We start from the raw sequence: 70411 nt of genomic DNA on the forward strand, positions 1-70411 counted from the left end.
TCCTCATTGAAGTGAGCCACCTATTAGGGATCACAATCTGGGATGCTGGCTAATCCACTACTTAGTAGCATGGTCATTTCAGCAAGGAAGCAGCAAGCGAAGAGAGAGGGCATATTTTGGCCTAGATACTGAGAGCAGCCGGGCATGGATGGGAGCTTGTAGTGGAAATAGGGGAGTCAGTGCCAAAACAAAGGACCCACAACAGAGGCAGCTGTACCCTGAAGTCATCTAATGGTGAGAACAAACAGGCCTCCATGGAGCCGAAGGGATGGGCTGCCTGGGGAAGAAAGAAAAAATGTGGGGGACTTTCCTGAAGAGAGGGGAGGCTGAGGGGGGATATGGAAAAGGATTGGATATCTTCTCCACTCTACCTGCCTCTCCCTCACTGACAAAATCTCACCTTCCCCTCTCCAAACACAAGGATGTGACCTGTTCTGCATTCTGTACTCTGGTCACTGTACCTCTGCAAAATGTGAAGGGCAATAAGGGGGAATGCAGAAGGCATGTGACTCTTAAAGCTGTGTCTGAGCACAGAATGCATATGATTGAAGCCTTCTTTTGACTAACTCTCATTCCAGGACTTCATTACGGAACTGCTCAGTCGACTGAAGGGTCTCAGGAAAATCCCTCAAAGAAAATGATCCTATCCATTGTGAGAGACCCCCACCCCCCAGGAACGCTCACATGGAAGCAGGCGTCTCCCCAGAGAAGAGAATCAGCTTCATGGGGGAAGATCATTTTACAGTTTTTCTAGGACTTGGTGTCCTGAGAACCATCATAGATACTTTCAGCAAAGTGCTTGTCTCCATCCCCATTCCAGCTTCACATTCACAGAGCGGGGTTTGTGTGTGTATATCCTGCTGATATTAAAGAGCTTTTACTTTGGGGGAGAGGGCAAGATCCCCTTCTTTTTTCGTCCTTCACTTTCTTTTTGAAGGACCTTCTCCTCTGGCTGAGGGAGCACTGGACACCGCTTTCTTTGGAGCCCCTCGGGACTGCTCCTGCTGCCCAGTGACTGAAGGGAGAAAGAAGGCATTAGCTGTTATCCACCCTTCGCCAGGAACAGGAAGTTGCTATTCCACTGCTCCCAGCCCAGGCCTACCTGTGGCCTCACAGACCTCTTGGCTCTAAGCCATCACATGGACAAAGGGTCATGTCTTATATTTTTCTACTCACTGTTTTTATTACTCATCCCTCACTAGTGGGTAGAAAATACACTGTCTGGAGCTTTTTCTTGTGTCCTACTGTATGTCCGTTAGGTTAATTAATATTTGTGGTACATGGCACTTTTTAATGAGCTAGCAGCACCTCTGAAAAGAATATGAGGATCTGCCATATTAAGAGACTGTACAGCTGCCTGCTTAAGGGCATTTTGAAAGATGTTCATTTTGTATATTAAAATGCATGGAAATCCAGAACTGTTTGTGATGTGGGTGGTTTTGTTCCGCATTCAAAGAGGAAATGCTGAAAGGTGAGAAAAATCAAATTATAAGCCCATCAGTCCAGGGCTGGCTCTGTGCTCTCTTCGTGGGGGGGCATCTTGGAAACCATTTGCAGGGAGGGAGAGGTTCCGCAACCCAGAAGGCATGTAGGAGCAAGAGCCGTGTGCTTCTGTACCACCCCTTCTAGCTGTGGAGGGGCTCATAAACCACATCCAGCTCTCTCCAATAAGAGAGACAGTAACCTGGCAAGAGTGGGTGGAAATAAGATGGTAATTGAAGGAGAATCATTGGGATGCAGACAACTCCCATGGGGTGGAAGAGATTCTTGCTTCTCCCCCACGCACATACACTCTCAAACACAGAGGTGAAACTAAGTCACTGTGGGAAAGGAAATCCCATGTACCATTATGCTAGTGACCATACACTACTGGGTTTGTCTTTGTGTTCCGATTTGTCACACAGTGTTGCAAAAAGACGGGCCAAGGCCCCCAGCACAAAAGAGGCCTGCAGCACGGAGGCCAGTACTTCTGATAACTAACAATAGAAACTGACTGAAAGTCTTGGGACGGACCAGAAATCTCTACATGTTTTATGTCTTATAGACTCATTGACTATAAGGTCAGAAGGGACCATTATGATCATCTAGTCTGACCTCCTGCACAACACAGGCCACAGATCTTCACCTGCCCACTTCTGTAATAGACCCCTAACCTAAGACTGAGTTACTGAAGTCCTCAAATAATGATTTAAAGACTTCAAGATACAGAAAATCCACCAGTAAGTGAGCCATGCCCCATGCTACAGCGGAAGGCAAAAAACTCCTCAGGGCCTATGCCAATCTGCCCTGGGGGAAAATTCCTTCCTGACCCCAAATATGGCGATCAATTAAACCCTGAGCATATGGGCAAGACTCACCAGTCAGACACCCAGAAAGAATTCTCTGTAGGAACTCAAACATCCCATCACAGGCCATTGGGCATATTTACTGCTAATAGTCAAAGATCAGTCAGTCAATTGCCAAGGTAGGCTGTCCCATCATACCATCCCTCCCATAAACTTATCAAGCTCAGTCTTGAAGCCAGCTAGGTTTCTTGCCCCACTGCTCCCCTTGGAAGGCTGTTCCAGAACTTTATGCCCATGATGGTTAGAAACCTTTGTCTAATTTCAAGTCTAAACATCCTGATGGCCAGTTTATATCCAGTTGTTCTTGTGTCCACATTGGTGCTGAACTTAAATAACTTTTCTCCCTCCCTGATACTTATCTCTCTGATGTATTTATAGAGAGCAATCATATCTCCCCTCAGCCTTCTTTTGGTTAGGCTAAACAAGCCAAGCTCTTTTGAGTCTCCTCTCATAAGGTGATTTTCCAGTCCTCGGATCATCCTAGTAGCCCTTCTCTGCACCAGTTCCAGTTTGAATTCATCTTTCTTAAACTTGGGGGAACAGAACTGCACACAGTATTCCAGATGAGGTCTCACCAGTGCCTTGTATAATGGTACTTATGTCTTAAATTACATCAATCCCCCGTCTTAATTAATGACAGGGATTGACTGGTACATTTGTCCCCCACCCTAGAATTCTGAACACACCACAAAGAGGGCCAGAGAAAACGGCTGTTCCCAGGCATAGAGAAGCATGTGCTCCTGGGTGGGTTGGTTGTTTCTTGCATTCACACCCTTTTTGAAGCCGATGTGCTGTGTAGCCAGTCTTTGGACACTTATCACACCAAGTTCTGACCTTGCCCTATAGGTACTTCAAGCCTCACCTGCAGGATGATGAAAGGGTGGCTGTACCACATTCTTTAGGTGCCAGCCACATGCCCATTGGTATGTCGATGTGACAGTGGTGGTTCATGGGCATGTCCTCCCTGTGCTAGTGTCAGAAACTCAGTACATGCTGGGCAGGCAGTCACCTGTCCCTGTCTTGAAATCTTCACTTCAAAGCTCAATTCTACAAATTCAGTAAAAATATTTAAAATGCCAAAAAAGATAAGAGGTGATGCTGGGCCAGATCCTTAGCTGTTGTAAATTGGCATAGCTGCCTTGAAGCCAATAGAGCTACATGGGTTTACACCTTCTGCAGTTCTGTCCTTTATCATTTCACTGCCACTCAGAGAGCAGAGCAGAACCCAGCACAGCCAAAGAGCTCATTAATCCACTGAGAGCTGTTCAAAATGTTGGAAGTTTACCAAACAAAATGAATTATGACCTTTCTTGCGCAACCCCTGTTTTACAAGCTAGTTGGGTCTCTGCCGGGTCAGGAGCTTAGTCAAACATAGCAAAGGATCAAACTGAGTTGAAGGTGGAAGATCCAGTTTTGACAAGGGATAGGCAATGAGCTGGGTGGACTGAACTAGAGTTATGACAATCCACGGAAGTTTATGTAAGCTGCCACGGACACAGAGACATGCACTAGCGTGAGGCTCTCTTTGTTTGGCCCAGGGGGTTCTGTTTGTTGGAGCTTATTTGAGTAGGGAGGGCATGCAGAAGCTGAAACGCCTCTTGCCTTTGCCATCCTGGTGTTATCCTTATGGCTGGACCCACTCCCCACCCTGCCTTTACTCTGGGTGACATGAAGGGACCTGAGCCATGCTCTAGGATCAGACATTGTTAAAACCAGGCTCTGGATAACATTTAAAAAAAAAATAACCTGTGTGTCCTATTTACTCTGTCTTCACATGCTCTCCTTAGATAATGGGAAGGTGTTCAGGGCTTTATCCATAGGACTCTTTAAAAGCACGCTCCTTACTAGAAGAGTCATGGTGTCTTTCAAAGAGAAAACCGAAAAGGTTAGTCTGCCTACCACTCTGCAGAGAGCTGACGCTAGACAGTCTTCTTTCCCTACACTACAGGAGTTGATAAGATGGAGATGGAGTCTAATGCATTTCAAAGGGAAGTTGGTTTGCCTGTCATAGAAACAGCCCCTTATCACAGGCAGAGGGCTCAGCAGCCGCAGAAGTCCATTTTCTATGGAGAGGGGAGGGTCAGTCCGTGTGACTGAAACAAGTGAGAAGCTCCCACCCGTGACCGGGAATTAAACGTCACTTCCAGGGTATGCATTTCTGGCTTCATTGGGACCTGCCCACAGAAACCAGTTTGGAAACCTGGGCAAGCCAGCAGGCTGGCTCACACTGCAATCCACCAATTGCTTTCCTCAGGAAGTTCATTTGGCAGGGCTCACAGAGCCAATCTGGCTGACTGTATAAATAGCAACAAGTTCAACTGTGGCTGAGGAAACCAGGAAGTTCAATATGATGGTGCTGAGACTCACCTATGTGTAAATAACCTATAAGTCAGGGGGAGGTGTTTAAGAGACATAGATGTTAAGCAAAGGAGTGAACGCACATTATCTTGACTCCCTTCCACACATTTGATGACAAAGACCTACTGCTGGAGCACTCTGGACAAATGCTATGCAGAGAAGCCTCTTAAAATCAAACAGACAGCAGACATTTGAACAGCGATTACTACATCTCCTGTCTCCCCCTGAAAATACTGACCCACAAAGGGAACAAAGCAGATCCTTTCTGTAAGTACGGGTAGTTAGACATATGAATCATCATTCCAGTCCAATAATTATGAAATGGCTCTCACTCCTACATGGTTAAACACAGAAATGAATCTTGGTTCCCTTTTAGACTGTAACCTCCTCAGACCAGGAACTGTCTATTATTATCTTGTGTGGTGCCAGGCTTCTTGTCAACAATACATCATAATAATCCAATACCTTTCCTACTCAGCTATCCATCCCAAAGCTCTTTACCAAGGAGTTATGCACTGCTACTGTAGTGACTGTTAATATTAACAGAACCTCAGCCACTTATGGCCTATTCAGAACTGTATTGCAGAGAGAGTGAATTTTGCCCGGTCAGTGCATAACCCCGACTGCTTTGGCTTTAAGGATCTGTGACTTGCACCCGGAGAGTCACCAGAGATGGGCAAGAGCTTCATTTAACGTATTCATTCACAGGAAAAGAAATATGTGGGGGCAGGAGAGATAGCAGGGGGTGGTATCTTTATTATACAAAAGGTTCCAATGAATGTATCAGGCCAAATTCTGCTCTCAGACAAATGTGTGCAACTCCTGTTGACGTCAGTAGAATTCACACACACCTATTCGACCACAGATTTCAACTCAGTAGTAATATTTTACATTTACAAAGCACCTTTCATATTAAAAGACTTCAGGGTGCTTTTCAGATACAGGAATGACATTACTCACCAATAAAATACAGCCACTATTGGAGTGGAACACAGCGGCTGTTTAGCAGGCCCTCAGTAACACTATACTATGGTTTTAAGGCCACCTTATGGCCAGCCAGAGTAGGTAAAAAAACTGCATGGCCTTTCATTTCATTTCTCGATCCATCTGGTATTAGAACTGAGGTCACAGGACGCGACTGTAGGATGACACCCTGTCAGACAATTGCAGAAATTCCCAAAAGAGATTTCCCTACACACATCTCCCTTTATTACATTTTGGAAATTCTTATCACATATCTGCTCAAGCCACGGAGAATTTTATCCTTTCTTAATTTAACTTACCTTGTCATCTTTTTTGAACAAATGTGTAAATGATTAGCAGAAGCAGGAAACTAGTCATCAGCCAGCCTCACATTGTCTCAAATTCATGCCCTTTCCCTGGCTTTACCATCATCCAAATGCCCCCTGGTTTAAACTCATGCTATTTATATTTATATCAACTCATCCATTTTCCGATGTTCCACTGGCTTAAACTCTCATGTATGCCGAGTGTGCACGTCACTCCCAGCAGTGTTTCCCTGGCTGTGTTTGGGGAGGGGAATCACATTCTTGCCAAGCTTCTCTGGAATTACAGAATTGTTCAAGAGGTTCTCTGTTTTGGTAGCAATCGCATGCCTTCCTGGCTCTTCCCATCTTGACAACTCCCCCTCTGTATCTCCATTTTCCATCTTCTTCCCTTTCCACAGCTCATGGACTCATTTCTGCTTGCGAGGAGGACGATAGCGAGATGTGCGGTGCTCCTTCCGGTCAAACTCATCGTGGCCTTCCCTGAAAGAATTGCAGATGGTGTTTAGTGAAGGTAGGTTGTGCAGACCAGCCTACTTAGCAGTGACAGCTGCACAGAGCCTCATCCAGTTAATGCAACCGAGACACAACCCCCCTTGTACATTTGGCTAACCGAGGAGTTCTCCCTTGGGCTACCATTGGCTGCACAGAGACTGACAGCTGAGTTTTTTCACCATCACCCTGGAAAGTTCTTTATGGAGAGGAAGACTGCCGGCTAATTCAGAAAACTTCATTCTGTCCTCTGACTTCTGGAGAGAGAAATGGCAAAGGGTCTCTCTAAAATATGCATATTCATGTAATTAGTGATACATTCTTAACACTGTGCATACGATGCATGTAATAAGAGCTGTGATTATAATCTACTGCACATGGCACTGAAAATGTATTGCAGAAGGCAAAATCCCCACTCGATTAATTTCTGCTCAATGTCTGGCAGGTAGGGTTATTTAGTGATTGAAGATACAAACCCTGATCTTCAGCATACAGCTGACTTAATTTAATAGACTGCCACTCTGTTGCTTCTCTCATCTCTGCCTCTTACACCTCTGTTGTTTTCTAACTGATGTGTTTCTCCTTAAATTTAGTTAGCATTACCTGTTATGCATTTCCTTATTATTTTAATGTATTCTCTCCCTTCCCCACCCTATTGCATTGGTCCCTGCAGAACATCTACAGGCCATGAAATGACAGAATGAACATCATCAATCTACCATCTGGTTTCTGTTTCACACTTCAACAAGTTAGTCAGTGTCCACCTAACAGTGCCCTTGGAAATCAAGCAACTCCAATGCTTTAGAAAGAGAAATAATGATGTAAAGAAATTAGAAATATGAAGTAAATAAATAAAAGTCTTGCACTGAAGGGAAATAGCTTCTTAAGCCAGAGATTTATAACATGCTGCCAGAATTCAAAAGCTTTGGGTGTTTCAATGTTAAAATGCATCTATTGCATTGCTCGAATGAGTTAGATGCTTTTGATACATAAAATGTCGAGATTCTACAATTTCAAGTGCTTCAGGAACAACTAGATTAAAAAAAAAGGAAATTTCACATGGTCTAAGGTTCTATCCTTGTAGCTCTCACACTTTCCTCCTAGCTGATCTCTCAACCAATGACAGTCTGTCCTGACCCACCCTTCAATGTCATTAATAAACCTGAACCATGGTCTCACTCATCTTGTCTCCAGCAGTGACCAGTGTAACATGCTTCAGAAAAAGGCATACCATCCTCACCACGATACACCTAAGCATGCAAAGCTATAGGATGAAAGGAACACATTTTCCTGACCCCGATTTACACCTTGAAGCGTGAGGGTAGTGCTTGTACTTCCAGGCTAGTGTTAATTAATGGTGCTATAAAACTATTTCCTAAAAGGGCTAGGCACTCATCTGTTTCTTGAGCTTCTCAAATTTCTCTTAGAGGTTCTTCCGTTTAATGGAAGAAACACCTACTAAACCATGCAACTTGGCATGGAGAACTAGGTTTCATCTTGATGTGCAGCTCTAGCCAAAAGGTTACCGGAAGCATCGCTGGCAGTAGAGATCATCATCACAGTCATGGCAGCGCAATGTGGCCTCTTCATTGCAGATACAGCACCATGGTAACTCCTCCTCCTCAGAGTCTTCTGCCTTAGCAATCAGGCTGGGTTTCTTAGCACTCGTTGTGGCAGCTGGAGCTTGGCTCTAACACAGTAAGAAATCAGAGAAATAAAATCAGGGGTCAGACTGGGATAATTTAAGAGAATTAGACTGAACTCTGCTGAGTGGGGATCGTCTCACCTGGGACACCAACCGTGGAGGGTTTTTACAGAGTGTGATTCTGTCCAGATAAGAGACATACAGGACTTGCGTGCTAATATATGCTGGCCACAATTACACATATTCTACTTCAGTGTCTGTACATCAAGGATGTCCAATCTTTGCCGACATCAAACTTTGCACAGTGCGCTTAGCAGGAGTCCAAGCACTTGTTTGCACATGCATTTACTTGATTTTCTGAATAAAAAATAAATCCTCCCACCCTTTTTATCTTCGCAATAGGCAAATAGCTTCTCCTGCTTGTTTGATGTCACCAGCAACATCCACCTACAGTTATTATTTGTGTTGTGGCAATGGCCCAGGCCAAGATCTCACTGGGGAAAGCACTGTAAAAACACACATGAAGAGGCAATCCCTGCTGCAAAGAGCTTACAATCTAAACAGCCCAGACAGACAAGGAGTGGAGGGGAAGGAAGTATCACTATCTCCACTTTGGGGATGGGGAATTGAGGCACAGAGAGGCTCTGTGACTTGCCCAGGGTCACACAGGAATTCTGTGGTATCTCTCAGAATAGAACTCAAAATCTCCCAAGTCCAATATCTTAACTACAAGATCATCTGTCTCCAAAGATTTACATTGCCCTTATGGTGATAACAGTGTTGTTGTAGTCATGTTGGTTCCAGGATATGTGAGAGAGAAGGTGGGTGAGGTAACATCTTTTATTGGACCAACTTCTGTTGGGGAGAGAGTCCTGAAGAGTTCTGTGGAGCTTGAAAACTTGTCTCTCTCAACAGCAGAAGTTGGTCCAATAAATAATACGACCTCACTCGCCTTCTTTCTTTTATGGTGATAAAACAGCCAGAGGTAGGACCTTGATACTCCAGAAGCCATATGTATATTTGGAGAAAGTGTCAGAACATTCTCCAAATATTGCAAAAACAGTTTCTTAGCAAAACAATAAATAAAGCTGTGTGAATAACTGATTTTTCTGTTGCATGGCAGTTCCGAAAAAATCTTTGTTTCAGGTTGATCCAAAGCAAATTTTTTTTGAACTTTTTGGCAAAACCAAAAAGTTGAAAACAATCTTGTTTCAGTTTGAATGAAATATTGCATTTGACCTGAAACAAAATCTTTTGTTTCGATTTAGAGGTTTAAGGTTTTTATTTTTCTTAACAAAACTGAAGGAAATTTCTAAATGAAAAAATTGTTTTGAATTTAAAAAAAAAACAAAAAAACCAAAACAAAACCATTTCATTTTGAAAATGTTAGGAAAAAAACCTTCAATTTTCTGAGAGGTTCTTTCCCTCCCCCCAACCAAAACAATTCAGCACATCTGACAAATTCACAAAATCTTTTGGCCAAAATAATTTGGCCCAGCTCTAATGATAAGTTTGTTTGTATTAACATTCACACTAATGATCTTGAAAGGTCAGCGTAAGAAAGCTTTAACACGGACACTTTGATAATATCAATAATGAAAGATGTTTTCCCACTCAGGATGGACATCTCAGTTACATGGAGATCATGGATTCATTTAATTCTTCTGACATGTAATAGAGAGCGTGTGCATGCTGCGACATTACAGGTGGGAACAGCCATGAATACATAGCATACTATTACTAATTCCCTTCGCTAACATTATAAGAGAACACAAGCACCGAATTATTACTGCTCTCTACAGATCTGACCATACACCCATTGGAGCCAATGGAAAAGCTCCTATTGACCTCAGCAGTGCAGAATCAGGCTTTCTAGTAGGAAATTGTAGCTTATGTTCTGTGTAATTACACTGATGGGTTAGGAATCTCTTCTCTTGTATCTTCCTCACTGACCATATGCTGACCAGGTCCTCTGATTGCAGAGGATGCCATCCAGTCCTGCAAATGGCAGGTTTTAAGAGAGAAACGCTCCAGATAGAGAGCCCTGTTAAAGCTGGCCAGCATGGGGGGAACGACGCAAAAGTACAGTCAGTGCTGACTGGCCTTGGAAAAGCCAGTTGAGACATTCACCTCCTCAGCCTGCCAGCCTGGAGAAAGCTGGTTGGTAGCTCTTTGCTGTGCTCCGGTTTTGGGAACTGGGAGTACAGTAAATACCATGGTCAGACAGCTGCAGAACAGGACTGATAATTGAGTTACACAGAATTGTGCTGTACCAGGAAGTGAAACATGTCATTTCAAGAGGACTTGACTGACTCACAGACCTTGAGCTTTGTTTTCTCAGGTGGGTTCTGCTGTGAGGTTGCTGGGTGCGTGGTCTGATCGGCTGGGATGTTGAAGCCACTTGCTTCATCCAGAGCTGCTTCCTCAGTGAGCTGGTAAAAAAGAAAGCAAGAAGTCTTTTGTTTCAAACTCCTATGCGAGCCTCTCTCCTGAAGATAAACTCCTTCCCCCTCCCGTAATCTCTGAACTGTAACTAGAGATGCACAAATGTTACAGCTGAGAAGTCTGAAGGAAGGGAGAACTGCCTTTATAAAGTGAGCTGCATTGGGGGCAGGGACATGGGATGAGTAGCAATCAAGAGAGAAAGGGTATGAGAGCGAGAACGTATGCATGAATGAAAAAACACAAGAGACTGGCAAGGGCCTGCGAACCTACATTCTGTGGCAAACTCCAGAGATATATGGGGCTCTGGGGATAGGTAAGTCGCATATCCACACTGGAAAGAAACCAGAAAGGGCAAGTCAGATGGAGTAACAGACAATCTTAGCCAGCTGAATACAGAACTCCTCTGCTCACCATTCTGAGGGGGAGTTAGTATTAGGGGTGAAAGATCTGAGAGAGCAAGACCCTGGCCCAGGGACAGAAGACGCTGAATAAATAACAAAAATGATGGGATTATTTAAAAGGAAAGCGAATGAGGTCCCAACAGCTGCTCCTGACCTGTTTTAGGACTCTCTGAATGGCTTCTTCTTCCTCCAGCTCCTCATCACTGTCAGGGAGTTTATAGTCTTTCAGAGTAACTGCAAGAGGAGTGGAAGGTGATGTGGCTTTAGTGAGCTACCCAGGAACAGCACCTCCTGCCATCTCACGGGACGCTGTCTACCCTCAGCACGGGGAGCTGAATTTGATCTTGCATGACAACCCTCAACCCAGTGCTGGTTTTTGCGACGCTGAGGGCAGAGGGCACACTGAAGGGAATGCAGACTGGCATCTCCTTTTGAGATGGGTCTGTCTGGAAGGGAAATGACATTTTCTTTTAAATGTTTAAATGTTGGGGGTTGGAGGAAGAAAAAAAATGCATTTAAAAGGCATAAATTAAACCAGTCTTGGCATGGATAGTTAGATAGTACTTAGTCCTGCCTTGAGTGCAGGGGACTGGACTAGAAGACCTCTCGAAGTCCCTCCCAGTCCTGTGATTTTATTATTATGATTTATGCTGGAATTAGCTGTAGACTGGGTATGAGGCAAGTTCATCCACACACAGCTTCACCTCTGAGCCTCAACCCCTAGTTTTCATAATCATGCAATCCTAGACTACTCCATACAGCTTAACAATTGAACCCCAAATCCTGACATCAAGGGATGATCCATTTTTAGTAGAGACGTGATTCCCTCCAGTAGTAACTTCTTCCCATTGCCAAATGGAGGTTAACCATCATGTAAAGGGACCAACTTCTCCCAACACAACAAAGAGATGCTACCATCAAGCTAACACAGTCCTGTTCTTCTTCAGCACAAGCTAGCATTTCTTCCTTTTACTCACCTTTCTCGGGGTCCTGGCCTCTGAGTACTGCCAGTCTCTTTGCAACTTCTAGGATCTTCTCCTCCCTAGTATTCGCCTCCCTCAGCTCAGCAGCAGCCTCTGCCAGAAGTTTATTCTTCTCCTCCTCCAGCTGTTTTGGGTCCAGATCAACAGTGCTGATGCCACTCTCACTTCCCCGATTGAGATCATTCAGGGTCTGGGTACTTACAGCTGGAAAACAGCCAGACAGCACATATAGGTTACAACAGCAACCCCCTCCAGGCATAGCCCATGCTGTTAAATGAATACAGAACTCTTGTCTCATAATGTGGAGGTGTCTTTAGTCCAGCTGCACAGCTCTCTCTTTTCCATAGTTAAAGTACTGATGAGTTTCAAGGTACATGAGTCAGCAGCAGAGCCCTTGCATGGGGGCCATAGTAACTGAGTCACAATGCAGTTTTTACTGGGGTTTCGTGGAAGGGACACCCTTTTTGGAAGAACACATTACAGCAAGCAAGCAAGGTTTAAGCAAACCAGAGGGGATGTTGGGCACGGCTGTGGCCAGAGTAGCGTCCCAAGATCTTGACTGCTAGCATGTGAACCATGTCATAGAACATTGAAGGTCTGGAAATTCTAGGAATTGTTCCTCCCTAGACTGGGCTACCATAAAAAACTAGAGAGAAATAATCCAACATAAGAACGGTCATACTGGGTCAGACCAGTGGTCCATCTAGCCCAGTATCCTGTCTTCCGACAGTGGCCAATGCCAGGCGTTTCAGAGGGAATGAACAGAACAGGTAATCACCAGGTGATCCATCCCGTCACCCATTCCCAGCTTCTGGCAAACAACATTACCATTGAAAGGGGAAATAACTACGCTTGGCGAGACATAATGACAAATCAACATAGGTCTGGTCTTGGTCAACATTGTGTGTTGATAATGGGGAGGCAGGGATAAGGCAGGATACCTGGCTCATCTTTAAGCCCGGTAGTTTGGGAGGTACCTGCTTCCTTCTCATTATAACACACATTGTGTTGTATGTAAAGTGATCTTAAGAAGAACTGTTTGAGGCCAGTGATGGCAGGTACCTTGAGGCTGGGATCCTGGACTATACCTCTGATCAATGGCAACTTCCTCAGCCAGCTGGGTCAACAGGTCATCAGACTGTTGGACTTGGGTTCTGGTATCAGGGGGCTGGTGCACCTGCAAAAAGAGAGAGGATGCATGGGAGAAAAATGTAGGAGAGTGTTAAACGTGTGATGGAAGGAGACAAATTTAAAAACCTGAAAAATTGTGTAAACTATTACGAGATTATCCTAATTGGGACCAACATTTCCAAAAGTGTCCACTAATGTTAGGTGCCTCAATTTTTGGGTGCCCAATCTGAGAGGCTTTGGGCCTGATTTTCAGTTGAGCCACCCACAGCTTCTACTGAAGTCAACCCGCTAATCTAAGCACAGATTTCAGAGCCAGGAACTAATGTGATCTAATCCCATCTCTGATCCTGACTTCTACTGTGACATTGGGTCCTACATTTAGGCACCAGAATAAGTGGTCCAATTTTCACAATTGTTGGGCAACCATGCAGAAGCTCCCATACAAGTCAGTGGAAACTGACAGGTGCTCAGCAATTTTGAAAAAGGAGAGGGAGTGGCTAAGACACTAAACTGATACTTAGAAAGATGGGTTCAATTTCCCTGCTCCGCCACAGACTTCCTGTGTGACCTTGAGCAAGTCACTTATGCCTGGTCTGCACTAGAAAATTAGGTAGGCATAACTATGTTGCTCAGGGGTGCAAAATATCCACCCGTCTGGGCATCATAGTGAAGCCAACCTAAGTCCCAGTATAGAAAGCACTATATGCTTTGCGTCTCTTGGAGAGACGGATTACCTATGTCAAAAGGAGAATCTCTCTCATCAGCATAGGTAGTGTCTACACTGAAGCACTGCAGCAGCACAGCTCTGTTACCGTAGCGTTTTACATGTAGACAAGCCCTTTATCTCTGAACCTCTGTTTTCCCTGTAAAATGGGGATAATCACACTTCCCTACCTCCCACATGTGCTGTGAGGATAAATACATTAAAGATACAACAGTGATAGAGGATATATAAGCACCTAAGATAAATAGATAGCTTTGAAAATCAGGCCACTTACAACTAGATATGGATTTAGGAGCCTAAAGTTAGTACCAATTTTTAGAAAATCTTGGTCGTAAAATGTAAATATATTATAGATATAGTGAAATAGTCAAGTACATTTTATATGGACTGTTCAGGGGAACCTGTCAAGTTAAAAATACAAGTTTTGGGGGGTTTTTTTTAAACAAGAGTATCCACATTTATGTTTTAAAGAACTCTTGACATTATGAATGGTCTATTTTGCATCTCGCTCAGCACACGACCATTACAATGAATGCTAAACAGTTTCACTTTAGTTCCTGCTCAGTTTCACTTCCAAGTCCTTGTGTCCTATCACTAGACTACAACCAAGGAGTTGTAAATATTGTAGAGGAACAGTTAATTTTTTTAAAAAAAAATTATGAAACCTTTTCAATGTCTGACTTCAGTTTTGAAAACATTTTTGTTTTGTTTTTTAAATACAAACCTCCACCCCCTAAATTTGTGACCCAGATGTGTTTCAATGTAAATATGGTTTTAAACATTTGGCACTCTGTTCTGTGTTTGGGATGCTGTACCGCACTCTTGGGAGGGATTTCTGACATCTCACTACACAGAAGCCTTGTTTTATCTTCATTGAGCCGTTCCTAAAAGTTTGTTTTCTTTTGATAAGTGAACTTCTAGCATAGTTCCATAGTTACTACAGTTCAAGAGGAAATATTTTCCTGTTTCACTCAGAATTACTTATTATTAATCTGTTTTCTTTAAGTTGCCATTTGTCTGATCACTTCATCTATTTAATAATACCACCTTGAGCTGGTATAGCAGCTTTCAAGCAAGAATCTAAAAGCACTAGTAAACATCACAACAACCTTCAGAAGCAGGCAAGTATTATCATCTTTTTTATAGATAGAAAAACTAAAGCAGAAAGAGGTTAATAGTTTGATATTCAGAGGTAAGGAGCACCCACAGATCCCACTGACTTCAATGGGAGCTGTGCGTTCTCAGCACTTCTGAAAAATCAGACCACACATTTCTTCTCAAAGTTACAAAGCAAGTCAGTGGCAGAACTGGGAATAGAACCCAGGACTCTTGACTCCAGGGTCTAAACTGCAGACAATTCTCTCTTTCAAGCCAGGTCCACCCACATGAAACAACGAACGGGCAAACTGTCAAAGTCTCATCTGAAACTCAGAGAGGGAGGCTCCTTTCTCAACAGCTGCTAGCACTAAACCAACAATCATTTGTGAAGCTGTGCCACAAATGGCCCATCATCCCTGAGTCCTCATCAGGCTGAACAACATGTGCCCTTAGTTCAATTCTGGAGGATGATAAAGGACTCTTACACCACACACTGGGAACTAATGAGTATATTTCTGAAGTGGTAAGGTAGACATGAACTGATGAAGCAAGGAGGAAGGGCCTGATATGCCTCTGAAATCTCTTGGGACACCCCAACTACTGTAAGAGCTCAGGAAGAAGATCTGGGAAGAACTGAGACAAGGGGGGCAGCGGATCTTACCGGTCTGGGAGTTTTGGATGGAAGGACTCTTCCCTGCAGGGCAGCAAGACGATCTTCCATTTCCTGTGTGGATGGAATGGGTTTGCTGGGGTCATCCTTCAGTGCTGCAAGCCTAGCTTCTATCTCAGCCTGAGACGGGATGGACTCTGCAATTCAGACCAACCCTGTTTATTTACGGCAAGCAAATGGCTTTTATAGTTTTACTCTCTTGGAATTTATTTTTCTTTCTAAAATGGGGCCCTGGACAGCTAAGCGAAGCCTCCCTCCCACCACTGATCACAGCCAGGGGTAATGTTATGGATAATTAGGGTACTGGTCTAATGCTATCATCCAACACTTCACGCTGAGCCACTGCCTCCTCCCCTGTACATCTCTCAGCCATGAAGTGAGGAGGGCTGGAGGGCAGACAATATATGTTTGTGGCACCAACGTAACCAGGGGGGTAAAAAACACATGCTCCACCTCCCACTTCGGAGCCAGAGAGTCCATTGCTGCCATTTCCCGCTCAAGCATCCTAGAACTGCCTGCTGAAATCAGCTTTCCTTTGTTCCTGGAAGGCAGGAATGGGCAAAGTGCGGCTCCATGGAGCCCTGCATTGCCCTTGCCGTGGCCCAGTACTTCAGTCAAAGCATTCCCATGTGTGACCTCTGCACAACGTTTGGCCACACAGTAACAGCAATGTGGGCAGTCCCCTGCTTCACTTTCTTCCTATCGTTACCGTGTTATCGTGCACAGGGACATACATGTAAGCAAGCGGATTATTTCACTGTGTAAAGGCATGCAAGAGAAGGACTGCATGAGGCAAATCAGTGAGAAAGCAGGGATCCAGGGCGTCAAAATGTGTGTGCTGGAGAGCAGCAGCCCAGGGAATGGGGCCCAGGTTTCCACTGCTCTGATAGCATGGGAGGGACCTGGCTGCCACGGACAAATTTCTCCCACCAGCTTCCATGTCTGGAGGCTAGTCTATAAACGCACTGACTGATGTGACCGTGCTGTCCGCCCTTGCTATTTGTACAGCTCACAAGCAACAATGGAACCTCTGCTCAGACACAGGAAGCTCCCACAGTACTCTGAAACTCACTGGGCTTTGTTTCTTCCTTGAGCTTCTCCAGCCGCTCTGCAATAGCTCTGTCCTCCTTGGATAGCCCCTGATATTTGGAGCCTGCTCGGCCTTGAGGTTTCACTGGGCCCTTCTGCAGACCCCTCGGCTGGTTCTGCTTGGCCTCAAGAGCTGCTACACGCCTGTGCCAAGGGGAAAAAAAAAACCTAGCATAACTTGGAGCAAGCGCTTAGAACATGAACTATGAAGGCATCTTCTGCGAGCTCCTCTACAAACACGCTGTTTAGGGAAAGATGATCTAGGACAGAATATGGAAAACTCCATTATTCCTGCTCCTGACTTTGCTAGGGTGGATTTGGATCTGGGGAAGCAGAGATACTCCCAAGAACGAAGGAAAACCATGAGTCTCACAGCAGCACCAATAGAAAATGGTCAAAAGCGCACTGGGCGATTAGTAATGAAACATGGGACCTTTCAGTTCTAGATCACAGGTTCAAATTCAGCCATGACTTTTGGCTGCTACCGACCATTACTACCAGGTAGCTGTTGGGCGACCTAACGGAAAGAGCTGTTGGTCTCAGTCCAGTTCCGAGCAGACAGGTGTCCATGTCACAAACCCACCTTCTTGTTGGCAGTCTCGGCACAGAGACCAAGAACCAAAAACATATCCAAATGGCCTGGACTAAATAGCAGAACTCACTTTTTGTAGTTCTCCGGTGGGGACCATCTAGCTGTACTAGTCTGAGACACCCCTCTGGAAAGCAAAAACAGAAACATCCCAACTGTAAAACACAGACCTGAGATAGAAGTCCACATAATGCTTCAACCACATCTCCTCTCTCTTTCAAACCCAGAGAAATTATGATGCACATTACTATGGCACTCATCTCTGTAGTATCTGGGTAAAATTTACTTGATTTAAAATGTGTGATCAGTATTCCACAATAAGAGAAGCAGCTTGCAGTTATAAAGAGGCAGAGAATGGAAAGTGACTTGGTGGCAAAGGCTCTGGGTTTTCCTAGCTCACAATCAGTGGGAAGCCTTGGGAAAGAGATGTGCCTTACAACTGTTTCAAAATACAAAATTATATAACGTAAATGTTCTAAACTCTATAGTACAGTGATTATACATTATAATGCTACAGAAACAGTTATATAATACAAAATATTTTAATTATATATTACAACATATTGAGTTACATATCTATGATACCTGATTATATGCTACAAATATGCTGATCTTAACTCTGCATGTCCTGATTTGTGTGCTTAACTATGCAACCTGCAACTATGCATCTGAGGTTTTCAAAGCTGGAAGGCTGTGAATATTTTCTCTGCTACAACCAAATCAATCCCACAAACTTTAGGCCTTCAGATTATACATGGCATCTAGGCCTCTGAAATAGTGAAGGTGGATTATTTTTGTTTGTTTTTTGATTTAGTGGCAGCATCTCCAATCATCTTATCACCAGGCTGCTCAGCTACTATACACTTGTATGGACAGCTGGAACTGAAACCCACATGGTAACAGCTCAGCAAAGTACTTGTTTGGCATTTCAATTTGCAGACAGGGTGTACATGGCTGTGTAAAGTGGAGTTATAAATAGAGAAGTGGATCAAAATCTGCAGTGTGACACTGGAAGCTGAAACAAGAAAACAGAGTATATAAACACATTGACTGTGCCCAATTCTCCCATCCTACCTGGTTAGCTCACCATGACACTGCTTGCACACCTTCTGCTGAGTATTCCCGAGACGGGGTACAGTGGCACTGAACCCAAGGCAGCCTGAGCAGAACGCCCGCCCACAGTTCTTGCAACCGCACTGAGAAGGAACAAGAAAATGCAAATATTTCATTGTCTGGCAGTAACAACTGTGTGAAATATACTGAATCTCTCTGGATATGCACCGTGCAGGAACAATTTCCACACCAAAGTACTTCAGAGATGTGTGTTGGTTTGTAAAGTTTAAAAAGAGGATTAAACATTTGTATGAATAAGAATAGTAGTTGCCACTACACTAGCTAGAATAAACAACATAAGAGTTATCAGCCTTTGAGACATAAACTGATCACCCGGTGGAGTCAGGAATACCATCTCCTCCCATAGCACAGTAAGTAACTGCTCTCTGAAGTAACTGGAGAGCATCGGATTATGCAGATCACAAGTCTGTACTGTTCCTACATGTTTTAGCAATTCCTACATGTTTTAAATCCAGAGACGTTAAAGTGTCTGTGTCGTTAATGTACAATTAAGGAAGACGATGACACTGACACACACAAAAATGTGCTTAGAGCCAAAAAAACTCAGCAGCTTTGATATATAATGTAAAGCAGAGAGTGGGAGTTACTATTTCTGATGTAAGGAGCCTCAAACTGTTGGAGTTTCAGATGGCATTGACCAAGCACTGCCACAAGGAAACTCACTCTGCTATCTGCCTAACTGGCTTTTTAGGGCCAGATCTTTTATCTAGTGGTGAAGAGAGACTTGCCTCTTTCCTGAAGACAGTAAACTTGGAGGCACAGCCATAACACCTTCTGTCCATAGTGCTAGCGGAGAAGGCACACTCACTCTCCCACAACTGTACAAAGAGAAACAGTTTATCCTCTGAAGCTGTCTTTTTGTCCTGACACAGCTGTCCTGTAATATTCTTCTCTTTAAGAGGGAGGACACATGTTGGAGGAGATGATGAATTATGACAGGTCAGGGGATGTTTTACTTGCTGAATATCCAGTTGCAGAAATGATGGTCCCAGATTCTTTCAGCAGAGAGGAGGAAGAGAAAGGATCTGATCTTTAACTCTTACAGACAACCCTTTAAAAAAAGCATTATTGTAAGTAACATAATTTGCTGTTCTCCTAAATGACTATGTTCTGATTGCTCAAAGCTAGGACAAGATACACCAAGTGCTCTCCCTCTCTTCCTCCAAGTCCCAGCCAAAGCTCAGTAACATCTACTGCCCTTTGTATTGTACACGTTTGAGTACTTAGGATGCCACCTCTCCAAAGCAGAGATTTAATTCCTGCTTTAACATACTTTGCCATGAAATGAGTATGTATTTAGCAACACAGGTGTGTGCTCCGCATCGTACAAACACACAGGATGACAAAATCCCTGGTCCCAGAAGCTCGAAAGCCAAAGGGCCACGCAAAGCTGTAATACTATACCCATCCTATAACAACAGTCATCACAGTGAGACTCTGGACTCGGAGGCTGAGTCACTGCAAACCCCACACAAGCCAGTGCACGGTTCCTCCGCCACAAGGCTTTGCACCTGCACTGTCCCCTTTGTCCCAGCAGCTGCCGAGCCCCTCGCTCCGCGGACTCAGGCGCCAGGGGTTGACACTCCAGCTGCAGGACACGGAAACTTTGCTGCCCTTATCCCACCGCCCCCGCCCGACATACCCAAGAACGAAGCAATGGCAGCGCAGGAGCCGATGGGAGTTGTAGTCCTTACGCCGCTAACCCAGACCCCCCGTCGCCGGGCCATACGGCTTCATGTAAAAAACTACACTTCCCAAGACAATGCGCAGGCCCCGCCCCCTTCGCAGAGCCTGCCGGGAGCGGTGATTTTGCCGGTAGAGCAGAGCGAGGCCTTCCTGGTGGGCTCTGCACCGCGCGAGGCATTGTGGTAGTTGTAGTCCCGCCTCCCTCCAGGGAGCTAAGAACCAGAGGTGAGCGAGAGAGAGATTAGACTACATTTCCCAGCAGCCAGTGCCTGCGGCCACGTCAGGGTCGGGAGGGAGAGGAATCGGGGGGCCGGGGCCCAGCGGCTCAGGGGGAACGGACGAGCGGCCGGAGGCCCCCGGGCGGCGGGAGCGGAGATGGCGGTCGATAAGGAGCTGTTGCAGCGGGATCTGTACGCCTTGCTGGGGGTCGGGGAGAAGGCGTCGGAGAAGGAGGTCAGGGCCTGGCCGGGGGGAGGGGGTCATGGAGCGCCCCCGCCCCCCCCCCGGGCTGCTGCGCGCCGGGCCCCGTTGGCGGACGTTCCCCTCAGAGCCCCGGGGCTTCCTGCGGCGCGCGTGGGGGCGGCGGCCGCCCCAGGGCCTGCCACCACGGTGATGGGGGCCGTGTCGTGCCACCAGACCCCAGGCGGCCCTGGGCGCTCTCCCCGCCCCTGTGTATGTGAAACCACGTGTGGGGGACTGGCCCGGCTGGTGTGGTAGAGCCGGGGTAGAAAAGTGGCAGCCCCTCCCTCCGGCGAGTTGTGTTCACTGCCAAAATAAACACTCCCGAGGTGTTCGTTAGCCCCGGGGTGGGGGGGGGGGGGAGCTAAATCCGCAGGAGAGGAGACATTCAGAGCTGAGCTTGCCCTGTCCACACAGAACCCCCTTGTGCGACAGTTTGGCCTATTGCAGTATTGCTGCACCTCAGCTGAACAGCTTCGCTTGGGGTGATGGCTTTCTTGTGAGTTGTGTGCTCCTTCCTAGAGCACCTGTAAGCGGGGACTCGCAGTCTCAACCTTTCCAGATGACTGCACCCCTTTCAGGGGTCTGATTTGTCTTGCGTACCCCCAAGTTTCACCTCATTTAAAAACTACTTGCTTACAAAACTCAGACCTAAAAATACAAGTGTCACAGCACACTGTCACTGAAAAACTGCTTGTTGTCTCATTTGTACCATATAACTATAAAATAAATCAATTGGAATATAACTATTGTACTTTTCAGTGTATAGTATATAGAGCTGTGTAAACAAGTCATTATCCATAGGAAATTTTAGTTTGTACTGACTTTGCTAGTGTTTTTTATGTAGCCTGTTGTAAAACTTGGCAAATATCTAGATGAGTTGATGTACCCCCTGAAAGATCTCTGCATACTCCCAGGGGTATGTATGTGTATCCCTGGTTGAGAACAACTGCATTAAAGGATTAAATAACATGGGTACAGAACAAATTTCTGTCGATATTTCACAAGTAGAGTATGGGACTGGGGAGGCTGTTTTGAGAGGAGATCTTGACACAGGTGTCCTTGGGGTGTGCCATGTGGCAGGAGCCACTAATGAGAAAGCTCTTGTGCTGATGGTAACAAGATGATAGGAAGGGCAAAGAGGAGGAAGGTGTGATGCATGTAAATTGCTTCAAAAGCCTTATTAAAACATCTAGTTTGTCATAATTGTCTTTACGATGTCCACTAAAATTCCATAAATGTTTTTAAGCTTCTGTTCTCTATAGCTGCTGTTATTTATGGGTCCACTGGCTTTTCATGTGCCTGTACTGACCACAGCCGATTCTGGATAGCACTCATCTTATTCAGCAAAGCCACAACAGTTGGTTCCATTGTCATGACACTCATCTGAGTGCTGCAAGATAGGTGCCATTTTCTCTCTTTCACAAGGTATCAGAAGGCTGCCTTATGTTAAGGATGTGATCCAGTAATTTTGCTTCAACAGTCTATGACTAAAATGTTCTAAAATATTGGTTCTCAGCCTTTCCAGATTACTGTACCCCTTTCAGGAGTCTGAAGCTTGAGACCCACCGCTGAGGCCCAAGCCCTGCCGCCTGGGGCTGAAGCACGTAACTTAGCTTTGTGGGGACCACTGTGACCTGGGGCCCCAGGCAGTTGCCCTGCTTGACGCCCCCTAATGCCAGCCCTGCATTTGTAACCCGCCCTAAACCTGTCCCATGACTCCCCTGTGGCTCATGACCGCCAGGTTGAGAAACACTGATCTGGATGAGTTGATGTGCCCCTTGGAAGACTTTTATGTACCCCCAGGGGCAAGTATACCCCTGATTGAGAATCTCTGTTCTAAAACAAAGATTGAGAATAGAGAAAAAATAGGATTAACACAAAGAAACAGCGTGAATAATGTATCTAGTCTTATACTCACATGAGTTAAACTCAATAGATACATTTTGGCCCAATTTGCCATTCCATATAAAGCTTCTCCTCCGTTCAGGGCAGAGACAAGGCTTTCTGGTACCAAGGACTGTCTGGGGGTTTGCCTGGCCCCTGGTGTAAATTAGAGCAGCCTCAGGTCTTTGATGATGATTGTGTAACTTATTTCCCAGTATTCCTTGTTGTGTCCTCACTGGTCGATGAAAATAACACAACCTTGTCATATAAAATTTCTTTACCGATTTGTAGACAGTTGTTATGCCTCTCTTTGCTCCTTTCTCTAGAATGAACATTATTCTGTTATTTTCCAAAACTCTTATAATCTTCATTATTCATTTGTGTACGCTCTTCATTTGTCTCTCGAAATGTGGTGCCTCAAGCTGATAGGCTTCATCAGGAGGATATGCAAACTAGTACTGTGGTTTATTATTTACGTAGGAAGGGCTCCAAACTTGCTAGGTACTTCACAGATAACCTAAGACACATCCCTGCCCTGAAGAACTTGCAATCAAAATGGACACACACAAATGGGAGAAGGAACCTTGAATTTGGGGATGTGAAGGAAGGGCGGAGAGGTAGGAGAATAGAATATACAGACTAGGGTATGGGGCTCTAATTTAGAACACTCTGTAATGTGTTGGTTCCTCGAGTTTTTAAAATTGCATTTTAAGGAATTGTTTATGGGGAGATCAGCGGCTTGTTAATTGTGTGGAGTAATCTTGCTTGTTTTGCATGCATGGGGTACTCCTATTAATACCTACTATGGCATTTAGTGTTTTATTATAGTGTTGCATTGTGATTCTTAGTCGTGTTGTTGTATCTGATAGGGCAGACAATTTTTGCTTGTTCACTGATCACCATCTGTACTATATGTTCTGTTTTCTTGTCTTAAACATGTGGGGTAAAATCCTGACCCCGTTGAAATTAAAGGCAAAATTCTCCTTGACTTCAGTAGAGCTGGGATTCACTCATTTTATTTATTTACAGTGCTTTAAATGGATACTGTCAATCTGAAATCTAGTCTGTTTCAAAAAAGAGTTAAAAGTAGTCTAGGTGAGTTTCCTTAACAACTTTATGCTTTTGCAGTTAAGTTTTGGTTTCTTTTGTTATGTGTTTTCTCCTTCATTGTTTTAAAGACTCACTCAAACAGTGGAGGAAATAGACTGTTTATAGAAGAAAACAGTGAAATTGACTAAATACCAGTGTTGTCATTTGAACAAAGTTAAACTTAAAGAGAGAAATTTTCTTCCTCTAATTTTCAGTTACAGTAACATCAGTAGGTAAAGTTTTAGATAAAGTATGATGTTTAAATTGAAAGGGTTTTTTAATTAGATTGGAGTAAAATTTAGCACCGCGATAAGCAGGCATAGCTTCATTGTCTTCAGTGGAGTTTCACTCAATTTCTCCAGGGCTGAATATGGTAATGAATTTCTAACTTTATTGAAAGAATGGATATGAACAACTTCTAAATAGTTTAGAATTAATTTTTTTTTAATTTAATGTTGAGGTCCTGTTGTATCATGCTTCCTTGTGAATTCAGTAGATTATTTATGAGGACTGCGTAAAGGAAACTTCATGGACATCATTGTTGCTTTCATATTTATTCTTAGAAATAATATTAAGTAAAGGTTTATGAAGTACTCTGCTTTATTTTTTTCATATATGCTTCTCTTATCCAACCCATGTCATTAAAAACCTCAGGGTTTCCCCAGGACAATTCATTTCCAGTATATTATTTGAAACTGCTAATTTCATCACAAATGTCCTTGTGATTTCCCCCAAATTCACTGTAATTCTCTGTTTCCTTCAGTGGGAAAACAGAGATCTGAAGGCTTTGTGTGAAGGGCAGATGCTAGTACCCTGAAAACATCATCATATTCTTTTGATGGAAGCTGTTTTCTGAGACTGGACTTGCTATTGGATCCATACAGGTAGCACTATTGGAATCATTGGTGCTTCCTTGCAGGCATGAGAGACAACCTGCATGGATCAGGGCTTATATTTACCAATTTGGCATGAACTAACCATTTGACTTGCCAGTTTGTATTTATTACCAATTGAAAATGTGATAGTATTGGAGGTGCAGCACAGAAATGTGGCAGATCTGCATGGGACATCAGCAAGCTAGAGAGCAGCATCTTTACATAAGTATTTGAAGAATCCCAGAGATCTGGGCAATCAGTATAGAAGAACCAGGGAGGGGATGGGAATTATTTTTCCTTAGATCAGTTGTTTGGAAGCCCTAACTGAGGTATTCACATTGGAGAGTTCTTCTGACAATTATCTATATTGTGGATGGTCTGTGACTTGAGAAAACTTCACTTTATTTTTAGTGGAGTCTCATTTATGGAGGTGATTGATTTGGGTTTGTTATGTTTTAGCAGCTGGGTTGTCTTTTCTGTTACTCATGTATGTCCAGCAGGTGGTGTCTGAAGACCACAGGTTCCCTCCAGCCAATTTATAAAGAGATTCCTTGGCAGTTGAATGTAGGCCGCTCTTCTTTCTTGATTTTTATCCTTGCCTACAGAGACTTCCTATGAAGAGAGAACTCAGATTGTTAAAATCCGACTTAGTGGCTTGTAAAACTTTGGTTGACTTCCCTTTGAAGTATAAGAAATATTGTATGTACATGATCTCTATAGAAACGTATCCATAGCTGGAAAAAAACCCCTCAAACTAACATGAATCTATGAGACATTTAACAAAAACTGCATAGTTTTTGGTCAAAATTTACTCTCCCTGCCAATACCCCTTATTGTGCAGTGTGCTGTACAACCTCCATTCCAAGTAATTACATCTGCAGAGAAGACCACTTCCATTTCTGATTTGCTGAAGATTGTGCCTCATCATTGTATTAGACTTGGCCTTGGCTATGATGATCTACTCATTTGTAGCTTTAAGGATTTATTACTGCAACATGGTATAGCTAGGAGTGAAACCTCCTGGCTTTAAAAAGTTCAGATTGACTCAGTGTGGTTGCTGACCTACTTGGCATATTGGGCTGGAATGTTTTCTTGTTGCAGTGCAATGTGATATAAGGTTTAGAAAAGTTGGGAGTTGAACTTTAAACAGCCTCCTGCTGTTATAGTAGGATCGTTTACTTTATCTAGCCAGCTGCCAGGGATGCCATCAGTGTCCTAATATTTCTGTATTTGCTAGGTTGCCTATGGCACTCCCGCCAGTCCTGCAAGGTTGTGCTGGTGCCTAACCTTAAGTTCTTCTTTACACACACCCTCCTTAAAGACTTGACTGTACATTTCTTGTGTCTCCAATGTGATGCTTTTGTCTTGAATGCCTCTCGTGTGGCACTCTTGGTGAATCTCTGTTCTGGTTCTTACAGGTTAAGAAAGCATACAGGCAGAAGGCCTTGACTTGCCACCCAGATAAGAACCCAGACAATCCCAAAGCAGGTAAGATCAGTCTGTGGAAACAAGCAGGTTTTCCCTGTCATTAGCAGCTGCATGGGCACTTGGGAGTAGCTATGTTTGTCTACTGTTGCACAGCACTGTTTTTGCAGGTAATTATGGAAGTTTTCCGGTGTTGCGCAGTGTGTGCGTATATATCTCTATCTGAGGTCTTGTCTATGCAGTGACGTAATGTGCTCTTATGGGGGTGTGATTTCTAAAGTGCACTAACATGTTGTGCATTAATTTGGTCCATGTAGACCCTGCTGGTGCGCACAAGAGTCCCTACTGTGTGTTAAGGTTGTGTCAAAGCACACTTCAGTGTGCACCAGCGGGGTCAACGTGGACCAGTTAATGTGCAGTATGTTAGTTAACTTTAGAAATCACACCTCCATAAATGCACATTATTCCACTGTGTAGACCAGCTCTGAGACACATTCATCACTGCTAGGTAACTGAGTTATAAGGCTGAATGCACAGATATTGGATTATGGGGAGATTTACATAAGCACAAATTTCAGTTGGATGCTTAACTCCTACTTCTTTCTTTGAAATTCTTCCCCTTGATGGTAACTCTGAGTGAATCCTGCACCTTTGGCCATTATATCCCACTGACTACCAGGTCACTCTTCTAATCTACAGTTCTAAAAATCTCTAGTCTTTAATATACAACTTGTATATCGTTATTTATCTATAGTTTGGTAAGTGCCCATTGTGAGAAAATGATATCCCTGCTATAGGCAAGTCCCCATACACTGTGCAGTGAAGTAGACCTAAATTATGGACAAGGTCCTTCGATTCTGCAGCTGTTTAATTTACATTTTAATGAATTAAATATGAAAATGAATAATACCATCCATATGATGGAGCCACTGATGTTCATTATGATAATCAGTTCAGTTTATTTTATGGTGTCCTCACATTTTTCAGTTTGATATGCCACAGATTTGTCTACTGATAACACATAACTGCACTGTAGCAGCTCTCAGAGGGAAGCTGGCCCTTATGGCACTTGGGGAGGCATGGAAGATAGTTGGGGATTGTGAGATAAGCACGTGAGCTGAATCCTTCTGGTAAAATGATGAGCAGTGAAACAGTTAACTATATTGACATTCAAATTTTCATTTTAACATTTCAGATTTAATAGCCCATTGAGATGAAAGGGGGAGAGTTTATACTTAGTGGGACTGTTTTTTCAGGCTATCTGCAGGCTCAGGAATGCTTTACTGCATTGGTTACATTTGATTCACGTTTTCAAGATTTCCTTCAGAACCCAAAGATCCAGAAACAATTTCTTTTTCTATTTAAATGAAAGCTTAGATAATGGAGGATAGTTTTGTGAGTGAATTCCAGAGCCCTGAGCTACAGACTAGCTTACAAATGCTGTAAAAATGTTATTCTTCTCTCTCTAGAATTCTATCGGTTTCTTCCATATGGGAATTACTTCCTCTGATATGTAGCCAAAGGCTCTGTGAGCTGCTTACTTTTTCTGTGTCTTACCCCTCTTTTCTTTCTAATCTCCAGAGGAACTCTTCCACCAGCTGTCTCAGGCCTTAGCAGTGCTAACAGATGCAGCAGCAAGGGTAAGGATGTCCATTCCTTGGTCATGGTGGCACTGTGTTACCTGTATCTGCCAATATATTTATATAAGTGGAAAAGGAATTATGCTAAAGTAGTGAAAGCTGTCTTCCTTTCTTTCCAATATCCTGCCCTCCACTCCCATTGAGCTTGAGGGCACCAATAGGATTAAATTTTGTTTTTTTTTGTAAGGGATTTACATGTTCTAATGTGTATCACCAGACTTTGTGAGCTCCGATGGGGATAGGCACTGTGTCAGAACCTAGACAGATATTCTCAGTCCCACCTGATACACTGTGGGAGTGGCTGAGTAGAGACCTTGGCTGAGACTGTATTTACCAGCATATTGATTTGGGACATGTCCCAAGTTGGGGGGTGGAAAAAAAAGTTAGGGCCTGGTTTGAAGAGATCCTGAGTACTGCAACTCCTCTTGAGCACTCACAGTACCCTCTGAAGTCAGATCAGGCCTGTAAAGAATAAGTAGGCATGCGGAACCCTTCATTTCATGTGATTAATGTCATGTTTAGAAAACAGTAAGTATCTTTTTCAATTTAGAAAGACAAGAAAGTCTGACAGAAGTACTGTTCTTTTACTAAAACAACTACTGCCAACTGAAGTCTTGCAAATAATCCAGAAATGTAAAGGGAGAGAATTAAAACAAAAAGTTCTCCAGAAGCCAATAATTGTATCTAGTTAAGATAACCAGAAAAGGCCTATCAAAATTCCAGAAAAGATTTTAAAAAAAAAATTCTACAAAAGAATGGCCAAAATGTTAACCTGTTTTTCCTGGGATGATGGTATTCTTGATTCCAAGAACTTCTTATCTTCCATTTTTAAAAAGTGTGTATGGGGGTGAGGGAGGAATTCCACTTAGAAAACCCAAAGATTCCTGAAGTAAACTGCCACAAACTTTTCCTCCAGTCTGTAAAATAAGGATAACATTGACATACATACCTTACTTTATGCACTCTGAATGGTTCCACTACTCAAGTTAAGCATATGCATGAATCTGTGCAGGATCAGGGCCTTACCACACAGCAATGTTGTGAAGATCAGTGGGCCAGATACTCAACTAGTGTAAATCAGCATAGCACCATTGGCCTCAGTGAAACTGTGCTAGTTTACACCAGCTGAGACTCTGGTCCTAAAGTGCTATGTAAATGCTGAATTATTATTGCTTATTACTATTATAGAATTCTGCCTTTAACGGATCAGACCATCTTCTAATTCAAGTCAAAGTATACATCTTGCGTATAAATAGTTTCCAAGAAAATAAATTTTTATTTTAAACTTCGTTTTAAGGCAAAGCTGATCTTTCTCTCTCATCAATAGATTATTATTCTGCACAGTTATAATTATAGTTTATAATTTATTCTGCACTATTTAAAAAATTGCCTTCTTCACCAATAGTACCAGTGCCACCAATTACTACTCATGGCTGGCCCATGAATCCAAAATGCTATTCCTATCACTGAAAATGATTCAAACTTTGTTTAAAAACACATTTTGTAATAACTGCTGGATTTCATGCTTCCAGACCCTTCCAAGCTGCTTCTTGAGGTTCTTGATATTGGTGTGTTCTCATAATTTCAAAATGGTTGTGTAACATCTTGTATTTTTATGAATGCCACCAGCAATAGCTAGATTTTAGTATGTCTCGATAACTGATCTCTGCTCTGTTCATAACCCCTCATTTTCCCTCTTTATTTTATATTGGTTCATACTATTCTGTTGTGTCTTTAACAGGCGGCATATGACAAAGTTAGAAAAGCCAAGAAGCAGGCTGCAGAAAGGACTCAAAAACTTGATGAGAAAAGAAAAAAAGTAAAGCTTGGTAGGACAATCAAGACCATTCTCTTTTGCTCTGGGGAAAAGTTGGAGGTGCTGGAGTGCTTATTTTCCTTCCACCTGTGCAAATCTCTGAATTAAACTTCTGTCCATCCATAATGGCTGAACTTTCTTATATCATTCTTTATGGAACAGTGATTGTGTGGAAACCGCCCATGCTGTTAGCAGGGGCTGATCCTGCTGGGGGACACAGTCTGTGGGTTTTGCTGAATGACTGTTATATCAGCACTCCTCCCAAATATAAGGGAGGCAAGAGAGGCCATCAGCAGAGAATTGAGGGAAGGAACCCTAGGAGCAGCCAGGTCTGGGGAAGGGATCTCTCAGTTTCTGGTGTCATGCAATCTGTCTTTGTAGACAATAATGACCAATAGCTGGGGTTTTGGTTTTTTTGCAGACCTTGAAGCCCGGGAACGAGAAGCCCAAGCTCATGTGAGTGAAGAGGAAGAGATCCGAATAACCAGGACATTAGAACAAGAGGTAATAATGATTTGCATGTCATGTTGTTTTCAGGCAGAAAAGTGGTTGAAAACCTTTTAACATGTAGCCATGGTGGTGAGCTCAGACTCTACAAATTCATGTGAATCATAGCAGTTCATCAGCCTTTTGGAATAAATGGTTCCTGTGGAATAAACCCAGCCCCATGGATTTTTTTGTGGGAGGGAGTGAGGAGGGACAGCTTTCTCTGGTGCCTTTTCTAACCTCTCCTACTTTCTCCCCCTCTCCATCTTCTATGTAATGGTGAGAGGGTTAAATGGATGCAAGTATGACAGGGCTGCTGTTGATTACATACCAATTAGCAGACTTTCTTTGTAACATAACTGTGGTATTTATTCTCTCCTGCCTCCATTGTAGATAATACGCCTGCGGGAAGAGGGCTCCCGGCAGCTAGAAGAGCAGCAGAAACTCATTCAGGAACAGATCCGACTTGAGAAAGAGCAACGAGTCCAAGGTAAGGGCGGATGAAATTGGAGCCTTTATCTGCACTGCATGTTTAGAGTCCCAAATCTTTCATGAGCTAACTTACATGGGTACCACACTGAAAAAGGAGATGGTCAGTATGGCTGTACTCCCCCATATTGGCCTCCTCCTAAGCATCCGTATCCTTGGCTTGCTGCTGGAGGCAGGCAGTGCTCATATTCCTGCTGGAATTCCTTCTGCAGGAAGGAGGGTGGTGAATCAGTGTGCTGTATGATGGGAGGGGAGGGGAGGGGAAAGATCACTCAAACCTTTCCTGCACTCATCTCCCTCATTCCCTTTTCTGGGAATATGGACAATCTCCTGAAGTAATTTCTTGAACTGTGTGACATGCAACTCTTAAGCTCCCCTCCCTCCTCCTCTGTTGCTATCTGTGGGGGAAAAAATTAACGTATTTAAGGTTTTCAGCCCCTAAATTCTCATGGCACATTAGGTGCTATAGCCAATTCCCTCACACAATTGTAACTGAGCTTTGTCCCAGGTTTTTGTGGTGCGTGCTATAGTACTCCCAAACCTTTTACCCCACACTCATCTCTGCATGCAGATTCTTCCCTTGTTTCTTTAATACTATATACCTACCTGGGCTCAAAATATATTTCCATTCTTGAGATAATAAAAGTCAGAGCATTCTTTGTTTAAGATTGCTCTGTCCCTTGCTTAGTATCCCTTCCACTCTGGCAGAGGCGACAGTGGCTAGATCAGTATCTCTTCTTAACTCCTATAGGGAAGGGTGGTCTTGTAGATAAAGAATAGAACTGTAAGTCAGGAGATCTGATGTCTCATTTGGGGACTCATCTGACGTCTCATAGGCAAGTCACTTAATCTCCCTGTACTTTGCTATCCCCATTTTACAGATGATGAATTGAGGATGTTGATTAATTTAATTAATGTTTTTGTAAAGCCCTTTGAGATCCTTGGATAAAAGATGCAATGGAAGGGCAAGTATAATAATCCCTCGACAGCACAGACTGGCATACAGGATTAATGCCCCGGTCTACAGTAGCCTTATTTTGTTGTCCTTGACACTTCTTACTGTTACACCTAGCATCAGAGCTTTACTGGTGGTAACAAGTGTGGACAGGTTTCTCGCACCGCCTTTTCAGTTTTACTCTAGTGTTGTCTCACTTGACCAGGGCAAGTCTAGACAAATATGGTAGCAAAAATGCTGGCAGCCACCAGCATCTTGTCTACGCAAAGGTGCTGAACCACTGTCAGCAACAATGGGGAAACTTTAGTGGGGAAGAAACCCAGAAGGCAGAATTGCCATTGCCTGGTATGTATGCACTAACATGTGGTGGTACTGTTTATCCTTGGGTTTTCACCTATTGCTTTCACTTTCACTTCCTCCTCCTCTTAGGCCAACAAGATGGGAATGGAGTAGAAGGCAAAGGAACTCCCAAACTCAAAGTAAGACATTTCTAGAAATCAGGCCATGTGAGAAGACAAGCTACTAATCTTTGCAGCATTGGTAATCTGTCAGTACTCATTTCCAGAAGAGGCATCTCTCTTCTCACCCAGACTCAGAGCGCCTCCAGTCTAGGAGAAAGCTGAAACTCCTCTGTCCAGCACAATCGATGCTTATTGAAGCTCTCCACCCCCACCTTAAAATATCCCTTCCTCTCTTTTTTTTCTCCCCTGTAGTCTGATCTTGAAACCAGTAGCCCTAAGCTTGGAATTCAGATGTGTGTGCCTTAAATACTGGGAACATCTGGTTATTACCTTGATACATTCATTTATTTACTTCTATTTGCTTTACAATGTGAGTTTCTTCATTCCACTGAGGACTGTTTATTCCTAAGCCTCTGTATAACTTGTTCTTTTTAGTCTGTAGGCACATGCTGGTATTAAAATAACTGTCTTAGCAGTATTATGGATGTAAGTGTAAACGGCAGACTTATGTTATTTTGCAGCTGGCAAGAGCCACCTGCAGCATAGCAGTGTGAGTTGAAGTAGACAAAACTAATTTTCAGCTTTTTTTTTTTTCCTAGCTAAGATGGAAATGCAAGAAGGATGATGAGACAAAAGGCGGATACTCAAAAGAAGTTCTCCTGCAAATCCTGCAGAAGGTCCTGTTCTGAGATGCTCTTTCCTACCACTTGATATCCCCCAACCTTGATGCTGTAAGAAAGGGGAGAATTGTGGTGGAGCTACATATAAACCAAAGTGGCTCTTATTCTTCATTGTATAGTTTTCTCACTCCCTCATGCCAATTTTAAAGGCTGTTGTCATGGATTCATCAACCATGGACTGTCCCTATAGTGACTCTTGTTGGAAGTGGAGTAGCTGTGAACCTTCCCTCAGAATAGATCAAGCTTGTTTAATAACCCCTATAGAGATTAGGCAGGCTGTGCATTACGATGGACTTTCCCCTTCACTTAAAGCATTAAATACTAGCTGGTGTTGGGATGGTATGCTGAACTAGATGGACCTGTGATCTGATTGATCATGGCATGTGATCTTTATATATTTTCCCCCGGGTCTTGATGGGAGAGGCAGGTATATTAAGTAGCTGTTAGTTCTCAGGCACACAGTGTTCATATAGTGATTCCTGCTGGGAGGAGTGACAGTAGCTATAAGCTACTGCAGAACTGACACTCCTATATTATTTATTGGTGTGACTCTTGATGGGACAGGAGCAGCTGTGATCTCATCCCACCCTCTTTTCCCCACACAGCTAGAGCTCCACCATTCTGTGCTGGAACTGGATCAGCTGTGGCTTTCTCCCATGAACAACTTTTCCATGTTTCACTGGGATGTATTTTGCTTCTTGTCTGATTCTATATTTGACTTGTCTCTTCTCATTGATTCTAACAGTATGGTGAGGTGCTGAACTTGGTGACCTCAAGTAAGAAGACTGGAAGTGCAGTTGTGGAGTTTGCTACAGTTAAAGCTGCAGTAAGTTTAGCAGAAGACCTCAGGTTTACTCTGTTGGGAAGTCAGGAGGTGGACATGGGAGTGTTGACTGATGTTGCAGAGGAAAACTGCAACAGACTGGTAGTGAATGATTCTGGTGATAGACAGGATGGTGACACTTGAGTATATTTACTTGTAATCAAGGCAGTGAAGAGAAGTGTAACAGCAGTCTGGTCGGTATGGGAACAGAATTCTAGGGCCAGGTACTGCATTAGTGTAAATTGCCATACTTCCATTAACTTTAAATGAGCTCTGACACTTTACACAAGTTGTGGATCTTGCTCCTGTTCTTTCACTCCTAGTACCAAAAAAAGTTATCCATACTCCTTATACCAAATGCATTCAGAGGGCAAGTCCTTTCCCTGTTTGATACAGTGTGGGCTTCATAAAAGTATTCTTCACCTGAAATTGTTGTAAGTGAATCATGAAGTTTTGTGCTGTACTTGGCCTGGATTTTGGATTAAGCGTGGAAAATTTTGCGTATCAGTTTAAAGAGTGAACTGGGGCGGGTGGTGGGGTTTGAAATGAAGATGGTGATGGGAGAATGTTCTCATTGATAGGAGATGGCAGTGAAGAATGAAGTTGGTCTGATAAATAATCCTCTAAAGATCTCCTGGTTAGAGGGCCAGCCACAGAACAATCCCAGCACGATGTTCCCTGATAGAACTAGCCAGCCTAGAGCTTCTCAGGTAAGGAGAATGCAGGCCCTTTGTTATCACTTGTAGAGCAACTCAAACTGATACTGTGCTTGACACATGGTAAGATGTGTTCCTTCCCAGGAGAGTTTACTGAGAGGCTCCTAACTAGATGCCTGCCTTCCTATTCAGTCTTTGATATTTTACACGGATCCAGTGGCCTTTTCAGAAGCATCTCTACTATCAAGAACAGCAAAATGACACAGGCTACTTGGATCATTTAATCCTCTTCTCAATCTTTCTCCTTCCAACTAAGAAGCAAAGAAATTATTTGCTCGCATCTAAGGCTCGGTAAACTCCCATGGATTTATTCTAATTGATATGAATATACGTTTTCCCTGACCCTGGTAATCCTTTGGTGGATTGCTGATTTTAATGGGGGTGAACCGGAATTCCTTCAAAGCTCACTTAAGGGGAAGTTGGGTCAGTCAGGGGAAATGCTGGGTTGGCATGCTGGTGAAACATACAGCTGCTTCTACTCCTTGTTATTAAGTATAAGGAAGGGAAAGGAGAGCAGCACCTCCAGGTATGATACAGGTAAACAGAGTTTAAAGTAGGGGTGGTGCCTTTCCTTGCCATTCCCCCCCTGTTATTAATGCAATCTGCTGCTTGGCAGGCATCTTGGAGAACTGCCATAATACAGCAAAATGTTTAGGGAAAATCTGTCTGGAATCTGGAATAAAATAAGACACATTGAAGATAATTGTTAAATATTAGCTGCATCCTTGTTACTTCACCAAATAATCCCCTTGGGTTGTTGTCACACCCTGATAGCAATGCTCCAAACTTGATACAAATAGGAAGACTCGACTCTGCCACTGATTTGCTGCGTAACCTCGATCAGTCACTTAACTTCTCAGAGTTGTATTTCCCTCTGAGACAAATAGGGATTATACCCACCTCTGTGCAGCACTCAGATCTTCAGATGAATGGTGCTATATATTGGCAAAGAACTATATGCTTTTTGCTCCCCAAGCCCTCAAAGTGTAGTTTAGGGAGCGACTCCTTAAGCAGCTGAGAGAGATGGAAGGGTAGTGTGAAATGGTGCTGGCCTCTCTGCTGACTATTTCAGTTCCCAGTGCAGTCCTTAAACTTCCTGGACCCTCTCCTCACTCAAAGCCAGATCCTGAAGAGCAGTCATTGTCAAGAGCGTGATCCAACTTCACATTCTGCGTGTGCTCTCAGTTGCTGTTTCACTGTATGTTTAGAAACTAGGTCTTGTGCATGTGTAATAGCTGGATATTTTTAGCTGCTTCCAAGGCTGTTTGATGCTCCTACCTTCATTTTCCTGACTGTTCACTCAATGGTATGTTTCAAGAGGAATTGCCTGGCCATCACCCCAGCTTTTGTTTGGGGCTAGGGTGTTTTGACTCAGTGCACACACCTGTCTGAGAAGAGTGACTTTCCCATCTGACTGCAGGCTGAGGATGTTATGATTGCAGACCACCTCACTCTGGAAGCAGCAGGGAGCAGAGCTATTTGGATCTACACGTGCAATATAGAACTGACTTGAGTTCCACGGACACTGAACCTTTTTTAGGGTGGTCGGGGGGGAGGGGGGGAGTGGACAAACCACAATTCAGCCTAGGGTGAATTTCAGTGTCCCTTTTTAAAGGCAGAAGAGTAAGAGCTGATCCAGCCAGGAGCCTGTTCCAGACCTAGCGCTGTGTTTTTCACAAATGTGAAATAACATGAAATAAAACAAAAGAAACCCTATAAAATAAAGAACTTACCATGGAGCGGTGGCTCCTGACCCACAGAGCCAGGCCCAGCTCCCCACTCCAGGCGTTTCAACATCAGGCATGGGGTTGCAGCACTGCTCGGGTTTCACCTAGCCCACCTCTGTTATGGTGGGGGCAGCCAGCCAAATATGGGTGAGTGGGATTGTAACCTGGGCCAAACCTGAGCGGCACCGTGACCCTTTGCACCAGGTTGTAACACCCACAGCAGGGAGCTGGGCCCAGATACATGGGACAGGAGCTGCTGCTACATAGAGTGCGAAGTGGGCTATGCAACCTCTAACTCCTCTCCCTCACCCCGGGGCATAACCTGACCTCCCCCAGAGCCCTCTGACTGCCCCAGGGCCTCCAAACCCAACCTCTCCCTGGGGCCTCTGACTCCCTGGGGTAGGACCCGATCCTCCCAGCCCCAGGGCCTCCCATGACACAATGAAATAAAATGGAATTCCCCAAAAATAAAGCAAAATTATAAAAAAACTAACCAGCATTTCACTGGGCTCTATTCATACCTAAGGGGTCATTTAGTGCAATTGGAATGAGGTGATGGATTCATGCGGTTTGCGTGTGAGAGCCCTGGCTTGTGTCTGGGTTTGTCTTGGCTTGTTTCCATGGCAAAAGTTTGTTAGTTTCTGTCTGCTGTGAGTGATTAGTGTGGCTGAGCAGGGAGGGGAGGGCAGGCCAAAGCAGCCGCTGGTATTCCTGCTGGATGGAGGTGGGAGAGTCATTGCTGTGGAACAGAGGCCCTCCAGTTCGGATGGGGCTGCCAGTCACCTGTTAGAATGGGGAGGATTTATGACCGACAACTAAAAGGAACATCATCAGCTGGAAAGTGACACTTCTGCCTGGCAATAGTAACTACCACTACTGTTACATGTAATACCTACCATTCCTATGATAGGAACATCACTATCCTTCTATTCCCCAGGCTTAGAACTATGGAGTCCTCTTTGATTCCTATCTTTCCTTCTCCCCTTTTACGCAGGATCTCCCAAATCCTTCTGCCACTTTCCATACAACCTTTCCAAAATTCATCCCTGCTGCCAAAATAGGAATCCTGCTCTGCTAACTTCTTGCCTTAGCTTCATTCATCTGTACCATCAACTCTCCTTTTCTCTCCAGTCCTTCCAAAATGCAGCTGCTAAGAGACTTTCCCTTTCCATTGTTCTGACCACTTCTGCCTCGTATGTTCGTATTCTTTCTGGCTTCCCTTCTATAGTAAGTTCAAGGTTCTTGCTTTTAAGCTGTCCTTAAGCTCAGCCCTTGTGCCTCCCTTTGGTCTGCATTCGTTTATCTTCTGCTGCTCCCTTTGAATACCTCATGCTTTTCTTGCATGCCATCTCATATGTCTAGATCAGCCTCCCACTTCATGTAAATTATGCTCCCTCCTTGCTCTACTTCTGAAAATTGCTACAGAGCCACAATGGTCTGGCTACAGCACACTAGCTATTGTACCTGCTTTTTACCTGTAGACTATAACCTCCTAAAGGCAGCAAGCTTTTGTCTGACACACTGCAGCTGTTATACAATATTGAGTACACCAGCACCATACGAATCATTCACAACGGTGTCTGATCAGTACCAGTAAGATCTTCTCTGGGAGCTTCCTACCAACACTGCCCCTTCTGTGTTAGCCAGGGATCCAGCAATATTGTCCTACTGTTGCTGAGATCAGCTTTCTCTCTCGTACTGTCCTGGGTTTTTTCTGAGCTACTTTAAGATTGCAGTAAGACTTATTAATATTGCTTTTTTGTTTGATGTGAAGCTAGTGTGATAGGAGCCATCTGCACCTTCTGTGAGATGGTTCACCTAAATACACCAGATGCCTCTGGTTAGCAATCCCTAGGAAAAAAATTAGATACCATTTTCTAATCCAGCACTAGTAACTGGCAAGAATTGCTGCCATCGTAGTAGTGCAGAATCACTTTAGTAAAGCCAGCCACTTGTCCAAAGTGTTCTTAGCCTTGACATTAGTGGTGGCAGTGCCTAGTGTCTTAGATGATCAGCATCTGTTTGTGCAGCATCTGCTGCAGTTCTAGCCTTTCCTACTAGGAGTAGCAGAAGAGACTGGAACCAAGCAATTGCCTTTCTTCCCCCAACACCTTTGTAGTGAAAAGATGAGGGATGAAAGAGGACAGGACAGGGGACTTACAGATCAACGGAGCTGTGATCTTGGTACCTTCATTGTTGTGGCTTGGTACAAATGAAATGAGGCAAAGACAGACTTGTAATGACGGATACATTTATTCTCACCTATATTTCTTTACAGCTGATTATTCAGAGCATGCTCTAAGAAACAATATCTACAGAAGTTGTTCCACTTGCTAATAGGATGGAGAATTTGCTGTTGCTGTATTGTGAGCCTCTTTGGCTGCTTACCTTTTTCCAGTTACAAGGTAGATGGGAGTGCCCATCTCACAGAGTTAGGGGGAAAGAAACCCACTGGAAAAGGAACATCCTGAATCATCATCATCCATTGTCTTTGCTCCATCTGGCTGTGAGATACTGGAGCTGCCATCTCGTCCAAACTGTCCAGTTACCCAGGAATCCTGTTCCTATGCCCCTCTCACTCCCTATGCCTTTTATAGTCACCATTGTGTTTCGAAAATAACAGGTCTCTGTTACCAAACATGGCCTTCCTTTCCCCAGGATGAGGTACGGTGTCAGCAGGAGAGAGGAAGTTCTTGTCCAATGTAGAGAATGGAAATGTATCAAACTAGATTCCAGCATGTGGCTCACACACATACTAGTGCACTGACAGCTCAGTGGGAAGGGAGCCCTTAGAATGGACAAGAAGAGCTTAGGGTAGGCAAGGCAGGATGATGAGACAGACAGTCCAAGGGAGGGACGCTCCAGTATCTCCTCTTCTCCTGTGAGGGTTAACGAAACTACTAACGTTGATAAGTAACTTCATAAAGTAAACGAGAAAACTTTCAAGCTGCATAGTCTCTTGGATTCTGCTTCCTGAGAGTCTGCAGAACATCCTCAAGGAGTGATAGCCCCAAGTCCACTTTGAAGGAAAGGAAGGGATCCGAGTCTGTTTCAGAGGTCCCCCCGTCTGTAGCCTGGTCTGGGTGGGAGGGAGTCACGTGTGTTTGCGTGGCCTTATGATACTGATGGGTAGCACTGGAAAAGGAGATGGCTGCAGAGTGAGACTCAGTGTGGTCAATTATGTTGGGACAGCTGGAACTGTCCAGATACAATCGGGGTGGCTTAGGAGGTGCCTGTGCCTTGGCTAGGTTTTGCTCACTCTTACATAACAGGTACTCTGATTTATCCTTCAGATCTCTTAGTGGTTCCCTCTTGTACTGTCCATTGTTCTCAAGGGTCTGGCTGTTCTGATTCAAGATAATGACTTGATTACCCAACTTTTTATGCCTCCTAAACGAAAGACGCTTGAAGAATGTTGTGGACTTAATGGACCCTCTCCGCCAAGTATCCATGCTAGGCAGCAAAAGGAAGGGAGATGTTGACTGCACTGTGTAGGAGGCCACTGGACTCCAGTCTTGAGTTCAGCAAAAAGCCACAACTCCTGTAAGGGAGAAAACAGGCTGGTATCATAGGAAATGCAAACTCATTCCTATCACTTCCCTGTGTTAATGGAACTACCGCATCTTTCACCCTTTTTGGATAGGAGTCTCCCTCTTCAGCATAGAAAGGGTTGTGGTATCTGCCTGTTTATGCTGCAGAAAGGAACCGGTGAACAGCAGCAAAGGCATGTAGACACAATGAGAACAGATTAACCCAACATCTAGAACAGAAGAGCATGTCGATACCATGGTAACCAGGCACCTTCATGATGAAGGGCACAGAACAAAAGCCTCACTAAGTAAGTAGAAGGAAGCCATTAGCTCTGTCAAACTGAGGCACACAAAAGAAACACAGTCTTAGAGGAATTTCAAATGAGGCAAGTAGTAGAAACTGCATTGGAAATGAGCAAGCATTAGGAAAATTGATTTTAGAATAAGGACTTACTCAATGGTGGAGCAGCGGCTGAGTTCTGCAGGCAGAGGGGAGATAGCTGAATTCAATTATGAGAACCACGACCACCACAGTAGACAATGTACTTGTGTGTCACGATCAGCAGCTCAAGGCAAGATTCTCCTGGTTTGGAAACAGCCGATAAATCCCACTGTGCTTCTTTCTATTCTGTTCTTTTCCACCTCTCATCATCTGTCTCTTGTCACTGCTTCCCAGGCTCTGATTCCTTGTGCGTATGTTTGAGCCAAGCCCTTGATGAGTCAGCCACGTCAGAAACTGGGTTTTGCACTATTGGTAATTGCCAAGATTGCAGGAAGTAGGTGTGTGGAGAGCAGTGAAGCTTCAGCCCACGCTCTGCCTGAAGAGAAGGCAAGATTCCTGAGGGGCACTTAAACTGCTTTCAGGAGATTCATCAACATGACCTCTAGTTTTGTAACACAGCTTGGGAAAACATGGAGTCTCCCTCTAGAGCTCTAACTACAGTGATTTCTGACTAGCTCACTGTATTGGTGAGATCCACAGTTAGAAGGAGGGGGCGGTTCTTTTGTCCTTTAGTTTTTAAAGCTTGAAGTGTCAGGTGGCGATACATTCTGCTGGTGGTGACTCACATGCAGGAGCCTCATGCTGGCTAATTAACCAACCCAGGCAGATGGCAGTGAGAATCTGTTCATTGGGTACGAGCTCCAGGTTAGCAGAGAAGGGACCTAGTTCATCTGCTGAGGACTGATTGGATTCGGCACGAGTATTGACTTTCTCTTAGATATGACCTCTCTCCGTATTGGTGTCTCACAGTATCAAAAGCTTGTTAATATAGATGCTAAAATATCAGTTACAGTACAAGATTCTCCCATCGTCCCACTTCAAAAGTTCAGTTAATCATGTGCTTCTGTATCGTATCCTTCTCAGCTCTATTTTCTCTCTCCACTAGAGGAAGCTCTTTTCTGGGGTATGAAGGAGAATTCACACCTGCCCCACTTCTCTGCAAGAGCTGCCTTTTGCTCTAAGGGATGGCTATTCTTGCCCTTTCATATTCACAGATGTCTGTTTTAATCAGCATGGAACACGACTATTTCCCCGAAATGTGAACATCCATGGTTTTATTGATTTTTTTTCCCCGCTGTTTATTTTGTAAAGGTGGCTTTTTTTACCTGTAGGTGTCAAGAGAACAAGACAAATGTCTAAAAGTGTTACCATGCTTTGGAGAAATCTTGAAATCATGGGACCATGTTGTACTATAACTGTCACTTTTCAAATACCCATGCCACAAAACAGTCTGGCTCTGACAAAGTAGCTGTTTTCTGTTACTTGCCCCATTGGTAGATATACCCTGCCTCAGAGTGCTTACAATCTAAGTATAAGACCAGAGACAACAGGTGGATACAGACTGACAGTAAAAGGAAACAGTTAGACAATATAGATCAGCATGGAAGGCAGTGGTCTCAGTACCTAGGGCCTAACCATTGTGTTGGTCAGTAAAGCAGATGGTTCCCAAACACATGGGAGCATATCTGTGTAAGAAGGTGCTATTTTTATACAATTACTTGAATATTCTTTTGAGAGGTTTAATTTTACAGCAAGGGTTGTTTTTGTAACTGGCAATATATATACATATGACTTGTTACTGTTGTAGTGTTTTAATTACATAGTACAATTGACATCAAATATAACAGTTTTGTAGAATTTGAGTAAGTTTATTGCTTACGTAGTTTCCTTGTATTGTTACACACTGTTTGAACCAGCAATAGTTTTTATTCCTGAGGGAAGGCTGTTTTACAAAGATAGCAAGAAAAGGCCATCTTTAGTTACTGCAGATCACTCTTGTGATGTGGATGTGAGAAGGAACATTAACAGTAAAAATGTGCATGAAGAACAGAAAACATCAAACACTGGAAAACACCAGTAATTCACATTAATTGGGGCTGAATTATTTTTCCCTAGCCTTATTAAAACACCTGAGAAACTAGAACTGAATGATCAGAAAAACTTATTTGATTACTTCGTGTATTTGACCATACTTGGTGAATGGTCACTTTCCCTTGTTGTTCCTATGGGTCGTACATGGAGAGAGAGGAACACACAAAAAGGAATTGTAAAACCACAGAAACTGACACAAGGGCACTGAGGGGCCAGTGTAAACACTGACTAGATTAAGTTGACAGTGCCTTTCTAATAACCTAGAATAATCTGCCAGCCTGAGAACAAAGTTCTATTTACTCAAGCAAAGCACATTGTTTAGTTCTACTATTTGCTTATGGAAATGAGTTTTAGTGAACTTTTAGCTTCACTTTTAGTGGAGTTTTAGCTGAGACTACCAGTGAGGGTGTTCATTCTGATGCAGACACTTGTCTACTGACTACTTTATGTAGGCCAAACAGCCATCACATAGTAACAAATGTCATTGCTGACCTGACCCACTGGGTATCTCTATTAACCCGTCCTTACTGCCACAATGGTGTGTCAGTTCAGTCCGTAATGAGCGGGGATTTCTGGGAGTTTGGAAACTGCTGTAGGCTATTCTTTACCAGTCCAGTTCTGTCATTTGTTCCCTAGGGTTCCGTGCTCTCCGAGCGGGATTATGAAAGCTTGGTCATGATGCGGATGCGCCAAGCAGCTGAGAGACAGCAGCTGATTGAACAGCTCAAACGGGAAGATGAGGAAGAGCCACAAACATAGCATGGTGGAATACATACTCACTCCCCATCCTTCAGCTAAAAACTTGTTTTCTTAAATTAAGTCAATAAACCTCCTTTTATAAAACCTTGTAGCAATATTTTTTTTGGAAAGCTGACAGAGCTAACATTCCACATCCACACAGTCCTTTGATGGAAGGGAGAGATGGCTGGGATGGGACATCAGAGCAGCTGTCACCTTATCCAAACTCTAAAACAGTAGCAGCCCTGTAACTGAGGACCTTTTTCGGAGGGGTGCTAACAAAATACAGCTCCCAGATTGAAGAATTGTAGCTGCTCAACACCTATCAAGATTAGATCTTGAATATTTTTTACACAGGAGTAGAAGTTTTTCATATAGCTTCTCCAGTCACACAAATCTAACTGCTCAAAGTAGCACATGGAGGGAAATAACAGAGTCTCTTTATATTAATTCTTTATTACTTTATCAGCTACAGTAGGAATTGATCAGTACAAAATCAATCCAGCAATTACAGTGCGGTTGGTAAGATTACACAGCCCATCCCTGAAATATTCACAGGACCTCTCTCCAGTGATCGACCTTCTCTCAAGTTATTTCAAAGACCATCTGTTACACTGGAATGGCAGTTTCAGGGCTGACTGGGACAATGTCTGCCTGTGCCAACTGTAATCCCAATGTCCAAACTGTTCTCAATGGTAAGGGGAGTTGTTCAAAGAGCAAGGACAGGGTCAGTATGTGGCAGCCTATTCTTACTTTGTTCCAGGTTCAGTGTAACAAGGCGTCTATACTTGACCTACCCTGAGGAGTGAGCAGGCACTGCATTTAAATGCTGGCCTCTGAGTGATAGGATCAGTATTTAACTTTTCCGGGAACAGTCCCAAGCAGGGGCAAGACAAGGCTAGTTGACAAGGCAAGTACTGACTGGGCAAGATTAACACTTAAACTGCTGGCATTTTCCAGACTCATTTAGATAAATGCTTAGGAGGGCCCATCCAATCTCCATAGGATTCATGCATGATTTGCCCTTAGAATTGACTAGGCAAGTCTGCCTCCCCTTAGGGCTCATCTAATGGGACTGATGGTCGTTTTCCATTATATGAAGTTTTGACTACACAGCACTTCCCTTGAGGGTGCCTTGAAGCTGGGACAAAGGAATTATTCATTGGGAAACCTCAATGCTAGTCCTGTGCTAGTTGATCCACAGCAATCTCTCGTCCAGGTGGAACGCTGCAGTCTTCCATGCTACTCCTTGTGGAGGCACCAAACCAGGGTCTGGCCCACTCCTGTCATGCTGACCACTCGATAGCCATATTTCTCCAGCTTGTCCAACACAATACGGGGCGCATCATTCACGTAATACTCCCAACTGCAGCCAAACAAGAGGAAAGGAAGCATGATGGGAAGGTTGCAATGGATGGAAGAGAGACAGCTTCCCTTGCTAAAGAAACCCTGTGTCTCTAGCAAAATCACATAAACCTGTGCAAGACAGTGCTGTTGCCATTCTGGGATAGAGCCTATCAAATGTTCAGTGTCTTGTTATATGCTACATGGAGGCTAACAACCACAGTTTTCAAACTCTGTGAAGCAAATTTTCCCAGAATTAAAGAGCCACCTAAAACTGAGGTGTTTTGTCCAAAACCACATTCTGATTGGGTGCCTGGGCCTTTTAGAAGATTGAGCTGTGAAACCAACTTTCACCTGTGCACTGCTGGGACCTCAAAAAGAGGAGAATCCCTTTACTGATCAGAGAGAGGATGCAGCATTTCTCTTACAAACTCTGCTGCAGGGGACTTGAGACCAGAAATAGGTATTGGCTGAAGGCTCCAAAATTGAGTCTCTTAGACAGCCAGTGTGCAGAAACACTCCTAGCTGCAACGCCACAAAGAGAGAGAGAGCCCTATTAGAAGGTGAATACATTCTAGGCAGAACTGGTAGTTAAGGTTGCCTGGCCTTTCCCATTCTAAGAGCCTAGCTGCAGTTGCCCATAATTTTGACTATTCAGACTGAAGCTTTCCATGCTGGGTGTCTGCCTCAGGCTGAATTGTATTGGAAAGTTTTAGCAAAAATTGTTCAGACCTTGCTAAGAAAGAGATGAGAAAAATACACTCTGCTCCTGTTAAAAAAAATTCTAAGTTTAGTTTGAAAGCTCTAGTGACCCCCCTGCTTTGCAACAGGGGCTTGACATTTGTCAGGGAGGAGCCTTTTTCTATTCTCATGAAGATTCCCAACTTTGGCCAAGTTATGAGCCTATGAAAATTCTGAGTTCACTCTGGCTCAGTAGACGTACCAGAGTTTGGCAGCTAAATTCTCCGAAGATTGTCTGCACTGAGCATGATCCAACCCAGAGCAGAGCAGGACTATCCCTGCAATTGAGCCTCCAGGTTGGTCATGGAAACAGAAGCCAGGAGACTGCTCTCAATACTACCCCTTGCTGGTGACCACGCTGCATGGAGGTGAAGGAAACCTGAGTCAAATGCAGAGGGGACAAAGGCTGGAATGCGGTGGGGGGGCAACAGGTGTAGGTTGGGATAAAGAGCCTATGGGGGAGCAGACAGAGAATGAAAAGGGGTGTGTGGGAAGACTGGACAAGGGCCCAGTGGGGACTGGCTTCTTCATCCAAACTGTGCACTGAATGAGGTATGTATTCTGTAGAGGGCAAAATACAGTACAGTCAAGTAATTAGACTGTATCACAATGTATACACACAAGAGACTGAATAAAGGTCCGACAGACAACCCTAATTCTGGCATTTCCTAATGTGAGTGTTTGACTTTGCACCCTTAATGATGTTCTGTTACTGTAGGTTTTTTGGATGTGATGTGTACATAAACTGATTGGAAAAGCACTGTCGTTATCTGCCCTGGATATGACCCATACAAACAGATAGGCTAATAATGACTGGAGATGTGGGGTCAGAGGTAAAGTTGTTTGTGGAATCTTAATTATGAATTTCCTGACTTTCAGATACTGAAAAAAACCAAAGAAATTCCCAAAGCTGTGAAAGTTGAGGTTGAAAACATCTTACTAGAATGGGGGTTATTTTTAAAGTATAACAATGCTGAGACATGAAAGCTTGCTGAAGACTTCTATTTTATTTCTTCTGACACACTATACTTTGCCATAATTATAGGTGTGGCGTAAAGATATGAATTACATCTGCCTTTGAACTTAATACTCCCATAAGAGGCTTTCAACATGCTTTTAAGTATCAGTTTAGGCTCACATGTTGAGGTAAGTAAATATTATTCCCATTATGCAGGTGAGGGAACTGAGGCTGAGAAGTTTTGTACTTGCCCAAGCTGGAGGAAGTTGGTGGTCAGCCAGGTTGGATTCCTTGTCCTGTGCCTTACTCACAAGACTCTTAGTTGTTTAGACAAAAGACATGTCATATTTGACTCAAGGATTCAGGCATCAGTGTTTGTAGCCTGTTTCAATCAGCATGGATTCGCTGTCAGAATTTACAAATTCCTCCCTTCTAGCTAAAAGCCAGCAGAGATAAATATAAGTCCATCAGACATCATGCAGAGCTTAAACAGTGAGCTTACCTAGTTCCAGTAACGTCAGATGCATCCTGAATAAGTCACATTAACCACCCAGCCTTCCAAAGAACTCATGAAAGGCACTCTAACTATGGCCTGAATGTGCCCGATTGGGAGATTATAACCTAATAATCAGAGTTTGAGCTAGACAAAAATAGTTGCGGTGCTCTCCCAAGATCAGCCCACTGGGGACTCCAAAATGAAACAACTCACAGTAGCTTGTGCAGATGTTCAAAATATGATCACACGTGCTCTGCTGGGTTCCTCTGGTCAGGAGACTGGATACACCCTGGGGCAGGGCTAGATTAAAGCATAAGCACAACAGACACATACCTGGGACTCAGCTTCCCAGCCCTGTGATGAAGACAGAATTTAGGCTATTTTTAAAAACTGTAAATGAAAAAGCTGCTGTCCTTCATCGTTACAAGAAAAGCCTGGACATGTGACCACCTGTCATTGATGCAGTGACATCTGCTTGAGTCTGCGGGCATCCTCCACCAGAACAGCAGTCACGAGAACAAGAAGGAAAGCTGTTTGACCCTCTACCTACCACCAAAGACAATCAGATCCCCGCTGGCTGGGGAGGTGGCTTAGATGCCCCACTGGCTGTGTAGTATTGGCTCTCCCCTTACTGGGCCTCAGATCTCCCCTCGGCGCCACTCCACAGATCAGATTGGGGGTGGGAAAAGGTGGTGATTCTAAAATGAAATGTCACTCACAGTAGATTGTGCAGCTCTGCACGATGTGATCGTCCTTCTTTCTTACAGGCAGTGAAATAGTTAACCTCAGCATTATACTTAGCCATCTGAGTCAACACCCTTAGAGCTCCCTTAGAGCTTTTATTTCATGCTCTCTGCAAAAATCAGACCGCTGTGCATTGGTCTGTAATTGAGTTTCAGAAATGTAATAAAATGCTGGTTACGCCATTTTCTTTTGGAATCACTATTAACCAATGAAATTCACTCATTATGAAGCTTAATTTTACAATGAGGTAAACAAAAAATCCAGAGGTGCTTCATTTTGCTTGGAGTTAAGCTTTGCTCTTCTTATAGTAAAGCTTCACGCCATCCTAAACAGGTTCCACTGGGCTAATACCCTTGGAATGCAGCAGCTGCCCTCAGCAGGCGTGAGCTACTGCATTCCTAGGGGCTTATTTTCTTCACACTCGCCATTTCCTCAACCCCATTTCCCCATTGCTCAACCCCAGCAATGGGAGGAGGCAGCACGGAGCTGCTGCTCTTTGCTGTGGCCATCACAGAGAACTCTTCTGTACCCGGTGGGAGGGATGATAATTAGCTTGCACTGTTTACAGGACACCTACTAGCCTGAGGCAAATACAAAATATGAGGATCGGGCAAGGGAGGTGGCTCCCTGGTGGGAAGCCCAGTCCCCCTGCTGCTGGACAGGAATAGGTTCTGGGATTGCAATCACATGCTGTACCTCAGTCATGCTTTGCTTTTGCAACTGCTTCTGACTAGTAGTTGTCTTACAAACTTGAAGCTCCTCTCCAGCTACTGGGAGCGAGAAGGATCTTTCTGGTTTTATTACTTCTTTAAAAAAAACAAACAAACAAAAAGAACCTGGTGGTGGCTGCAACGGTGAGGTCGGGATGAATCCACTGCTTTACCCAACCCTAGGCCTCCTTTTTTCTGAGGTCCTCTTGCTCCATGCATTACTCCACTGCCTGCCCCTGTTCATAGCCCTGCAAACAGCAGCATGAAACTGACTTTCTTGATGATTTCATAGCCACCCAGTGGTTTTGAATAGCAGCACGAAACCGAGCAGAGATCTGTAAATTCCACTCTGTTGCCATTAGGCTAAACTATGGGGCAGAAGAGGCACTAAAGCTGTCGGTCCTCAAACGCAGGATGACAGCACTGCATTGGTTTATGTTTGGAAGTCTCTCTTCCACCACAAGGACTAGAACTTCTTCTTACCCAGCTGAGAATTTAAGTTCTGCAGAGGTTGATAACTTAGGCCTCCATTTGCCAGGATATGAGTGAGGAGGAGTTTTGCCAAGCTCTGATCACTAAAGTTTCAGGATACAGGGGGAAATGAGTAGGGCTCCTTCTGTGTAATTAATGCTGTTTTTTTCTCCTCCTCTTCCTCTTAAAGATGGAAGTGGACTCCACTGAGCAGAGAGACCTAACAGCTTCTCCTCCACTGTTTTCATGATTTTTTTCAAAGAGAAACAAGCAGCTGAGAGATCAAGTAAGAATAGATTTTGGATGCAAACAGCATGTCAGTAACACTTCCAAGTTATTCTAAACTTGAAGGTGGGGTCAAAATCAATGCAAGCAGAAAAATAATACGTAGGGACCTCGAGAAACAAGAAATATGGATAGAAATCAGCATTAAGAAATTCCACTTGGAAACATACAAACTAATATGTCTTGGGGAGGGAACTGGAAGTTCACTCAGGATCAGATCCAATGCCTACTGAAGTCAATTCCTATTGGTTTCAATGGGTGCTGGTTCAGGCACTCAAAAGGGACATCTGGACAACAGCAATGCAGAGAGTGGATAAGCACGGTGTCAGCTTGCAATGGACTCTAGCAGCAAAAGAGACCAGGAACCAAATCAGGGAGCTGGGAAGTGACTCATTCTCTATGTAATTCTGGTGAAACTGTAGCTGGATTATTGTGTTCAGTTCTGGCTACCTCTGTACCAGAAATATGAATGACTGGGAGGAAGTTCAGATAATAGCAATAAAATAAGTAGGGGGCTAGATAAAGGGATTGACTCATGAGGAAAGATTAAAAAGCGAACTATGCCTATCTTGGCTGAGCTGGGAGAAGGAAGGTGCGTGCTATGATAACAGCCTGCAGATATTTGGAGACTGCAAAGAGCAAGGACAGTAGGGTGGTAAAATGGGAGCATCACTACAGATAAAGGAAAGATGTGAGCTTAGCATCCAGAAATGCTTTCTGGCAGTGAGTTCTAATAAATTGTAGGCAGCGATTTGCGGCATCATCCCTAGGCAAGTCACTTCACTCCTCTGTGCCTCAATTTCTACCACCCACATACTTGGGATAGAGACACTCGGGGCATGTCTACACTGCAATAAAACACCTGTGGCTGGACCGTGTTGGCTGACTGGGGCTTGCCAGGCTCGGGCTGCAGAGCTATAAAACTGCAGTGTAGATGTCCAGGCTCAGGCTAGAGCCCAGGCTTGAGGCCTTCCCTCCTCTCAGAACCCAAGCCCGAATCTCTATTCTGCAGTTTTATGGCCCAGCAACCCAAGCCCAAGCCAGCTGACATGAGCCAGAGGCTGGTGTTTTATTGCAGTGTAAACGTAGCCTTACAGGTCTTTGAGATCTAGAGGTGAAAAATGCTATATCAAGATGATTTGCAGTGTTGTTGTAGCCGTGTCATTCCCAGGATATTAGAGAGACAAGGTGGGTGAGATAGTACTTTTTATTGGACCAACTTCTCTTGGTGGAAGGGACAAGCTTTTGAGCTTCACAGAGCTCTTCTTTAGGTCTGGGTCCTTTCCACCAACAGAAACTGGGCCAATAAAAGCTATTACCTCACCTACCTTGCTTCTGTCATATAAATATTGTTTGCTGTTGTTGTTGTTTGTTTTAAACAGGAAACTAAGAGGCAGCGCCAACTTTGTACAGGGCTATCAGCTAAGAGCTCCCAAGTTCTAATCCTAGCTCTGCTGCGAACTTGCTAGGTGGCCTTGGGTAAGTCCCTCAGGTGCCTAAACACCTTTAAAAATCTGACCCGAACGCCCAATGTTTTCAGTGGGAGTCAGGCACCTAAAGACACATGACCCTTAACTCCTCTGCACCTCAGTTTCCCCATCTGTAAAGAGCAGGTCAAATTAACTGGAAAGCTTTGCAAAGCGTGCCCATTATGGATAAAGTCTATTAACTGGGAGTCATGCTGATGACCGTGTTCTTTTGAGGAAAGAAACTGGGCACAAAAGGATATCCTCACTGCAACCTTTGCTGAGACACAGGCTTCAGGGTAGCAGCCTCATTGACAGCAACACCGAATTCATTGCAGTACATTACTACATCCGTCTTAATGACTCTCCAGTCTGTCTCATTAACAGGCCACTTCACTTCGAATGGTCCCTTGAAATATGTGTTAATTGCATATGCTAAACAATCTGTTCCACCTTGTATTTAGCTGGGACACTGAGTCCATTTCCCTGAATTGAAAAAGAGCTCTGTGAAACTCAAAAGCTTGTCTCTCTCACCAAGAGCGGTTGGTCCAATAAAAGATATTACCTCACCCACCTTGTCTCTGTAATGAGAACCATCAGGAGTGAGAAAAGAAAATTTTACCCTGTGCTAGATAGCGGGAGGACTACCTGACAAAGGATGGAGATGGTGAGGAGGGAAAGCGGAGACAGAAGTAGCACAGAAATACTTACAAATGGTTCCCCAGCATGTTCCTCTTCATGGCACCCAGGTAGTCCATCAGATTTAGATCAGAATGTTCATCTCCAACCATCGTGGGTCCAACTTCCTGCAGAAGAAAATTTATAATTCAGCAGATGAGAAAAACACCATAGTCCGTGAATTCCTTCATCCTACCCTTCAAGGGACAGGTTAAACCGAGAAGAGACCAAGATAGAATACATTCTCCACCTACATCCACCAGAAATAGCCCGAAATGTGAGACTGGGGGGAAGCTTATTTCTTGCACTTCTTTGCCATGTTACACTCCTACAAACAGGAACACAAGCAGCATGTCTAGGAAACAGAACTACTGGAAGGTGATGGAGAGGAGAATCTGTTGCAGGTGGGCAGGAGAGATCATGTTTACTGGAAACCTTTGTTCTCTAAAGCCTGGTCTACACTACAAAGTTAGGTCAATGTAAACCACCTTGTGTTGACCTAATTATGCATGTGTCTACACTTAAATTTGTCTACCACCAATGTAATGTCCCATCACTGTAACATCACCTCCCCGAGCAGCGCTGAGAATGGTTGATGTATTGAGGTCAACGTAGCACAAGTGTAGTTATTGTATTACTTATGTCAACCTTAACCATCCTCCAGCAGCCGTCCCACAATGCCCAACACAGAATGCTTTGGTCATAATTGTGAACTCCACTGTCATGGGGTCGTGGAGACCCCCGCCCTCTCTTAAAGCCCTGTGAATTTTTGAAATACCTTTTCCTGATGCTTCATCTTGATGAGCACACCTCTATTTGCTCTCCACTGTTGAGAGCAACTGCCCAGTTGACCATGCCAGCTACATGCTCCAGATGCACTTCTGCTTGGAGTAGACTGGAGATAATGGACCTCCTGGCTTTATGGGAAGAAGAGGCCGGGTTGCCCAGGATCACTATTGGAATTTCAATGTTGCCAATGGTAATCCGCCAGTCAGGAAATGAAGTCCCTGCTTGTAACTTTCTGAATAGTCCCGTGTTCTTAAAGATGGGACCAGCCCTGACCAGCCAACACTGATGTCGAATAAGTGTCCCCAGTGATCCACCCACACTTGCATGACCAGGCTTAGGATTACGATGCAATCCCACCAGTCAGTGCTCATTTCTTTGGCCAACAAGTGGCACTCCACCATCTGCAGCTGCTTTGTGAACACCGACAGCAACCTGGAATTGCTTCTCACTATGCCCCACAGCAAACTGACTTCCAGGCAATCGTCATGTTCATCTGCTGATTTGTTTATTGTTGTGGCTCTGCAAATACCGGAGGATCCTGTGTCCTATGCTTGCAACACTTATGACAATAGTGCAAAGCTGTCCAGGCTCCATGCTTCTGTCAGAGATGGCAGAGAGCGAGATGTGTGGTGCAGGTGCATGGGATTTTTAAAAAGGCACGAAAAATATGGGATATAGCTGACTTTAGGGTATGGAGAAGTTGCATGCTGGGAGGCTGGCCCCTTGCTCCCAGTCACCCCGTGTGACTTGTTTCTGCCCCACCACACTTTGCCAAAACTTCCCAAAAGACAGTGCACTGGACGGCAGTAGGTTGCACAGTGGAATACCTACCTACATTGCAGCACACTGTGCATCAGCACAGGCCCTCCTGGTTAGTACGTGCACCGCCAACAAGCATGCATGCACACAAGTGATATACTAACTGTGGGGGCTTTATGCCAATGTATCTTGCGTTGACCAAAGTTTGTAGTGTAGACACTCAGGGTATGCCTACACTGCAATTAAAAACCCGTGGCTGGCCCGTGTCAGCTGACTCAGGCTTGGGCTGTTTAATTGCAGTGTAGCTGTTTGGGCTCCAGCTGGAACCCGGGCTCTAGGACCCTGCGAGGTTGGAGGTCCCAGAGCTCAGGCTGCAGCCCTAGCCCATCTACACACAATTAAACAGCCCCTTAGCCCAAGCTCCGTGAAGCAAGGGCCAACCACTGCAGTGTGGACATACCCTCAGGCTATAGTTGTATAATACCTATGAACCCAGTAGCATTCAGTCCAATTACTGTGTTTGGCTACTGATGTTGTTTGTGTACTTAAGCCCTGTCTACACTTACCTGTGAGATTCAACGCAGTCGACGGGAGTTACGCAAAAAACGTGCGTAATTCCCGTCGACTGCTGAGCTTCTCTTCTGCCCTCCATCTGCACTGCGCTGCACTACTTTTGTAGCTGGTCTTAGTACGTCCATTTCTGGATCGACTGAGTGGGTCTGCACAGACCGCTCAGTTGATCCAGAGAAATCGATCTGACGGCAGCGAATTTGTCGCCGTCAGTGTAGCCTGAAGCACTTCCTACAGGACACAGGAGCCACCTCCTCTCACAGTGGGAAGGTGACACTTAGACTTATTGCTCTAGCAGAGCCCTCTGCTGGCTGAACAAGGAGAGATGCTGATGCGGTTCCAAAAAGATCCTTCTCCCAGAGTAATTCTCTAGCGGATAAAATGTGGTTTCATGAAATGAGAGGAAGATGCTGGTGACCATGTCTGGGAATAATCAGGAGGCACAGAGAAACACCAATGAAATGTAAAGTGATTGTCATGTATCCTTTAAATCGAAGAAAAGCAAGTATGTGGAGGTAAAAAGACAGAGGTCCAAGTCATCTGAGTGTTTAAATTGTGTGATGTATATCCCAACTGCTTGTATTAAAGAGCATTTACACAGTGCTGCAAATGTGTCATTTCACAGAACATTCTCAGCCCCAGAGAACTTCCAAAACCAGGGTCCTAATTATACTGTAATTTACAAGGCTGGGAGGCTAGGTTAAAACATGGTAACCCTGATACAGGTCAGTCTTACAACATGGATGAGATCTAACCATGTTTTATCTTGTTCCTGAATTATGCTACAGCTCTGGGCTTTTGCATGGCCGTTACCAGACTATATTGATTATGGTTAAAACAGTTTGTTCTCTGTAAGAATGAACTGTGTTTTAACTATGTCTGGGGACAACCGTCTTGTAACAGAGTCCTCCAACATAATAGAAATTACAGGGCTAAGAGGAGCTAAAGACAACACAGAGGACAATTGCACTGGTAAGGATAAGTGAAGAGTGCATTTGGTAAGGAAATGAGGACTAGAGAACAAGGCCCCTCAAACACCTAATATTCTGCCTGTTCATAGCACTTCCATCCACAGAACTCAGCACGCTTTACAGCCATTCATTTTTTAATATTTACAACACATGCGAGGTAGTCAATTATCACCCCATTCAGGGTGAATTGATTTAAATCAAAGTAATTTAAATCATCAAGTGAAAAGCCTTGATTTAAATAATTGATTTTAATAAACTCTTCCATTTGTCCTTCAGTTATTTTCTAAAGAAAGGTACATTCTCATTGATTGATATAGCCATTAAAATGTTGATTTATAACTAAACAGAGCCTTTCCACTGGATTTGGTACATCTTTTTGCTTCATAGGAGGGTACACTATAACTACAGACATTTATTTAAGCAATTATACAGCTTAATATTTTCATATTCTTCTTTATTCATTGTACTTTTTAATATGTTTGAAAATGGTGAGTGATCTATTGCTTATTTACTAGATAATTAACTTTTTGCACGTGATTTGTGTCATGCTGCATTAGGATGGCAACTGGAATTTAATTAAATACACAAAACAGCATATGATTTTATTTTTATTAAGCAAAACAAGTCCTTAATACAGCACATGAGCTATTGAGCCATATTTATGAAGTTTGATCTCAAAAGTTAGATGTTTTTCCCCAGATTCTTTCTTTATATAGAAAAACAACCTTTAACTCAAGGTTTCTGATATAAGCTCATGGACTCAGCATATTTATCTTTTATATAAATATTGAGAGATTATAATAAGTTTAAGCCTTAACGTATTTTGTATTAAATTCAGATTCCATTTTAAACCAGTTTATTTTTTAAGCTAAAAAAAAAAAAAAAATTTAAATAACAAAGTTAAGTAAAAAAAATATATTTTTTTCAACAAAAACATCTATTTTTATGCACCTTGGTCCTATTTTTACAGAAATGGAAACTGAGGTACCATGTCTAAGTGCCTTATGTCAGACCACAGAATGAGAATCCAGTAATCCTGGCTCCTTGTCCTATGTTTTACAAAGCATTATCGACTGCTACAACTGGACATGGAGGAAGTGTGCTGTTTCCCAGAGGGGTCTCTCCCACATGTCTTCGAACCTAGTACAGCCATCAGCAGATCATAGGCACCAAATGCAATAGTTAAAAACTCATTTTAACTACTTAGACTTAGTTAAGAAGAGCAAGAAAGTAAAACTACCACACAGCCAAAGGATTTTACTGCCCCACACCAACAGAAATGTTTGCTCTTCCTCATTAGGTCAATTACATTTCTGCCTGGCTGTATGGTAGAGCTGGCAGTGGATAGAAAGTAGTCTTCTCTGGAGCCAGCAAGGTTGAAGGAGCAAGAAAATACAGTGTTTTTGTTTTTACAAGAGAGAGGAATGTTGGAGTCCATGAAATTTCAAAAGGTAAGAACCAGCAAGATGGGGTATGCCCAGAGTGGATGAAACAACCCCCACAAATCTAGAAATATGGACTCAGGGCCTGATCTTGCTCCTGTTAAAGTCAATGGCAGTTTTTCCATTTTTCCCTTGACTTCGATAGGGGGAAGAGCTGTTTCTCGGGTCTGGTCTACACTAGAAAAGGTTTGCTGATATAGCTGGTGGTGATATATCTCCTGGTGCAGGTGCAGCTTGTAACAGGCAACAGAGTGCTTTTGCTGCTATAGCTTACACCAGTGCTCTAAATGGAATAAGCTATACTGTCAAAAGCACTATTTTTGCCAGTACAACTGCATCTACACTAGGATATAAACATACTGTAAAAAAAAAAAACCAAAGCCCTCTAAGAGACATTACTATGCTGGCAAGTTTTAAGTGTAGACCTGACCCTAGAGTTTCTTGGAATTATGCTAAGGAAATAGCAAGGCCTGCGAATAGGAAAGGAACAGAGCCTGGAGACCTTTTATTGTTTTCCATGAGCTAACCGTAGGGACACATCACGTACATGCTGTTCCTGGAACATACACTCAGGGGAACAGTGGGCAAGGGCACGGTTATGTGAGCCTACATTACAGAAGCAAACAGACTAGCAGCCAGAAGCAGTGCACCTTGACCCACTACTGGCTTAGCAATGAAATAACCAGACAGTAGAGACCGCTAGGTCCAGCGCAGTGGCAGCATGACTTAGATGCAGGACTATGGGAACACAGCACAGCAATGGAAGCAGAAGACTTGTGCACAACCAGCCATGTCAATATAACCTCAGGCGGGGAGGGGTTATTAATAGGAGGTCAGTCCTCTGCCCCACAGTGCTCATTCAGTAACACAGCAACTCTGACAATGTATGTTTCTTAAATCACCAAAGCCTCTATAATAAGAGCACAGCTCTAGCACTAGATAGTATTTACTATGGTGGAATCTCCATCCTTAGAGGTTTTTAAGGTGCGGCTTGACAAAGCCCTGGCTGGGATGATTTAGTTGGGGTTGGTCCTTGCTTTGAGCAGGGAGTTGGACTAGATGACCTCCTGAGGTCCCTTCCAATCCTAATCTTCTATGATTCTATGATTTAAAGCAATTTACTAACAGTTCTGTTCACTAATCTTTAAGAAACTAATCAAACACATATTTTAGACAGTTGTGTGACACATAGAATCATTCTACCCATGCCATACATTCCTTTAGTCCTGCAGCCACCGGATAAATTAGTTTTAAAATATTATTAAACATTATTTTGAGCACCTCGCCTACATACTGGCCAGTAATCTCAGCTGGACCTACTTTCCAACATTCCAAACCAAGGAGCAGCTTCCAGAAAGCTACTGCACAAAGAACAAAAACCTGTCACAACAAAGGCAGCCATGCTCCCTCCCATCCCTCTGGCCTTTGCCAATGTGGATCAGGCAAAAGCAGAGATTTGGCTATTTGGGATCATTTACATAACCTGTGAAGGGTTAAAGCATCCACCCCAAACCCAGGTAAACCACTTTAAACCACTACACACCATCATGTTTTTTTCACTGCATACAACATACACACACAGTTTCAGGTGTGTGTGTAATGGGAGCTGTTCTTTCACTAACTCAGTTTGTATTTTTTACAGAACTCCTGACAGTGGATTAATTTGTTTGTTTCGCAGTCAAATTCTTCCTATTGCAAAAACCACATCCTCATATTCTGGATGTCAGTCAAAATTTACAAATTTCTCCTTTAAAAAATAAAGAAAACAAAACAACTTTTGTCTGCTATTTAGGCATTATCCAGACAACAACTGAAACACTGTTAGCAACAACTGAGTTTCCTTACCCGTGAGAACCAATGTATTTGTCCTGTATATGACTAGATTAGACCCACAGGCTATAGACTAGTTGGTATGCCCAGAGCACAATTTTCAGATAAACACCCCTTTGCCCAGTGTAACTGTGCTGTAACTATGCTAGCAACCATATTTAAACCTGGTTTCAACTGTATTGTTGCATGTTCAACATCAACATGCATAACCTGGTTGTACTTTCTATTTTCTTCAGTAGGGCCATCAGACAGAGGAGCAGAGGCAGGACTATGTGCAGGGAATGGTGCAAATCTATGGTGAAGTTTGTTAGATGGCAAGACAATTCCTTCTCAGACACAATCAGCCTCTTACATGTAGTTTCCTTTTCCCCCTTTACCTCTGAACTATGGACTGTGTTGCTTCCTATTCAGTCAGAGCCATTTAAGGGCTGGCCAACACTAAACTTTTGTACCTTGAGTTAACTGACTGCCAGTTAATTTGAGGTACAGAAATCTAGCATAGAAATACCTTGAATGACGCCAATATGAAACACCCAGGAGAGGGAAAAGACAGTCTGTTGGGGTTCTTCTTCTCCAAGTTCCAGTTAGTTCCCCAAAGACAGTGCAAGAGAGGTTAAGTGTAAACCATATATACTGGGAAAGGGGAGGCAACTTACCTACCCAGGTACAGGTGTCAAAACACAACCAGGTAACACATGCCAGCATCTACCTTGAGTAGGGGAAAGACAGCAAAGAGGAGACACTGGGACATGTCAGAGAGTCAAGGACTATATTAGCTGCTGAAGTAGGCAACAGTATAGTGCATCCCTATGGGAGGGTGGAAAGTCAGCTGTCACCCAGCTGTTTGCAGATGTACTAAGGTACTTACACAGCTGGGCAAGGGCACTGTACACTGCACTCCTGGAATGGGGAGGTTGAGAAGGAAATCAGCTGTCATCCGGCTGTTTGCAAAAACACCAGTTACCTCCAAAGCTGGGCAGCAGTATCTCAATACTACAGGAGCAATTAAGGTGTCATCCAGCTGCTTTTAAAATGCACTAAAATCTCTGTAGTTAGGCAACAGTACTATACATGGCACCGTTGGAATTATGTTTGGGGGAAGAAATCAACTGTCACCCAGAAGTCTGCAAAAGTACTAAATTACCTGCACAGCTGGACAGCAGTACATCACACCCCTAGAAAGGGGGGGAGGGGTGAAGAAATCAGGTGACATCCAGCTGTTTGTAAACTCAAACACTAACAAATCACCCCTACCAGACATCAACATAACCAGGCACTGGGAATAAACCCGGCAGCGCGGCAGAAACATCTGCCCATGTTAATGAGAAGCAGCTACCAGCCGGGACAAGAGCAGGATCGGGGGGGGGAGAGAGCGATCCCCTTCGGAGCGCATCTGGCGCGCAGCGCAGCCCGCCTGCTGCTGCCACAAACCGCGAGCGAAGCCTGCAGCCATGATTCGAAGCAGCGCAGTCCTTCCTGGCCCTGAATTTCTCAATCACCTCCACCTCCACCTCCCCCCGGGGGACGGGAGAACTGTTGCAAGCTGTGCGTCTCGGGAAGGGGAAGGAAGGGCTCAGCAACCAGGGTGGTCCGGATCCCGTTGAGCCAGCTGCGGAGAGGCACTCGCCCGCCCGCTACGAAGGCGGAACAATGGCCCCAGTCAGCCGCAGAGGGGTGCAGGCAGGGGGAGGGTCCTGCAACATCCCCCTCCATGCAACCGTGCGCAGCGCACACTCACCATGCGGATCTGCGTGCTGATGAGAACGTAGGGCATGATCCCGGCTAGCCCCAGAGACCCCTGCCCGTGGCACCAAGGTGGATGCGATTGGCACAGTTCCTGCGCCTCTTAATCTGGCTCTGCTGCCTGCACGCCAGCGCCTCCCCCCCCCCAGCTTAGTTTCCCGTGACTTCCTGACCAGCCGCGGCCACACCCCCGCCGGGGGCAGCCTATAGCTACAGCGGCTGGACTGGCGCTGCCAGGGCGCACGCCACCGTAGCAGTGGTGTGGGAGTGGGAGGGACGTTTCCTTTCCTTTCCTCTGGCCTGGGGGTGCTGCTGGGGTGATTCTTGCAGGTTTTGCGGTGCTCGGTCGGGGTCTGGCTGCAAAGGAAGCAGGCGATGTCTGCAGCGGACCTGAGAAGGCGTTGCCGAGGAATGCGGCGTCTGTGTTGCTGCAATGAGGGAGCTCTCCAGGGGGCATCGGGGGGCATCTGCGGACCAGGCCTGCAACAGGAGGAGTGAATGGGGAAGCAGAGGGATGGGTGGAGGGCAGGCCAGAGAGGTACTGGGGTGTCGGTGTCTGGAAAGTTTGGAAACCCAGAGGGCTCTCTTGCATTGGATACATACAGAGGTAGTTAGGGAGCTGGTGTAGATAGAGGAGAGCAGGGCCCTGCTTTGGGAAGCTTGATTTATTGTACTTTTCCCTTTGCCTTTGCATCCACCAAAGGGAACCAGAAAAAAACAACTCGCATATAACAATATACTGTACTTGGTGCAAATATGCACCAGCCCAGGCTGCCTCCCCAGGGATATAGTCCCATCAACCTGTAGGCATATTATCAACACAACTGTAACAGGCAATGCTGGATCCTTCCCCCTCTTTGCCCCAAACTAGGCAGTAACACTGCTTCTAAGCAAGGAATTGAATCTTGACTTAAAGTCACATATAGAACTGAACGCCAGGCAGTCTCAGGAGTTATTCGAGAAAGTGCCTCCTACTAATAGCTCTAATGGATTTTGCAGCATTTAACTACAAGGATCCTCTGAAAAACAAAAGGAAGGGGAGCAGAAGGTGGAGGCTGGAGCTAAAATATTCAGCTCTGTGCAAGTCAGAAAATCATGATTTTCCTAGAAAAAAAGCTGGGGGTTGCAGATATTGCATCCAATGCAACCTTAGAAGTAAGTAGTGCTGGTCAAGGAGTGAATGTAAACAGGACTCCTCCACCCCAAAAACTCAAACTAAGGCCTTGTCTACACTAATAAATAAACTATAGCAGTGACTCATGTCCACACTGCTCTCCTTGGGTCAGTGGAGTGCATCCTCACCAGGAGCGCTTCCACCAACCTAAGGCTTCCAGTGTGCTGCCCTCTTCCCTCCCCCACTCCCGGTCTTAGCTGGGAGTTGGGGTAGTCGCGCTGCAGCAGCCCGCTTTCGGTGTCGGGGCTATAGCCTCCTGCGCCCTGACTCATAGCCAGGCGTCACCCGCCTATGGCTTGTCATCGTCCCAAGCTTGCAGTGGGGCTGCAGCCTCCTGCGCCCCAGCTGCGAGCAAGCTGGGGGGGCAATCTGCGACTGCGGCAGTTACCCCCATCCCGCCCGGTCCCAGCCGGAAACCAGGCAGCAGCCACACACATACCGCACAGTCCCAGCTCCCAGCTGGGAGGCAGGCCCAGGCTGGGAGCTGGGGGTCAGCTGCCCGCCTCCCAGGCTCACAGTCCCGGGCTTGCAGTGGGGCAGCAGCTGCCAGCGCCCTGGCTTGCAGCCAGGAGCTGTGGAGCAGCCTCTCGGGCCCCGGCTTGGAGCCCAATGGCAGCCATGCAGCTGCTGCCCGCAACTTGTCTGACTCCCGGGGCCGTGCAGCAACAGCTGTCTGCACCCTGGCTCATAGCCGGGAGCCCAGCAGCTTGCGGAGGTGGGCTCCAGCCTCCCCGCTATCCCATTTGTCAATTTCACTGCTCTAGCAGTGACAAGCCCATCCACTGCTCTGAGGACACAGTGTCTACACTGACACCATGGATATGTCTACACTGCGGAGTGAAGTCGATTTATTTTAAATCAACTTTCACCTGCCGAATTTTAGAAGTCGCAGGAACATGGTCACACCACACTCATTGCATCTGGGGATTGCATCCCCACTGGCCACACTTGGGTCGACAATCAAAGCAGTGCACCGTGGGTAGCTATCCCACAGTGCAACTAGCCACAGAGGCTGTTAGGAAGGTTGTCGTCCTCCCATGATGCAACGTCCTCTCTCCCCCTCCCTTCTTGTCCCAGTCCAAACAGACTAATGCTTTTTTGTGCCATTATTCTAAACACTTCAGTCTCTGCCGCACGCATGCCATTGCTGCAGAGGCATGGAGCCTGCTCAGCCTTCCACTATCATTGTGAGCATCACAAACACTCCACGTCTAATCCTGCAGTATTTTAAAGGGCAAGACGGGTTGCAGCGCTGAAAATTGTGATGTTACTCAAGACACCCTGCTACAAGCCATGGAACGAAACAATTCCCGTTTGCTGCTGGCTGTCACGCACCATATACAGTTGGTGGAGCGCTGCTTCTAGTCCCAGGAAACAAGCAGTGATTGTTAGGATTGCATCATTATGAAGGTGTGGGATGATGAACAGTGGCCACAGAACTTTCATATGCAAAAGGCCACTTTCTTTGAACTCTGCGCAGAGCTGTCCCCAGCCCTGAAACACATGAACACTCACTTGAGACCTGCTGTGATAGTGGAGAAGTAGGTGGCCAGTACTCTGTGGAAGCTAGCAACGCCAGACTGCTACCGGTAAATTGGGAATCAATTTGCTGGGCCATTAACAGAGTTCTGCGAAGAAGGGTAGTGACTTTGGGAAACATGCAGGACATAGTGGATGGGTTTTCCACGATGGGGATCCCAAACTGTGGGGTGGTGATAGATGGCACACATATCCCTATCTTAGCACCAGACCACCTAGCCACAGAGGAGAGGTTCAATAACAGGCTCAGCAAGTGCAGAATGGTCATGGAATGTGCATGTGGATATTTAAAGGCTCGCTGGCGCAGTTCATTCACTAGGCTAGACCTCAGTGAAAAACATCCCAGCCGTTATCTCTGCCTGCTGTGTGTTCCATAATGTCTGTGAGACAAAAGGGGAGAAGTTCCCGTTGGGTTGGGTCATGGAGGCAGATAAGCTGGCTGCCAGTTTTGAGCAGCCAGACAGCAGTGCAACACTGAGAGCCAACCGCGGAGCGCTGTGCTTCAAGGAAGCCTTGAAAAATCAGTTTTGCAGTGAAACCCAATGTTTCTGAAAAATCTGTGTTCTGTCTTCCCTTCCCATCCCCCACCCATCCCCCAGCACTACAGCACTGTGCTACGCCCCTTCCCCTGCGCTAATCCCCATGGTCTCAATAAAGAAAGAGCAATGATCTTTAAAACAGTACATTTTTATTTTTTGTTGTTTACAGTGGAGGGAAAGGAAGTTATTTCAACACTTTACATGCATTGTAATGGGGCTGTGAGAGGACACAGAGCAAACTTTCAGTGTGCAAACAGCAAACAACACAGTCCCATTTCTTAAAGAGGCCAGCGCCTCTTTCTGCTCCCCTCAACCAGCATGGAGTGGAGCATGTTGCACCCTGCTCAACCTCCTCCTAGATCGCTGTCATGGGGCTGTGAGGGGACAGAGAACTAAGTTTTATTGTACAAACAGCAAACAACACATTCTCATTTCTTAAGAAAGCCGGTGTCTCTTTCTGCTCCTCTCTCCCGGCGTGGAGTGGAGCACGTATTGCACCCTGCTCCACCTCCTCCTGGATCACTTGGGAGTGGGGGCTAGGAAAGAGTGCGTGAGTTGAGAGTTTTGCAGGGGCTGCAGAAGGAGTCTATCCTGCCGCTGCTCTTCTTGAAGCTCAACCAAATGCCTCAACATGTCCAAGTGATCCCTCATTATGAACAGCATCTCATCCTGCGTTGCATGCTCACATTCTTGGGCTGCCTTCTTGCTCTCCACGTCCATGTTCATTTTCTCCGATAATGAAATCCTCCAGGCTCTTCGCTCTGTGTCAGCAGCCACAGAGGCGTTCATTATCTCGTTGAACATGTCATCCCGAGTTTTTTTTTCCGCCTTCTAATCTGCGACAGACGGTCAGCGGGAGTAGGAGATGCTGAGCTGAAGGCCGCGCTGTCCACTGAAAGGCAAGCAAAGCACAAGGTTTCCATTGTTAGCTGGCCCCGTGGATGAGAAGCAATGTTACAATGTAAAAATAACTCCCCTTTATATTCCCAAGAGAACGGCAGACCCACGTACTAATCTCTACCTATTGCAGGGATTATAGTCCTGTTCCAACCATGGTAAGTAAGGGGCTGGTGCATCCATTTCAGGGAAAATGCTGCATAAGTCCATAGTTCCCCAACCAACAGGATTGTTGTGGCCCCTTCCATCCCCCCAAAATTTGGTTTTTGAAAAGGCGATACAGAGGGTGGGTGGGGGGTTAAATTCCCCTAGGCAAAACCATATGTGGATGCCCATCTTGTGATCCCTAAGACCCATTGCAGTCATGTGCTATCTTGTAATTTGTGGTTTACATACCCCAAAACACCTCCATGGCAGAAGGGAAAAAAAACTTTTGTATGGAGCAGGTACTGCAAATTTGCGCCATCTTCCCTAGGTGACCATGAGTGATATCAGTCTCCTGAGGGTAACAGAGGCGGAAAGGGAGGATTTACTGCCAGCATCTGGGTACAGGATTGGCCCTTATGCTGCTATGCTGTGTTCTGTGATGATGCCTGCACAATTAATAAGAGAGTGGCAGGGGAAAGTGTCCTATCACGGTGCAAGAGATAAGGCTGCTCTCCCCAGAAACCTTCTATAAAGGATCACAGAGTATCTAAATTAAAGTTTCTGAAGATATTCCTGGCGGATTCTCAGAGCATCCCTGTGCACATAAACATTCTTTTGCAGGGGGAACCCCTTGCTTAGGTGAACTAACAATGAGGAATCCCATCCCAACCACCACACTCTTTTTTTTTTTTTTTTTTTTTTGCTCTGACAAGAAGCTGGACTGGGGAGATAACCATAGAAATGAGATTTGCAGTACATATTCACCAGATGTGCCTTCCCTGGCATCTCAGTCGCTCATGGTGTCCTGCATCCGGCTGGGCTGTTCTGGGGTTACAGTCGCCTGGCCCCTGTTCTCCTTCTCATCCACAGAGTCCTCCTCGTTCATCCAGGATTCCCCTGATGTATCTATGCTGTGTGGCGGCATAGTGGTGAGGTCACTGCTGAGAATCACATGTAGCTCCGCATAAAAGCGGCATGTCTTTGGTGACGAGCCAGAATGACTCTTTGCCCCACAGACTGATGAGATCCAAGACCTCAGGTTCACTCCAGGCTGAAGCATGTTTGGGGCATGCAGTCGCCATGATCATTTTTGCTGGCAAGCTCTCTCCTCGCTGACAAAACAGGAAATGGGAATTCAAAATTTCCTGGGGATTGAGGGGAGGCGCTGTTTCCTGTATATGTGGCCAAAGTGCAGCAGAATGCAAACATGCAGAGCAGTCATAGCAGAGCATTGTGGGATAACTCACACTGCTCCTCATTTGAGCCAAACAATTCAATTTCAGCGCTATACCACTTCTGGAGGTGGTTTTAGTTCATCGAATTTTCCCATGATTTAAGTCAACAGAACTGACCAGCCAGTGAAGATGCATACATTATGTCTTGACCTACCTTCGCAGTGTAGCCCAGGCCTCTGTTGCCTTAGCTCTGCTGACAAAAGCCCTACGCCCTCATAGAGGTGGTTTTATTTTGTCAGAAAAACAGGGCAGTTGTGTCGGCAGGGAGGTGACTGTAGTGTGTACACCAGCACTGTTTTGTCAACAAAAGCTGACATCTGTTGACAAAACTCTCTAGTGTAGACCAGGCCTCAGATTAATCATTGTAAAATTCCATTTGGTGGGATGAAATGATACTCAAGAAACAAAAGGAGTCAGTGAAGAGGTTGGCATAGTATAGACTTCTTTCCCCTGGTGCATGTGAAGTCACTAATCCTCAGCATCGAGGCTAACACTTTAAAAGTTTAGGAAAGTAACACACAGAACCTCCAAATTCAGCAGAAAAGTATCCTGGGGATGAATGAATTGGTTATGAAGAGGGCACATAGGTAAGTAGGTATGCAAATATATAACTTTATTTTAAGGACATCTGTCTCCCAGTTGAGGCCCTAATTCAAAACAGTATTAAGTACAAGTCATTCAGACTTGAGCATATCTTTGAGTGCTTTCCTGAATCAGGGCTTAAGTGTGCACAATCAGTACTCCATCATGAGGAAAGGGAACACAGATGCTGGAAGTAGCATGTCTGGATGAAATTTTAAATAGAAGTCTTAATCACTTGCAGTTATGAACACGCTCATGGCACAGTTTGCAAGAACAGGGACGTAAACCTTGGCCGCTTTCTAACTTGCTCAGTAATACTTTGAAATCTACAGTCTGAAGAGAAACCAGAGAAAGGATTGTCCAGTGATTGAGGTGGTAGCCCGGGACTCTGAAGGACAAGGATCCATTTGCTGCTCTTTCACAGACTTATTACTGTGTGACCTGTGGCAAGTCACTTAACCTCTCTGTGCCCCATTTCCCTATCTGTAAAATGGGGATAATAGCACTTCTCTACCTGCCAAATGTGGTGTGAGGACAAATGTGTGAAAGATTGTGAGGCACTCAGGTATCATGATGATGGGAGCCTTATAAGTATCTAAGATTAGACAATATTTTGTCCTCCCAACATTCTACTGCAATTCCAACTGGAATAGTTATTCTCTGGTGCACTTTCTCAAGTTTTTATGTAGTGTCACTGGCTACTGCATTCTCCCTCAGAAGTGGCTGCATGTCTGTGCTGGATGAGTGATCCTGATATCAACAATCTGTAAAGTGTTTTGGGGATCTCTCTGTTTTAAAGATGCTCTATACCTTGTGCTAACCTTGTTTGATTTGTGCAGGAGCTTCAACAAGCACTTCTCATTTATCTTTGATAAGGCAGTGTCTACGACTTGCATTGTCTCCTGGTGATCTCTCTCCAATATTAACTCACAGTTACAGAATGTAATGGAAATTTGAAATCCACCTCCAGCTTCCAAAGCCAGAACTTTAACACATAATAATAAAAAATTAAGCGAGGATTTTTATTGTGCGGCAGGCTGCCAAGTTCTAACTAGTCATCTTGGCTCATGTAATTCTCTTTTTTATACAAAGAGAATTGCATGCTATAATTTCATATTTAGTTTCCTGTTCAGATCATGAATCTGTGAGGGAGCCCAAGTTCTCTGCACATTGGTAATGTGAGAGCTAGCTGTAAACCTCAGTGTGGTATAAATCTCAAGGGTATCATTCATCATCAGAAAGCAACTTATTGGTATTACCATTTGACACTAGCTCCAACAAGTCCACTTAATCATTGTCAGACATAGAACCACCTGCCCAGGATAGAAACAGGGCCCACTGGGGGCTGTTTGCTTTGGGTCTTTCCATGGAATTCATGTAAAAGATGGAGAAGGGTTATTTGGCTCTGTTATAGATCACAGCTTTGTTGCTCACAATACAAGAGGCGAGTGGCAAACGAATAGATTCATTTTCCTATTCTAGCTGCAGCAGCTGTCTCTGAATAATGTTTTCTTCTCTCTATAGCATCCACTTAAATTCCTTGCCTGGAATATTACTAATTGGATATTGGGCAACACCTTACAGTAAATGCCCCAGGAATCTGGCTTTTGCTGCTTAAAAGCAAATTGCACTGTAAAATATTATCAGCTATTCTAATTACAGCAGCTGATTGCAAAGAATAAATCACAAAATGTTTCTGCTAAAAAGTATCTTAAATATCATTTTAATAGATTGCCTAACAAACACAAAGCTACCATCTGGAGTCTGAGGATAACAAGCATAGCATAGGAAATGTAGCTCTGTTAGATGTCATGGAAAGCAGGGGATTTTCAAAGCTGTTGTAAGAAGTTCTAATACTATTAGATTACTTGAAATATTAATTTATATAGATTTAAAAAAAAAAAAGACAGCCCTTATCTTACAACTTTGAACATTTCCTGATTTCTCACACTTTCAGATGGGAACTACATTATTTGTGTGCTACTCTGTATCATCAGATTGGGGTCGCTGACTCAGAGACAATCTGCCCAATTTATAGATAATGAAATTGTGATGTATTGACAAAAACATTTACAAAATTATTTGTTTAAGATCTCTTTATTTAGTAATGTCTTAATTACCTAAGGTCTGATGTGAATCAATGTCATTTTCCTTTAGTTATTCTGGGATAATACAATTTTATAAGAATTTCTCCATCTCGGGGATGGTTTAAGCCTCTGATTAGGGCCCTCTGACTTTTGGGAATCTGGCCCAGACTTGCAATGAACTCAGGGGCCAGTTTCATTTTAGCCTCCAGTAGGTTTGGGCCTTACAAACCAAAAGGCTGATGCTGCTTAATCCTCTCTCCAGTAATCCATTCCTTTCTCTTCTATATGTTGGTAAATTTCCATTTCAAATAATGTCATCTGCAGCCTTGGGAACTAGATGTTCATTACACACCCTACATCCTTGAACAGTGAGCGAGCCTTGTAGACAATAAGCTCTCTCTAGATATTCATGCCAGGTGATTGCTTATAAAGATTGTGCTTTCCTGATTTCCATTGCATCCTCACTAATTACCCTTTTGTCCCGCAGAGCCATCAAAACCCCAATTGCAGCCACCTTTCTGCTGAACCAGACGCACATTATCGTCTGAAGCACAGGTTGAAACGTTCCATCTGTTTTAGAACTGTCCCAGATGACAGTGTCATGCTTCCTGAACGCTGCCCCATATCACAAGGCACTTTTCCAGCCACAGCAGTTTAAACAGAGCTGACGCAGGTAATTTTCTTGGGCCAGAAGGCCAGAGATGGATAGAAACTTCAGTAACAAGCAATCTGTAAGCACATTAATTTGGGAATAAATAGCCTCTACCACATTAAACGGATAGTTAGTTCAAAAACATTCTACTTAATGAAAACTTGCTGTATATTAAAAGTAATTACATTTCCTTTTAAATATTCTCCCTAATTGCTAAAGATGCCTTCAGTCTGGAACATTAGCTATTTGCAGCCTAGCTTCTTTGATCCTGCTTCACGCAATGAAGTCACAGAATTGTTTTTATGATGGAGCAATGATTTCCATCCATACAAATTTTGATGTCACAAGAAAAAACTTTACCCCATGGAGCTGGAGAAAGAAAATTATAAAATAGAAAACATTTGGGAGCTAAGTAGCTTACTTTTCATATAGCACTTTACAAATAACAACTAATTTATCTTCTCAACACCCGTGTGAGTTCAGGGATTATTATCCTCATGTATACACATAGGTTAACTGAGCCACAGAGAGGTTAAGTGACTTGCCTAAAGCCACAAAGCAAGTCAGTGGCAGAGATAGGAATAGAACTCCACTCCTGGTGCCTAGCCCCATGCTCTTTCCACGAGACCTGTCTCACTTTGCTTTTCATTTCTAGAAACACAAATTCGAATTCCAACTTAGGGGCTCCAGAGAAACACGTTCAAATTTTGGGGTAGGTTACAAGTGAAAATGAGGTGGTTTTTTTCTCCCTAGACTGTGTGGCATGTTTTTCTGTGTCATCTTGCAGTTAAAAGGACAACTTAACACAATTAGCAATGTCTCACCGAAAGAGACTCAGGATTGAGTACTGGCAGAGCTGTGTGTATGGAAGTTTTTTGGGGCATGTCTGCTCTTCAAAGCTATTAAACTCTCATTTCAACAATAGGGGCTTGTCTACACTTGAAATGCTACAGTAGTGCACCAGCACCACTGTAGTGCTTCATTGTAGACACTACCTATGTAATGGGAGGGGTTCTCCCATCAGCCTAGGTAATCCACCTCCACGAGAGGCAGTAGCCCGGTCAACAGAAGAATTCTTCCATCAACCTAGCACTGTCTACATTGGGGGTTAGATTGACATAGCTATGTCTCTCAGGGTTGTGGATTTTTCACACCTCTGAGAGACATAACTGTATCGATGTAGGTTCCCATTGTAGACCACCCTTAACTTATAGTTCATAACCATGGAAAACAAGCAAGGTGTGGGTGACTCGGTACTGAGAAAAATGCCAATTTTCCTATTTCAAAAGTCAGTATAGAAAATGGCTGTCACAGTTGTAGATTAGTCTGTGGGGTTAAGCTGTTAAATCTTTGAAAATCCAGCTAATAATCATCATTAAAGGATCTCTGTATTCGTAATGGGCCATTTTTTTACAGTATACCAAGAGTCCACAAAACCCTAATGTGTGCTTAGCTAACTGGAGAAAACTGGTTTGGAAAATGAGGGGTAGTTGCCCTGGATCAAGGAGGGACTTGTCTGGACATGTAGGCTGACCCAAATACATGGTTTAATAAACTGGCTGTGTGAGGGATGGTGTCACTAATCTCTCTCTGGGCAACAGGAGCTGGTTTTGGCAAGGGGATGTCAGAGCAGGGACTTTCTTTTCAGACATGTAAGAGCTTTTTTCCCCTCTGTAACTAAGCTCAAATGGCCGTATCTAGTTTAGTATATGAAAAGTGTAAGTCTAGATATGTTAAGCAGTTTCTGTTAATTATGTTCTCTGTTTTTAATAAATTTTGCGGTTTTGATACTATCACTGTTGTATGGATAATTTCACACAGACATCCCCCAAAGAGAAAAGAGCCCTGTAACATATAAAAAGAGGTGAGGAAGGGTAAGAGAAAGGAAGGGAAATCTATACTTTCTCTCTCCGTCTTGATCAAGGAGCATGGACACAGGGGTCTGGTTCCAGCAAGTTGTGTTATCATCTGGCTATGGCAGGTGTACACACAGGGAGAAGCCAGGGAGAGAGGGGGAGAAAAAAGGGGGCGACAAGAATTGGTGATGAATAGAGCCCTACAAATCTGCAGATATCCGCATCCACGGACCATGTTTGCAGATTGCAGATGGATGCGGATCCAAATTTTGTATCTAGAGCCATGCAAATCTGTGGATATCCGTGGACTATGTTTGCAGATCGCATGCAGATACAAATTTTGTATCCATGCAGGGCTCTCCTGATGGTGTTTGTCATGGATACAGGGCTAGCTTTAACTCTCTCTCCTTCCTGGTTTCTCTGATTGGACCCCCTCACATGTCAGGCCTCTTCCCTTCACCTCTCCTGGGGTAAATCTGTAATTCTCCCATTCTCAGAATGGCCCTGGACCCTGTGTACCAACTGCACTTACCCAAAAGGTTTGACTGAATTTGAACACATGCACTTCTTTCCCATTAGGAGTGTGTGATCAGTGGTGTATATGGTGACCAAATAGCATTCTTAAACCAAAGCATTGTTTGCTTTTAACAGGAGGAACAAAATACTTAGAGAAAAAGGATTTTAAAACAATAGTCTGTGAGCATGTCTATCTTATCTAAAGGCTTGCCATCCCAATGGTCAGTTTGGCAGACCTAACTTCTTCAGATGCCACAGCAGGTGCCTGTGTCTCACCCTTCTTCCTCCGAACAGCTCCCTCCCCTCTCTTGAGAGAGTCTGTTTTTAAACCACTGTGGTCCTTTTGATCTCCGGCATGCATAAGCCTTTTCCTATAATGCCATTTTCTCTGAAGAGCCCTCAAGTGTGTGCAGTGAAGGGGCTCATTTTGAGCCATTCTTTTCCCTTCCTGCTTGTTTTTCCTTACAGTCCCCTCCTAAATTAAACCAATGTATCCATATAATACACATCCCAATAACCAGGCCAACATATGATATTTATAAATTATTACAGAGCCACTCCAATTCCGTCACAATGCTGGTCACAGAACCTTTCAATTGCAGATTACTGCTTCTCATCTTACATAGGTAAGTATTAACCAAAAATTGTTATCCTTCCTCTGATTGTTGTTCAGTGACCTGTGTAAAATGAATTGGCAATCTCGGTTCATTTCTGGGGGACAATTTATTATTTATTTGTATTACATGTAGCAACGAAGGTCCCAAATCAGGACTGGCGTCCTGTTGTGCTACATGTCCAGATCACACAAAATCACCCCAAAATTGGCAATAATTTAAACCCTTAAAGGCAATCTTAGCAGAAAAACCAAGGATTAAATGGGAATGGAGACTACAGTTCCCTGAGCCCTAGTAATCCCCCCAGGACACAAATTTGCAAAGCTGTAT

General features: G+C 44.3%; 5 protein-coding genes across 7 annotated transcripts in view; 2 read left to right on the forward strand and 3 right to left on the reverse strand.

Annotated features, from left to right (window-relative positions):
• Positions 1-1340, forward strand: part of PPP1R14D (protein phosphatase 1 regulatory inhibitor subunit 14D) — a 16969-nt gene extending 15629 nt beyond the window's left edge. The window contains exon 4 of the mRNA XM_067558155.1: positions 579-1340. Within this exon, the coding sequence (XP_067414256.1) occupies positions 579-641 (63 nt within the window). The 3' untranslated portion in view covers positions 642-1340. The remainder of the gene's footprint in view (positions 1-578) is intronic.
• Positions 1341-5439: 4099 nt separating this feature from the next.
• ZFYVE19 (zinc finger FYVE-type containing 19) lies at positions 5440-20000 on the reverse strand. Of its 2 annotated transcripts, none has more exons than XM_067557972.1 (12): positions 19902-20000; positions 19119-19441; positions 18331-18452; positions 17330-17383; positions 16651-16811; positions 15570-15715; positions 13018-13132; positions 11950-12159; positions 11127-11206; positions 10448-10558; positions 8008-8171; positions 5440-6472 (listed from the first exon to the last, which is right to left on the reverse strand). In XM_067557972.1, the coding sequence occupies exons 2-12, from the start codon at positions 19170-19172 to the stop codon at positions 6400-6402; spliced, it is 1290 nt and encodes a 429-aa protein (XP_067414073.1). In that variant the 5' UTR covers positions 19173-19441; positions 19902-20000; the 3' UTR covers positions 5440-6399. The 2 variants fall into 2 exon arrangements, with proteins under 2 accessions (XP_067414073.1, XP_067414074.1); XM_067557973.1 differs by lacking the exon at positions 5440-6472 and adding an exon at positions 6526-6738.
• A 370-nt stretch (positions 20001-20370) lies between these two features.
• Positions 20371-42351, forward strand: DNAJC17 (DnaJ heat shock protein family (Hsp40) member C17). The gene is made up of 11 exons (XM_067557974.1): positions 20371-20529; positions 25805-25874; positions 27393-27451; positions 29193-29280; positions 29689-29771; positions 30147-30243; positions 31627-31676; positions 32258-32335; positions 33084-33164; positions 33743-33871; positions 42145-42351. The coding sequence occupies exons 1-11, from the start codon at positions 20452-20454 to the stop codon at positions 42265-42267; spliced, it is 936 nt and encodes a 311-aa protein (XP_067414075.1). The 5' UTR covers positions 20371-20451; the 3' UTR covers positions 42268-42351.
• Positions 37839-50268, reverse strand: CUNH15orf62 (chromosome unknown C15orf62 homolog). Of its 2 annotated transcripts, none has more exons than XM_067557976.1 (2): positions 50173-50268; positions 37839-39145 (listed from the first exon to the last, which is right to left on the reverse strand). In XM_067557976.1, exon 2 carries the CDS (start codon positions 39054-39056, stop codon positions 38547-38549), a length of 510 nt encoding a protein of 169 aa, XP_067414077.1. In that variant the 5' UTR covers positions 39057-39145; positions 50173-50268; the 3' UTR covers positions 37839-38546. The 2 variants fall into 2 exon arrangements, with proteins under 2 accessions (XP_067414077.1, XP_067414076.1); XM_067557975.1 differs by lacking the exon at positions 50173-50268 and adding an exon at positions 39589-39823.
• On the reverse strand, positions 42683-58404 carry GCHFR (GTP cyclohydrolase I feedback regulator). The gene is made up of 3 exons (XM_067557978.1): positions 58239-58404; positions 50173-50267; positions 42683-43612 (listed from the first exon to the last, which is right to left on the reverse strand). The coding sequence occupies exons 1-3, from the start codon at positions 58272-58274 to the stop codon at positions 43489-43491; spliced, it is 255 nt and encodes an 84-aa protein (XP_067414079.1). The 5' UTR covers positions 58275-58404; the 3' UTR covers positions 42683-43488.
• Positions 58405-70411: the final 12007 nt, after the last annotated feature.

The sequence above is a fragment of the Emydura macquarii genome, unplaced genomic scaffold, assembly GCF_026122565.2.
Source record: "Emydura macquarii macquarii isolate MOO-44397 ecotype Brisbane River unplaced genomic scaffold, CSIRO-AGI_Emac_v2 contig_1876, whole genome shotgun sequence".
Taxonomy (NCBI): Eukaryota; Metazoa; Chordata; order Testudines; family Chelidae; genus Emydura; species Emydura macquarii.

Bases quoted from the DNA above. Each gene is read 5' to 3' on its own strand.
- ZFYVE19 (XM_067557972.1), bottom strand. From the start codon at position 19,172: ATGGACAGAAGGTGTTATGGCTGTGCCTCCAAGTTTACTGTCTTCAGG. The intron at 16,812-17,329 runs GTGAGTTCTGCT...CCCTTGGCACAG, and splicing joins CCACCGGAGAACTACAAAAA to GCGTGTAGCAGCTCTTGAGG. The intron at 15,716-16,650 runs GTGAGTTTCAGA...TCTGAATTGCAG, and splicing joins CAAGGAAGAAACAAAGCCCA to AGTCCATCCCGTCTCAGGCT.
- DNAJC17 (XM_067557974.1), top strand. From the start codon at position 20,452: ATGGCGGTCGATAAGGAGCTGTTGCAGCGGGATCTGTACGCCTTGCTG. The intron at 29,281-29,688 runs GTAGGACAATCA...GTTTTTTTGCAG, and splicing joins AAGAAAAAAAGTAAAGCTTG to ACCTTGAAGCCCGGGAACGA. The intron at 31,677-32,257 runs GTAAGACATTTC...TTTTTTTCCTAG, and splicing joins AAGGAACTCCCAAACTCAAA to CTAAGATGGAAATGCAAGAA.
- CUNH15orf62 (XM_067557976.1), bottom strand. From the start codon at position 39,056: ATGGATACTTGGCGGAGAGGGTCCATTAAGTCCACAACATTCTTCAAG.
- GCHFR (XM_067557978.1), bottom strand. From the start codon at position 58,274: ATGCCCTACGTTCTCATCAGCACGCAGATCCGCATG. The intron at 50,268-58,238 runs GTGAGTGTGCGC...TTTCTTCTGCAG, and splicing joins TCAGCACGCAGATCCGCATG to GAAGTTGGACCCACGATGGT. The intron at 43,613-50,172 runs GTAAGTATTTCT...GTTTGGCTGCAG, and splicing joins AACATGCTGGGGAACCATTT to TTGGGAGTATTACGTGAATG.